Below are 70,642 nucleotides of genomic sequence, written 5' to 3' on the forward strand. Positions count from 1 at the left end.
CCACGGGCCTGCAGTGGCTGGGACAGCCGGCCTTGGGCCAGACTTCCACAGACACCTGCCTCTGCCCTCCCCTGTGCTCTCCCCCTCCACTCTCTACCCCTCCCCTCACCCTTACACCACCTCCGCCCCTCCCCTCCACCCCCTGCCTGGACAGCCGGTGGCTGGCCTTAGGGGAAATCCTGGGTTTGGGCAGAGCCTGCCCAGGGCTCCTGTACCACCCACCTCACGTTTCACTGGACCTGGAGCTCCCCAGGCCACACAGGGCACTGGACAACATTCACCCCCTTCCACACCAGGCCCCATCCGCATGCCAAGCCCACCTTCCCAGAACCTCCCTGCTCTGGCCACAGAGCCAAGCCTCCCCCAAATGCAAGCCCCAGGCTGAGGGGCTGGGAGGAGCCCGGTGGAGCGGGAAGCCCGCAGGCCCCAGGCGCATCTGGAGACACCGTGTCCCGGCCAGCTGCGCCTCTCCAGGCCCCTGGGACTTCTGCCTCACCTCCCTGGGCCTCCATTTTCCCCCTCCGTGAAATGGGGAGCCACTCATAGCATTCACCCCAGAATTCAGTGGATAAAGACAAGGAAAGAAGACAGAGACAGACAGAGACAGAGAGTATGTTAAAGAGGATTTTTTTTTAACAATGTCCAGAACATAGCAAGTACCCTCAATCGGGAGCCATTGATGGTTTGTGAGTGGTGGGAAAGGCATCAAAAGCAAGGGGGGGGATGGAGAGTGATGAGGGGCGATCCAGGCCTTCGCTGCTGTGAGTGAGGTCCTGGGGCCAGGACCTGCAGCCTGTGAGAGCACTGGGCCATCAAGGTTCAAGGCCAGCCTGGGCAGAAAAAATGTCTGGGGCTTGGTCTCAAGGAAGAGCTGGGTGCAGTGACACACCTGTTACCTGAGTTCCAGGCGGACTAGCGAGGACTAACACAGGCAGCTGTACCTGGGAGACAAGACCCTATCTCAAAAAATAAATAGGAAGCCAGACACCGCTGGCACTCCTCGCTGCTTAGGAGACTGAGATCTGAGACTCGTGGTTTGAAGCCCAGACAGAAAAGTTTGAGTCTCCAATCTCCAATAAACTATCAGAAAAAGCCAGAAGTGGTGCTGTGGCTCAAGTGGCAGAGTACTTGCCTTAAACACAAGGAGTCTCAAACACAGTGCTCAGCCCCTGAGTTCAAGCCCCACAAAGGACCAGCAAACAACAACAACAACAACAATAAATAAGAAAAAGATCAGGGCTGGAGGTGTGGCTCAGTGGTCAGAGCACCTGCCTAGCAAACCCAAGGACCAGAGTTCAAATCCCGGTGACTGCACACAGAAGAGGCAGATCATCCCTGCCTCCCCACCATAGCCCTACGAGGCCAGAAGGGATTGCGTTCACTTAGCAGATGAAGCCTGAAATACCTCTGGGGGCTCATGAAGCATGAGGACTCATGCAGAGGTTAAAGAGGGGCGCAGCTCTCCCCCTGCCCCCTGCATGGCCATTAGAGTACCAACACAGCCCCTGCCCTGCACCTGGGCCTTTCTGCAGGCACTGGCCTGCAGCCAGGAATGAAGGTGCCAGACAGCCACACTCCCCCACCTCCAGGGGGCTGTGGCAGAAAAACAAAACCAGTGTGTGTGTGGATGCCAGGGCAGGCCTGCCCAGCACCTCCTAGGACCCTTCGCCCATGTGGTAATGTCCACACCCTCACCCCAGCACAGAGAACATGACTTCCTGCCCCTCCAAGACAGGGAATGTGTTCTGACTCAGTTACCTCACACCTGGCCAAACAAACAGAAGCCCTGTGCAGCTCGCTGGTGGTACCCAGCCTGGGGAGGATTCCAGGAGGTTATGATGGTCAGGGCAAGGTCCCAGGGAGAGAGCCCCAGTCCCACATACAAGGGCTGGGGTCTAATGCCACCACCTTATGTGTATACAGCAGGAATGTGTCCCACCCCCAGCCATTGGGGCTCTTCACGCAAGGCCCGAGCCTAAGGGCTCAGAGCTTTGGCTCTGGTTGGGGTCCAGAACTCATGAATGTCTTCAATAAAGACGTCACCTTGATATAAGCCTGCTCCTACCTTGTTTTTAATTCTGTATTGCACCTTACATGTGCGTGTGCATGTGTGTGTATGTATGTGTGTGTGTGTGTTAGAGAGAGAGAGAGTAGGCGGCTCCTAGGGGACTATTAACCAAGAATAATTTATCCAAGAAATTTGTTATGTTAGAATTACCAATTAGATATGATTATAACTTACCATGGCTAACACTGCAGTACTGTTGGAAATCTGAATCCCATTAAAATCTAATTAGCATATATTAAGTCAAAGGCGGCTTTCCTGCAGTGCGCCAGCAGGTTTGAGCACACGATTTAACTCCCCCCTCGGCGGGTGCCCCTCCCTGCCCCCCGTGCCCGGGTGGGAGCCAGGCGACCTCTGAGCAGTTTTTCTCCTCAACCAGGACCAGATGGAGGGGCCCCTGCAGAGCGGACCGGCATCCAGGCTCTGCCCTTGGCTGGATGGAGGTGAGGACCATGGAAAGTCTTCCTTCTTGAGTGGCCAACGGAGACCACTAGGTGGTCCTGGGTGGTTCCTTAGCTAGGAAAATGTGGGGAGGGGTTTTACAGCCTCCGCAGCTGGGCAGCCAGGTGGTTGAAGGTGGTCATTGCAAAGTGTGTTCTTCCTGGGTTTGAAGGGCTGGTGGGCCCTTGCGTGTGAACCCAGCTGGATTGATGCCCACCGTCACCCGCTGAGCTCTCCTGGGGGGGCTCGAGCCCGGGCCTCCCGGTTTCGCCCCTGTGAGCACAATGAACAGTGAGCAGGCCCAGTATTGCACCCATTTTACTCCTCATGCCTCAGACTCAGAGATGAAGGACTTGTTCCAGGCCACACAGCTACTCTGGAGGCTGAGCTCTCAGGATTGAGATTCAAAGCCAGGAGAGAAAAATCCCAGAGATGGTTCATCTCCAGTCAACCAGCCAATTGGCTGGTTCAAAGGATCGAGTTCCACCTTTCGCTGTCCCTGAGTTCAAGTCCCAGTCCTAGCACGACAAAACCAATGGCGTCAGTCTACCGGCTCAGCTTGACCAGGCCTGAGGACAGTGTCCCCTCCCAGGACGTGCGTGGCCTAGTGCTGAGGTCCCCATACAGCAGAGGCCAGCGCTGGCTTGGGGAGGCTGGGGCAACAAAGCCCCAAGGACAGAGATTTCCTTCTCGGTTCTGGGGACTGAAGTCCAAGATGGCAGTGTGCACAAGGCCTGCTTTGCCAAGCCATCCCTCAGCATATCTGTCTGGTCCCTTTTATAAGAGATAGTAGGAGTCTAACTCCCACTTCCTGCAAGGAAAGGGCAGGAAATAGTTCTCTCTTTCTCCCTACTTTAACCTTGCTTTACTAAAATAACCCTTTGTTTAAAAAAACAAAAAACAAACAAAAGCAAGCCAGGCACTGGTAGCTCAGGCCTATAATCCTAGCTACTCAAAAGGCTGAGATCCAAGGGTCATGGTTCAAAGCCAGCCCAGGCAGGAACGTCCATGAGACTCTTATCTCCAATTAACCACCAAAAAAACGGAAGTAGCACTGTGGCTCAAATGGTAGAGGGCTAGCCTTGAGCTGAAGAGCTGAGGGACAGTGCCCAGGCCCAGAGTTCAAGCCCCAAGACTGACAAAAACAAAACAAACAAACAAAAACCCCAGCAGTGATAAAGCCAATACATTGAGTTAGAGCTCACCCTCAAGGCCTTGTGTTACTTAATTACCTTCTTTCTTTTTTTTTTGGCCAGTCCTGGGGCTTGAACTCAGGGCCTGGGCGCTGTCCTTGAGCTTCTTTTGCTCAAGGTAGTGCTCTACCACTTGAGCCACAGCTCCACTTCTGGCTTTTTCTGCTGATGTGGTACTGAGGAATCGAACCCAGGGCTTCATGCATGCTAGGCAAGCGCCCTACTACTAAGCCACATTCCTAGCCCCTTAATTACCTTCTTAAAGGCCCTGTCTTCAAACAGCAGTGTTCTGTCATAGGGAGAGAAGCTACCAGCATAGAAATGCGGGTGAAGCGGGGAGGGAAGCACTCAGCTGGAAGAAGCCACGGGCACTCTTTCCCCGCAGCAGCCAACGGTCCCCCAGCCCACCTGGGGTGAGCCTTGACCCTCTGGACCCCCACCCATCTCTTCCTGAAACACAGTGTCATTGTGAGGTCCCATGGGTTCCTGAGTAAGCGGTTTGTGGGGGGCTCAGCTCCACTCAAAGCAGCATCCCAAGATCAGATCCCCTAGCTCCCCAGAGTGAGGCGGTGGGGGCCAGGGCCTGGGAAGGGGGATGTGTCTCTGGAGCCCTCCGTGAACTCCGCCTTTCCACAGTAGGACAGAGTGGGCTGCAGCCCTGCAGGACTGGGGTGTGGGTGCACCCAGAGTCCCACAGGAAGTGGGGAGGGAGGGGTCCCCAGGGGAGCTTTGGAGGCCTTTCCTCAATCAGTGCTGCTCACAGCTCGCTCCCATCTGGAGGAAATCAACAGGACTCTACATTCAACATACGGACACTTGTTAGTTTAATGAAGAATTTTCTTTGTGGAGGGCCTGAGTTCAGTCCCCACCCAGCACAGGAGGAGAGGAGGAAGAGGAGGAGGTCAAGGAGAAGGGAAAGAGGTTCCGGCCTGTAATCCTAGCTACTCAGGAGGCAGAGGATCCTCCTCTGAGGATCACCGTTAAAAGCCAGCCAGGGAAGGAAAGTCTGAGAGTCTTATCTCCAATTAACCAGTAAAAAGCCAGCAGTGGAGCTGTGGCTCAAGTGGTAGAGTGCTGGCAAGGAAAGCTCAGAGACAGTACCCAGGCCCTGAGTTCAAGCCTTAGTACCAGCACACACAGGCACACCGTGCATGCACACACACACCAGCATGCCAGCACACTTGTACACACTCAGCACTAAATGTCCTCCAGACACTTGGGGCTTGGACAAAATTAACTCCCTTATCCATGTGACCCTCTGGGACCGGGCCTCAAATTAACCTGGCTGCCCACAGCCACTGAATCCTCAGCACTCAGTGTGAAGGAATGGCAGGAAAGGCAGCAGGGACTCACTTCAGGAGTGGTTCCTAAGGTGCACAGAAGCTCAGGCCAAGATGGAGTAAACACAGCCTGAGACATCGGCAGAACTACACTGGGTGAACACAACAGAGGCTCGGTGTCTCTGGTCCTTTGAACCTGACAACCTCCCATAGAACACAACAGACTGCTCTGCCCAAGAACAGCTGAGCACAGACAAACTGGAAAAAAAAAAAAAATTCCCTTGCTGCAGGACTTATCAGAGCCTTTACTGCTAACGTGTCCTGTGAGTCTCCAAGAGCCTTTTCCATGCTCCTTTAAAAGGGGTCTCAGAGGGGCTGGGAAGGTGGCTCAGTGGTAGAGCGATTGCCTTGCATGCCTGAGGCCCTTGGTTTGATTCCTCAGCACCACATAAGCAGAAAAAGCCAGAAGTGGTGCTGTGGCTCAAGTGGTAGAGCGCTAGCCTTGAGCTGAAGAGCTGAGGGACAGCGCCCAGGCCCAGAGTTCAGGCCCCACGACCAACAAATAAAATAAAAGGGGTCTCAGAGAACCCGGTCCAAGGCCATCAGCACAGACGTCTCTCAGGGGCAGTTCTGGACCAAGAAGGATAGAGAAGAACCTTCGTATGGTAGAAGTATTGTGCTTCCATTTTGCTGGGGGGGCTGAGAGGGAGAAAGGCTGGGCCATCAGCCCAAATGTCCACCAAGTGCTCTTCCTTCTGCCCCGGGCTGAGGTCAGGCGGGTGGCCACTGGCTGGTGGAGGACTGGGTACCAGCCGGGAAGCAGGACGTGGTGGGAATGTATGATTTTGTACCTTCCTGCGATGCGTGCAAGGCCCAGTTGTTTTTCAACCCCCAATATTTCCCTAAGCCTCAGGTGACTGAGCCTCGGATGGGGCTCCTCCAGCGCTGCGGGACCTTCCTTGGTTACCCCAGCCCCCGGGGCAACCAAGACCTGGACTTGCTCCGCTTAGCGCCTGTCCAGGGGGCAGCTGGGCCCCTGGGGCCAGCATAGGCTCTGGGGGACACTGCTGGGGGGGACACTGGGGGTCCCGAGCACCTGTCATTTACACGGACCCTCTCTCCGCTGCTTTCCCCTCCCCTCCATCCCTGCCTGGGTCAAGCTCTGCCCTGAGCATGAAAGCGGGGTCACCCTGCTTCCCGTGTGTGGGAGGGAAGGGGCTGAGGACCCCACGACCCCCCAGGGATAAGGCCACCCAGGTCAGGAGCCACACAGCACAGGGCAGGGCTGTCTCGGGGGTCACCCACCGCCACGGTCCCCTCAACATTCACATGCTGAAACCAAGTTAGATGGGGGTCTTGGGTTCGGTGCTCTTGTAAGTGCCCCCACCTGGGTGTGGACACAACCGGAAGCCACACCCCCACCCTGGGGACACGAAGCCACCATCCATGAGCGAGAGCACCCCCTACCGGACAGTGATGGGTCAGTCCCTTGGCCTTGAACTTCCGGCCTCCAGCACCCACAGCCAACCACAGCCCGGCTTCAGCTTCAGGTCCTGATGTCTCCCTAGCAGCCCAGAAGGCTCAGGCCCCGCCCCTCACCCCCTCCTCGTGCCCGCCCCTCACCCCCTCCTCGTGGGTGTGGCCATGCGGGTCCAGAGAGGAGGCGGGTGCACACACACCCAGCCTCCGCCCGCGGGGCCTATGGCTGCACTTTGAGAAACACCCCTGGTCAGTTCCCTGGCAGGTACCTCATGGGGAAATGAGCTTCCTGGGGGACCTCCCCGGGAGGCAGAGTGACACTTTGGAGGGGTCCCCAGAGAGTCACCAACTTCCTACTTTCTTCCTCTTCCCCAGAGCCCGGAGTTCGGCTCTGAAGCCGCTAGCATGGCTGCCCAGCTTTGCCCTGGCTGGCTCCCCCTCGCCCCCCTCCTCCCTCCCCTACTCCTCTCTCCTCCTTTCTCCCTCTTTTCCTCCTCTCCTTCCTCTCCCCCTCCAGGCCCTCCCCTCCTCTACCTGATCCACTCCCTTCTCCTCCTTCTCCCTCTCCTCCCCCTCTTCCCCTTGACTCCTCCTCCTCTTCTCCTTCCTCCTCTTCCATTGCTCCTGCCACCCCTAATCACAGTCTGGAAGCTGCCAGATGACGAGGAGCAGAGGGCAGGGGCGGGGGGGAGGGCCTAATTGGCTGCCAGGGAAACAGGGACTAATGAGAGAGAAATTGAGGCTTGGGTGGCTCAGCCTCTCCAGCCTCCCAGACCCAGGGACTGGAGGGGTTGGGGGAGGGGAGGAAAGAAGGAGGGGGAAGGACTGAGGGAGGAGAGAGGGAAGAGCAGTGAGAGGGGAGGAAGAAGGGAGGAGCAGAAGGAGGGGGAGAGGAGAAGGTAGAGAGAGGAGGGGGGAAAGGAGGAGGAGGAGGGGGGGGGGGAGGAGAGAAGAGCGGGGGAGGGGAGGAGGAGGAGAGGAGGTGGAGGAGGGACAGAAGGAGGGGGAAGGCAGAGGGAAGAGGAGGGGAGGGGCAGAGGGAAGGACAAGGGGAGGGGTGAGGGGAGGGGGAGGGATGGAGGGAGGACCTTTGAGATCAAAAACCAGTGCTGGAAAGAGACTGCCTGTCGGGGTGTGGCAGGTAGGTGAGCGTGTTCTTGCAGCTCCTTTGTGAGATGAGGAGGGGCTGGTGCTGGTGCCCGTCTGGGGCTCTAGGAGCTCTCTACCCAGCACCACTGCCATCACCAGCTACCTCTGTGGCCTCCCATCCCGGGGTGGGGGGGCAAGGCTGTGGGGCGGTGGGGGGGGAGGGACTGAACCCACAGTCGGCACGCTGCCTCATGCCCAGATGGGGCACTGACCAGGAGCCCACAGGGGCACCCGAGGGGCAGAGCAGCTGCGGGCCTGGCGCAGGTCCAATGGGGCCTCCACAGAGCCTTCGTCTTCTTTGGGAGGCTTGGACTCCCCAGAGGGCTTAACAAGAGCCCCAGGTGCCTGGTGCCTGCCCCCAGCTACCCCTCGGGGCCTAGAGGGGAGCTGGGGTGCCATGCTTGCTTGAACATGCTATTCTGTCCTGCTGGTGGTTTTGATGTGAGGGGCTCCATCCTGCAGCCTGGCTGCTCCCTGCCCTGTCTGCCGGCCTCAGAACCCCTGGGTCCCATCCTCCACACTCCCGCACCTCCTGTGTGGAGGTCAGGGATCCAGTAGATCCAAGATGGAATCTGTGCCCTCTCCTGGCTTCCTGTCCAGCCTTGGACAGGCAGTGTGCTAATTCCAATAGGAATCTGGCCACCTCCTCCATAGCACAGGAGCGGCTCAGGGCTGTATAGTGAGCCTCCTTCCTCCCAGCTTCTACACCGAGGAGGGGCTCCTGAATGGTTAATAAATGGAAGAGAGGGAAGACGTCCAACCAGAGAACTTCACTTCCTCATGATCCTGAGCCTCATCTCCCAGACACAGAGACCAAGACCTGGCACTCTGTAAGTGTGCCATGCCCGCTGCTCACCAATGGGGTGAAGAAACAAAGGCGTGTGTGAATGGACCAGGAGCTATGCACATCCCAGGAGCAGGAAGAGCTGCAGCCAGGGAAAGCGGGTGGGGTTTGGGCGATGCAGAGTTAGCTAAAACTAAAATGAAGCTGCGAAACGAACACAGAGCCAACCTCTGGCCGCACAAAGCAGGTGGGCCGGGGCCCTGGGCTATGCTGAACTCTGACGGCGGTGGCCCTCCGGGGTGACTGTGCACAGTGTGGCTCTTCTGCGTCTGGGGCCAGCACTCTGGCTCAGCCAGCTCTGCCTCGCTCTGGCACAAAGCCAGCAGGACCAGCAAGGGCCTCTGGAGGCCCCAGTTCAGAACAGCACTTTCCCTTCCTACTCTTGGCCAACCAAGTCACATTCAAGGTCAAAGTCGGGGGTGGAGGGGCGGGAGATCCTTCATCCATTAGTTGAGAGTCACGTGGCACAGGAAACGGATACGTGGAGGCCTGAAAAGTAGGACCAAAGTGCAATGTGCTGCGTGGCCCAAGGTCAAAGGGTAAGAGAGTCCCCTGTGAGTGGGGAAGGGGAAAAGAACAGGGGGTAAGACAGTCCTGGAGCTGGGAGCTGAGGGCTCAGGCCTGTAATCCTAGCTATTCAGGAGGCTGAGATCTGAGGATTGTGATTTAAAGCCAGCTTAGGCAGGAAACTTTATGTGACTCTTCTTTCCAACTAACCACCTAAAAGCCAGATGCAGAACTGTGGTTCAAGTAGTAGTTTGCCAGTGTTAAGTTAAAAAGCTAAGGGACAGCACCGAGGCCCCAAGTTCAAGCCCCAGTATTCACACACAGACACACAGACACATAGACACACACATACACACACACACTCACACACACACACTCAGCTAGTCCTAAGTCCAACGAGAATGATCATGCTTTCATTTGTTTCATGAACAGTGGCAACCAGTGCAGTAACACACCCTTATAATCCCAGCTACTAAGGAGACAGAGGCCACAGGATCATGAGAGCAAGGCCAGTCCAGGCAAAGTTACTGAGATCCTATTTCGAAAACAAAATACTAGGAGCAAAGGACTAGGGGCACAGGCCACTTGCCGAGCATGTGTGAGACCCTGGATTCAATCTCCAGTACCACCAGGGGGGAGAAGAAGGAAAGAGCATCAGCCTCAGTGCCCTTGCTGTGTTCTGGGCCCTGTTTGCAAGGCCGGGGGGCAAGGCCCCCACCTGGGGATCTCCAGGGGCTTTGCTCTCTTTTCCAGCTTCTTCGCCCACCGGTTCTGTGACCTTGGGAGAAACCAGAGCTCCTCGTGGGGCACGGCAGCCATGGCTAATGATACCTTGCTTTTGTAGGATGCTTTGAACTTTATCAAAATGCCCTCCCGTGCGTTCCTTCTGAAGCACCGAAGACCGGTTTTATTACATCGCTGATTTGACAAGTAAAAGCGGAATATATCTAAAACGCGCTCCGCTCCTTGGAAGTGCTCTCTGGAGAGGGCTCGGCGGGGGCAACCTCGTATAACAAACCCTAGGATCCACTGCACAACAAAGCCAGTCCCGGGGCACCCACCCATGGCTGTCATTTCAAATGATGTTAGGGGCCACGCAGTCCCCCTGCGGCCCAAGGATTGGAGGGGCCTCCTTTATCTTCCCTTTTGTTCTAAAAAGCCACCACTCGGAACATTTCAAAGGTTCACATAGAAGTTTTCCAACTTAATTTTTTTGTTAAAAAAAAAAAGAAGGAGAAGAAGAAAAGCAGAGCTCTTTCTCCTAACAGGCTTCTGGGATGAAAACAAGCCATTGTGGAGCCTGGAGCACAGCCTGATTACTTTACTCATCCTTCAACTGGGGCGGGGGGGGGGGGGGGGGGGGGGGGGCAGGTGCTCTGTAGCCTGGGAAAACTAGGCCGCACGCACGTGACACAAGGAGGAAAAAGAAAGGGGAAGGCCCCATGACCTTTCTTCAATTGTTGTCAGCTCCCAGCTCCCCTCCAGAGTCCAGGGTAAAGCAGACAGCTCTGCAGGGGACACATCCATGCTGCAGACTTCCAGTGCTGACCCTCCTTCTCCTGACCTTGTAGGACACACACACACACACACACACACACACACACACACACACACACACACACCACACAATCCCCTTCCACAGGAGAATACAGTGGGTCCAGCCAGACAGAAAGCAGCACAGTTATATACAGCTCAGCTGGACTTAATCCCCCATCTATCTGACCCCTCCAGATTCTACCTCTGCCCTGTCTTTAATGTGGAAGGGGGTCTGGATACTGGTTTTAGTGAAAGAAGCAAGAAAGGAATGCCATGAGAAGAAGGGAGGGGAGGGAGGAGCCACTTGGAGAGACTCCTGCTGAGCTCAAGTCCCATTGGCCACAGCAAGTCCCATGGCCCTGCCCAGAATCACTGTGGGTGGAGCCACATGAGATTCCTGCTAAGCTCATTCCCCATTGGCCAAAGCAAATCTAATGGTCCCACCCAGAGTCCTTGTGGGAGGAGCCTCATCACTAGGAGTCTACCTCGGGGATGGCACCTGCCGGTTTCCTCCACCCCCAGGAAGACGAGACTCTTACCATGGTTTCCACTCTCTCAGGGACTGGAGCCCAGCTGCCACAGCTGGATTGACCACAGCTGGAACAACCATCTTTCTTTGACTTTTCTCACCCTACACCCTCACTGATCTTCCTCAGATCCTCTCACACACAAGCTACCGGCACCCCAGGCTACCTGCACCAAACCTCAGCAGGAGTGCCAGAATCTCAAGCAGGTGTGTGACTCTACCAGCCAAAGCAGCCCCTGGGAGGGATGGAGTAGAGAGAGCAGGATAATGGGAAACAGGAACTATGGGGCACAGGGGAGCCAGTGAAGGCTGTACACAGAGGCCATGGTCAGCAGACAAATCCAGCCCTCCAATGACCAGCCCTGCTCCAGGGTTGACAGGGACAGGGCCAAAGTGGAGGAGTTCCTCACGGCCCTGTTCTCTCCCTCACGGCCCCTGTCCTCCGAGGTCCATTCAGATTCCTAGATTTGTGCTCACAGTTGCTGGCTGGAAACGGCCCCCCTCTCCCCCTCCCCACCCGGCCCCCTGCATTTCCCGAGTTCTATTTTTACTGATTATGCAAATCTCCCTTCCAGCCCAAGCAATACAGGCGGGGAAAGTGGGACAAGGCAACCGATAAGATGCACAAACGGCCGATTATAGCCACTCACTCCGGTAAACACGCGTCTAATTGCTTTTTCAGAGGGGAGGAAGGGGGAGGCGGCTCAGAAATAAAACACGGCCCCAGTCAGCTGTGACTGGGGCACAAGAGCTGTGCCCAGGAGCACCCCGACCTGGGACTGGTGAACTCTAACAGAGGGAGGCGGCAGGGCTGCAGGAGGTGCATCCTGGGAAGGCATCCATCCATCGAGTCCAGGGCTCTCAGCTGGCTCTCTCTCATGCCCATTGTGATGAGGGCAGCAGCTTGCACTGGAAGAGGGAGTGCTAAGTGCCAGGCACTGGGCAGCGTGCTCACACAGCAATTGGTCACCCACATACAGCCGCTCTGCTGGACTCTTACCTGGGTTTTACAAGTTAGGACACAGAAATGCATCGCAAACCTGCTAAAGACCAAAGGAAGGGTATCCACTAGTCTAGCTGGGGCCCGTGGGCCCACCGCAGTCCGCCAAGCCCCAGTCGCCAGCCTTGACTTGGGGTCAGTTGCCTGGCCACATTTAACATGTGTGCCAAGTGTTCTCTGTGCCTCATCTTGCCAAACCCTCATGTTACCACCCTCCCCCATACAGACGGGGAAACTGAGGCCAGGAAACTCCCAGGGCTGACCCAGCCCTGGAGGGTTCTCAGAGGTCAGAGGCAAGTGGGGGGCTCAGCACCCACAGGCCACAACCCCCCCCCCCCCGTGTCCTGAGGTCTCAGAGGACTCCCAAAGAAGCTGGGTGTGGTAGTACATGCCTGTAATCCCAGCTGCTCCTGAGATGGAGATAGGAGGATCCTGGTCCAAGCCTAGCCCAGGCAAAAGTGTGAAATCCCAAATGAAAGACAAATTAAATGCAGAGTGACTAGCGCCCAGGTTCCCCAGAACCAAAGATGAAGAAGAAGGAGAAGAAGGAGAAGGAGGAGGAGGAGGAGGAGGAGGAGGAGGAGGAGGAGGAGGAGGAGGAGGAGGAGGAGGAGGAGGAGGAGGAGGAGGAGGAGGAGGAGGAGGAGGAGGAGGAGGAGGAGGAGGAGGAGGAGGAGGAGGAGGAGGAGGAGAAGAAGAAGAAGAAGAAGAAGAAGAAGAAGAAGAAGAAGAAGAAGAAGAAGAAGAAGAAGAAAGAGGAGGAGAAGGAGAAGAAAGAGGAGGAGGAGAAGGAGGAGAAGAAAGAGGAGGAGGAGAAGGAGGAAGAAGAGGAAGAGAAGGAGGAGGAGGAAGAGAAGGAGGAGGAGGAGGAGGGGAAGAAGAAGGGAAGAAGAGGAGGAGGAAGAGAAAGAGTAGGAAAAGGGGGAGGAGGAGAGGGAGGAGGAGAGGGAGGAAGAGGAGAGGGAGGAGGGATGGGGAAGAAGGAGGAGGAAGGAAGGGGAGGGGGAGGAGGAAAGATAAAGAGGAAGGATGGAGGGAAGGACTGAAGGGAGGGAGGGAGGGAGGGAAGGGAAGGAAGCTTCCTCTAGGACACTGAAAGAAAAGGGTAAAAGGGTAAAAGCAGAGGGCATGTTTCAAACTCAGACAATAGGAGAGTTTCCTGAGAGGTGATAGGGCTCCCGGTGCCTCTTGAAGTCAAGCAATACAGCCGGCCAAGTCCTACCTGTGGCCAGCTTCCACAGCCCCTGTACCCGGGACGTGGAGGATGCCAGTGTGGCTGGGTGTGCAGTGAAGTTCCTTCCTCAAAAGGCCCAGAGTCTGGATCAGAGGGAGGCAGGAAGGCCCTGAAACACACACACTCACACACACACACTCACACACACACATACACACACACACCAGCACACAATGCAGGACCCCAGGGACCAGTCCTGCTCAAGTTCCAGGGCATCTCCATTGACCACAGCCTGCACAGGCCCTGCCGTGAGCCAGGTACTTTTGTATGTGACCATGTGCTCTTCGCGCATTCCAGATCCCCAGCTGTGGGGAGCAGGTGGACACGTCCACTGTGCCTTCTCTGGTCCTGCAAAGGCCGGTCTGGGAGGGTTTCTGGGAGCAGCTTTCTCTGGGCGATCCCAGGAGCCTTCCTGGAAGAGCAGGGACCACCAGAACCTTGGAGAATACCACTTCTGCGCCTGCCCCAGAGCTCCTGCTCGATCTCTGTCTCCGTGTTTAGATTTAAGACTTGCCAACCCCCGGTGCTCAGGGGGGTTCATCTAAATGCGATTAAACCACCATTAGGCCTCCGCGGTTGGGAAATGGAGATTTACTGACTTCCAAACCTCCATTTAAATGCAAATGCAAGTGTTGTCAGCTGGAACCCCAGAACCCAGGATCTGAGCAACACTAAAGACCCAGCCTTCCTTTGCCTTGATGTCACTCCTGCTTCAGCCAAAAGTGAAGCTGAGGGGTTCAGTGAACCACCCCTGGAGCAGGGCCAGAGAGGTTCAAGCTTGTGGTGAGCCATGCCCAGCCTTTCTCGAGGGCAGAAGTTAATCTTGGACCCAGGCAGAATGACCTTGTCAAGGTCAAACAAACAACGGAGAGATCTGCTGGGCTGCAACCCTGGCTCTCTTTTCTGTTTCATTGAAGTCAGAGCTGGCGCTCTGCTGCTTGAGCCAGGCCCCTAGCTCTTCAGGCTCGGGCTCTGACTGCCCCTCCAGCCTGGAAGGATTTAAGATGCAGTCATTATTAAAAGCAGAGAAAACGTTGATGGCATCAGTGGCTCATGTCAGTAATCCTAGCTTTTAAGGAGGCTGAGATCTGGTTGTTGAGGCTCAAAGCCACCCAGGGCAGGAAGTCCGTGAGCAGAGTTGTGGCTCAAGTTGTACAGTGCCAGCCTTGAGAAAAAAAAAGCTAAGGGACACTGCCCAGGCTGAGTTCAAGCCCCAGGACCGGCACCAAAAAAAAAAAAATCAGAGGACACCCACCACTCAAGTTAGACTAATAACAGCAGGGTCTTTGCTGAGAACTTACTATGTCCCCAGCCGAGAAGGAATCATCTTATCTGCCTAAGAGCCAAGTTTTGGTACCCCTCCCCACTAACCTTTCAATGCAGTTCTAGAGGTGGGGCCCAGGGCCTTGTGCATGCTGGGCAGGTGCTCTACCACTGAGCTACATCCCTAATCCTGGACATCCGTTTTTAAAAGGGGAAATTGGAGGCACTTGTAGGGTCTTCTCTGGAGGAAGAAACCAGAGTCAGGATTCCATCTGCTAAATCTACACTCCTGGCCGCCTCTCTCGTCTCTCAACTCCTAAGCTCCTGTATGACTTTTGGTGAGTGACTTGCCCTCTCTGGGCTTCTGCTTCAGCATCTATTATAGGGATAGAGACGGGAGAAGGGAGACGGGGGAGCTGGAGAGTAGGGGTAGGTGCAGGGAGGTGTCCTTTGAGGGTGGGGACCTACAGGGAGTGGGGACCCATGGCCAAGTTTGAGCTGAGGTTGGACAAGGAAGATCTTGGATCCCAGGGAGGACGTGGGGACCACTTGCTGAGGGCAACGGAGGTGCTTGGGGCAGGATTTGGCTGTGGGCTGAACACAGTGAGCACTTGGGCAGAGGATTGAGCAGGGCCACAGCACAGAGAGAGACTGAGCCCTGGCTGGAGCTGGGCGTTGTGCTAACTCAGCTACTACGTGACCTCACACCTTCCCAAACCTTGGCCAAGTTGTTTTTTTTTTTTTTTTTTGGGGGGGGGGTAGGTAGAGATAAAAAATGGTGGGCATAACACATGGTCAGTAATGAGTCTACCATAGCGCTTCCTGTTCCCATAGTTCCTTGAGCTCCTGTTCAAATGCTTCTTCCCATAATGCCTTGACAGTCCACTCAACCAATGAAAAGAGCCAGGACAGCTCATGCACAAGCCATCAGCCAATCAGCACCAAGCCCAGGGGCAGAGCCAGGGAAGGAGTCTGTCTCTAATAATTGGCCTCCAGGAAGGGGAGGACTCCATTGCTCTCCTCTTCCGATGCCTTTCCTGAGAGAGCACTTCACTACTTTCTTTCACCGCTTGCTTTTCACTTCCAATTAAACTCACTCTATTTACTTTAAATAAGTTTAATTCTTTGATAGAGAAAGCAATTCCTTGTCTAGGATGGTATCCTTAAGATTGCTTCCTCCGTCTCTTCTAAGTCAACAGAGGAGGTAGGGTGCACGTCCAAGGTTACCCAAGGTCACCCAACCAGGAGAGAGTTGTCAGGGGCCCACAGACCAAGGGAGGAGGCTACCCGCCCCTGACCCGCACTGGTGCCCTCTGACACAGAAGCTTCCATCTGGGGACTTGGAAGAAAAGCCCAGAGTCGCCACTAGGTCCTGGGTTGCCGTTAATCTTTCTGTTCTCAAACAGAAAACCAGACAGCAGGTCGCCCTAGGGAGTCCCAGAACTAGGAAAAAGGGACCAGAGTGGGCAGCCAGGCAGTGAAGTTATGTTCCCACATGCTGAGTTGGGTCCCCAGGGAGCAGACCAGGACTTTGCTTTGGCACCAGGCTGCAGCCAAGATCTCAGATTTGGGGCTCATTGGTGGATTCCTTTGGAGTCCCCCCACCCACCCCCTGCCATGCTTATTACAGAAATGGTCTGGGGCTGAGGGTGTGGCTTCCCAAACTTGAGGCCCTGAGTTTGGTTCCCAGTACTGGGGGAGGAGAAAAAAATCCTTCAAGGAAGGGACCCAGGACCCAGATGGCTCACATAGATTGCACGTCCTGCCCTCAGACACCCTACCTAACTCCACCACAACCTCCTCCTCCTCCCAGGATGCTTGCTCAAGGCTTCTTCTGCTCACAGGGTCTCAGGTCCCAGAACTGAGGGGCGCCGCTGGGAATCTGCCCAATCCACCAATGGGAGCGACAGTGCCGGGGGGGGGGGGGGCATCATGCACATTTCTCCAGCCTTGCCACTTTCTCCTGCCCTGTCTCAGGCCTCAGAGAGGCCAGGGCCAGCTCTGAACACAAGAACTGCCCCCCAACAGGGAGGGGCACGCTGGGGCTGGTGGGCAGAGAAGGCTGGAGTCTTCCCTTGCCTCTGAGAATGTACATCCTGGGGCAGGTGTGAGCACAAGCCTGGGAGTCACCATTACTGTAGGGCTAGCTGTGACTGCCTCTGATGTCCTCTGTGACCTTGAGAAAGTCCATTCCCCTCTTTGGACCTCAGGTTACTCTGTGGAGATGGTAGTACCTCCCCTTGTCTTCTGGGATGCTGTGGGCCAAAGGGCAGAAGCTGTCCCAATGATTATGCCAAGTCATGTCACAGGAAGGAAGAAATGGGGGCTAACGGACGAAGGGTTCACGTGAGGTAGCCCGAGGAGGGAGGTGGGCTGGGCAGAGATGTCAGCCAGTGGCAAGGCAGGTGTGCGAAAGTTATAAAGGCAAGCCCTATGGGAGCCTAGCAATCCATTTTTTAGGTCCCCTGTCCTTCCCTCCCGCCCTTCTCCACCCCTCCCAGCCCCTGTGGGTAATTCAGGAGACCCTGTCCCCCACCCTCGGCGGCTCCTTTGTTTGAAGTTCTGCAGGAGGCTGTGGGAGAGGCTGCGAGCCCTTCATTATTGATGAGAGATGACAGATCTGCTGCGGACAGCCTGCCTAACAGATATGATTAGCTTGTAAAAAATTAACCGCCGTTCTCCGGGAGGACGAGGATTAAAACCCGGAGGAGGGGTGTTCTCCGTGTTCCCTAATTTCGGGGGACTTTGAAAAGGTTTTAGCCAACTCAGAGCAGACAAGTAAATTCAATTAGAATTACAAGCGCTGAACGGGCTCCCTCCAGTACAACAGGCTCAGAGGGGTGGTCTGGCGATGCCTGGCCCTGCCCCCTCCCCGCATCCCCTCTCCAGGTGGTCTCCCCCCCCCCATGACTTCAACTTCTGCCTGGACTTTGGTGACTCATCTGTGGCAGTCCTCGCTCTCATCCAGGCATCACTGGGGAAACTAAGTCTGGAAAGGGTGAGGAACCAGCTCATCCTTGCCTGGCTCAGAGATCCAGAGGCCCAGAGGCCCAGAGCCAGGCCACTGGGCTCCAATGTAAAGGGACACAGCGTCTGGTGTCAGTGACATGGGAGCCATAAGCCTCGAGGTTGCACAAACCCAAGGAAGTATGGGACACAGGGCCACTAGTCAGACAGGAGAAGGTCGCATTCTCAGCCCACCACTAGCCCTTGAATCTATTTCCTCTCTGTGGCATAGGGTTATGGAACAGGAGCCACAAAACGCCATGATGGGCCTGATGGCGGCTGACTGATGAAGCGTTTAGTCACTGGACACTTCCCACACCTTCACGAACCAACTTGATCTTCACACCGACAAGGTACCTTACAGTGTGACGACAAACTCTAAGCCCCTTGTGAGGCACGCTCTCTGTCCTCTCCCCCCTGAGTCTGGGTGGGTTTGTGGCTGCTTCAACAAGCAGAATACATCAGAAAGGGATGACTGCTGGCTTTGAAAGCTAGAACAAAGCAGGGTCAGCCTCATGTGTAGGGCATTGGCTCTTGGAACGCTGAGCCTTTGGAAGTCCTACACACACACACACACACACACACACACACAGCCGCCATGTTGTATGGAAGCCCAAGCTACCGTGAGAGCCACACACAGTGGTGTCTGATCCACAGTTCAGGAGAACACAGCTCCGTTCTGTGCATGCCCCTCATGGGCAGCCTGACACTCCAGCCCCGTGGGGCAGGGATGTGCCGTGTCTTCCAGGATTCTTCCAAAGAACCAGGTTTAAAATACAAAGGCTGGCAGGCACTCTCTGCCAGAATGTTTCTCCAGGGCGATTTGCAGCGGCTCAGACCTGTGCCCCCAGAGCCTCTGAGTCCTCAGCTTTTCTTCCATGCACACATACACACACACACACACACACACACACACACCTACACACGCAGTGGCTTTCAGGAGCTGGAGTCTCCACCCAGATGCTCCTAGAGGTGCCAAAGGCCAAATACCCAAAGCTGAGGCCCCGCCCACCCCCTAATTGGTGCCCAAAGCTCTCCACCGCTGTCATGGAATGAGAGAGGCCCACGGCTAAGCAGGCTGGCCGAGGGGATCTGCTCTGTGTCTCACACTGGAGGTGGGGTCTGGAGTGCTCCTCATTTGCTTCCCAGGAATGGACTTCCTTCTGAATCACCCAAAATTGTGACTATGTAAACTGCGTAAACAGGTAAACTAAACACACACACACACACACACACACACGCACGCACACACACACACACACACACACACACATCTTAAACAAATAAAAAAAGAATAGAGAGGAGAAAGGCCTTGTGTCTGGGCCTCTTCTAGCTCTCAGTTGCTTCTCTCTTATAAGAGGCAGAGAAAAAGAGAGAGGAGGGAGGGAGAGGGAGAGGGAGGAAAGTAGAGAGAGCAAGAGAGAATAAGCGAGAGTGAGAGAGAGAGAGAGAGAGAGAGAGAGAGAGAGAGAGAGAGAGGTGCACCAATATGGTAGCTATTCCACTAGTGGCAAATGCCAGCCCTACCCTCAGGCCCTTGGCAGGCAATGCTCTGTTTTTCTGAGATGGTCTCATTTTGTACTTCAGGCTGACTTTGAACTTGAGCTCCTCCTGCCTCTGCCTCAGGGGCCTGGGATTACAGCCTTGGGCTACTGTACCAGCACAACACACATTCTCCCCGCCCTCACTTGAGAACCCCGGGCTTGGGGCGGGGAGGGGGAGGCTGGCAGGCACTGCAGCGGAGGTCTACCCTGCCTTGGTGTTCTCCTAGAGCCGCTGAGGAGGAACGGGGCTTGTGAGGTCCACAGCCAAATGACTGCGGCGTGTAATCACGAGAATTACAAAAGCAGTTGCGCGTCAAGTGCTTGCTACAAGCCTGGCTCCACACTGCAGAAAGGGTTACCAATGAACTCTTCCCGGGGCTCAGGCCAGGAGGCGGGCTGGGCCCACAGCTACTGTCACCGCCATTGAGGAGGAGGACAACCGTGTGTGTGTGTGTGTGTGCGCGCGCGCGCGCATGCTGTGCATGTGTGTGTGCATGCTGTGCGTGTGTGTGCGCGCGCACATGCTGTGCCCCGATGGGCTTTGTGTCCATTCAGTGTCTTCCCTGTATTAATTTCAGTGATTGTTACAACCAGCTGGCAGATCAACTCCATCGTGATAGACACAGGGAGGTTGAGTAACTTGCTGGAGGTCACCAAGCTAACCAGTGGCAGAGATGGAAATCAAGCCTAGCCTAAACGGCTCCAGCCTCAGGAACCAAGGCCTAAGGCCACACCAGTTGCCCGTGAGTGGACAGCAAATCTTTGACCAGTTACAACCACAACCATGAGAGAATGGCTCTTCATGCCTCAGTTTCTCTAGCTGCCTCTGTGGTGCCACTGCCCCCCCCCCCACCCCCATAGCCTAATTAATGTGTGTGGCCTAAGAGGCTGATGGTTTGGGTAGTTGCTTTTGAAGTACAAGCATTTTTGCTCTTTCCTTTCCAAATACTCCAGACAAACCAAAGCGTTCCCATTCAGACTTATATGTTAACCATATTTCTACCATTGTCCCCATTTGGTGCTTTGCAAATCTCAGGAGCCTTTCTGGTGGTAGGGGGATGGGGGCACAAAGAGAGAATGTCCCTCCCCAGACTGGCTAGTTCCCATGCAAACCAACTAATCAGAGCCCAGATCCCTAGCCAATCAGAGCACAGAAGCGGAGCCAATCAGAACTTAGACTCCCAGGCTAACTAGTCTCCCAGCCAATCAGAGGCCAGACTGTCAGCCAGTCAGAGCCTAGCCAATCAGAGCCCAGACCTACAGCCATCTCTGGGTTGGAGATCTCAGTCGCACCTCCCTTCTGATCATCCTCAGAGCCTAGACCCACCTGGGACTGTCACTGCAGACTGACCCTGACCTTGTTCAAATCAGCTAGTTCCAAACCCACTTTACCCACTTCCCAGGTTTTCTGCCTGGGAAAGTCATCAACGCTCTGGCCAGTGCCTTCTCCTATTCCTTTCTGTCTCCTGACTGCTCTCGGCTCCCCAGGGTGGCCCTGTCCAGCACAGCCCCCCCCCCCCCATCTTGGGAACGGAGATATGAACTCAGCTCTCAATGGTTGTCATAACTGATCCCATCTGAGTGTTGAAAACCTGTCTGTCCTGGCCATCTTTAGAAAACAGATGACCTGTTCAACAATATTCCCGGGCATCCAGATCTCTGGTGAGGGACACCTACTCTGTACTTCCTCCAAAGTCCCCTCCTGCCTGGCACCACTCCACTTCTGTCATTTCTGCCCCCACAAAAGCTGTTTCACACCACAGATGCTAAGAGCACGGGTTCCCATCCCAGTGCACCCTTTCTAGACTGTGCACTCCGGAGACGTGTCCTAACCTCTCTGTGTCCCCCCAGTGCCTGCTGAATTGCCTGCCACACTGTGGGGAATGAAGGCACCAGCGACTAAGAAAGTGAATGATCAACCAAGGTAGCAACAGTTCTACAGCTGTCACCAGGCCCTCACCCTCTCGCCCTCTCCTCTGTTTGGAGAATGACTGTTTCCCTACCCCCTGGTAAACCACAGCCCCAAATTTAGCATACTTGGCTAACTAGCACCTTCTCCTCCTCGGCTGCACCTGGAGCTTCATCAAAGGCCCCTGATTTCCCTCCTGCTGCCTGAGCCACTAGACAGTCTCCAGCTGCCAGTGGATGCGGCCCTGGCCTTGCCTGGCCCTGCCCTGACGGAGGAGCCCAGCCTGGCATTCACAGACCCAGCCCAGGTCCTTCCCAGACCCCTGCACAACCATTCACAGACTAATAATCCACGAGGCCAGCTGGGAATCCAGGCAAGGCTAATAATCCAAACCCAACAGAGGCGCAGATGTCACATCGTCACATGGGTGCGGCTCTGAAGTGCATTCAGTGAACCACCTTTTATTTCCCTGACCACAGATTTAACTTCTTAATCCTCTTTTATTTCTGCTAATATTGAAATGAGTTTGCCTGTCCTGTGTCACACTGGGGGTGGGGGTGGCGGTGACCCCAAGATTGGTCTGGCAGCTGTAAGAAACAGTCTCGGGTATGAAGCTGGCAATGCCAAGCAACCAGGACCTGCCAGGACCCGAGAAGACTTCCAAAAGACTTGCAGGGGGACTGGGAAGGTGGCTCAGTGGTAGAGCACTTGCCTTGCATGCTCAAGGCCCTGGGTTTGATTCCTCAGCACCACATAAGAAAAAAGCTGGAAGTGGCGCTGTGGCTCAAGTGGTAGAGTGCTAGCCTTGAGCTGAAGAGCTGAGGGACAGCGCCCAGGCCCAGAGTTCAGGCCCCACGACCAGACCCAAAAAAAAAGACTTGCAGGGCTCCCAGGACAGTTGTCTGCAATGGAAACCCTCTGACTGTGTAGCCAGGCCTGTGTAGAAACTGACTAGCTCTTCCCAACACACACACACACACACACACACACACACAGAGATGCACACACATGCATGTACTCATGCATGTAAACACACATGCACCTGTATACACAAACACTCATAGATGCAAGCTGGAGGTCCAGCGTTTAACTCCTAGAAGCACTATATATATACAAACTATACTGAGAAAAAAAATGTCCTTTAAAAACCATAAAGATGGGACTGCCATAATGTGTGTTTTAGTCCTGCCGAAGATCTGCTGCTAGACACAGGATGTGATTGGGACAAGCAGGGAGTGGTACAAGGATGGCAAACAGCAGTTGCCAGGCATGGTGACACATGCCTGTAATCCCAGCATTTAGGAGGCAGAGGCAGGTAGAAAATGGAACATTCAGGACCAGCCTGGCAAAGCAGAGCTGAGCTTGAACCCTGTCCTACGCCCTTGGACAAGTCACTTCCTTCTCCCAGCCCATCGGGGCCAGGAACACGCACAACTTCATGAGGAGGTGCCTGACTGAATTGGGCACATCCCCCCCATCTTTGGGGGGGTGCTAGATGCTTCTTTCTAGCCTGGGCATCCTCAGACAGGCGCTACTGCCACCCAGATCAACACACCAGCCACAGAACCTAATGGTGCCCAGCCTCTTCATGGGGCTCACAACAGCACCTCTAATCTACCTCCACTTTTCCTCCCACCCCTTGGCTGCCTTCCTCCCCTGTCTGTGATGGAGCTTGAAGTCAGGGCCGGGAGCATTTTCCCTGAGCTTTATTGCTCAAGGTTAGTGCTCTACCACTTGAGCCACAGCTCCACTTCCCCGTTTCCAGTGATTAATTGTAGATAAGAGTCTCACAAACTTTCCTGCCCAGGCTGGCTTTGAACTGTAATCGTCAGATTGCAGCCTCCTGAGTACAGTTGCTAGGATTATAGGCATGAGCACCAGGACCCGGCTCGTTATGATTTCAATTTCACTTTCTCCAGTGATTAAAAGGGTTGAGCAATTTTTCATGTTCTTCTTAGCTATTTGTTTCTCCTCTATGGTGAAGTATCTATTTAAAAAAAAAAAAACCTTCTGCTTACTTTTAATTGGCTTATTTGTCTTCTTCTTGTTGAGTTTCGCAAACCTGTTTTCTCGAGGAAAGTCATATTTGTGTAATCACTTTGGGGTGAAGAACTCAGGGGATTATTTGGTGGAAAGACATTTAAATCTCGGCTTTGCTGCTTTTGAGATGTGAGGTTTCCGCTGTGAGCCAGCTGCATGCTGGTTCCTTCCCCGGTGTCAGAAGTTGCTGGATAAGATCACATGTACAAGTGACATGTCAATTCCGTTGTCTTTAATTGGCCAAGGACTACGGGTTTCACTTATTCCAATCGTAATTACTAATGCTAACTCTCATCACACACCCACATTATGTAAGGATAGAGGAAGAGAGGGCTACAGCGGTCAACGTGCTTGACAAGCTCATGGGCCTGGGTTCATTAGTTGTTTTATTATGGTCTTTTAGAAGAATTTTTTAAAATTTATCATTCAGCTATACAAAGGGGTTTCGAGTTAAGTCAGTTTATGAGTAGGAAGGATCTTGATCAATGTTACCCCTCTGGAAGCTTTGACGCCTGCCTCCTCCTCCTCCCCTCCTCCTCTCCCTCATCCTCTTCCCCCTCCCACCCCTCCCCTCCTGCTCCTCTCCCTCCTCCCCTGCTTCTTCTCTTCCTCTGCCTCTTTCCCCTCCCCTTCTCCCCTGGCTCCCCACCCCCCTCTTCTCGCCTTCACCCCTCTCCCTCCACTCCATTCTTCCCCCTGCTCCCCCTCCTCCCCTTGGTCTCCTTCCTGCCCTTCCCCCTCCTCTCCCTCCTCTCTATTCCACCTTCTCCTCCCCTTCCCTCTTTTCCCTCTGCCCCTCAGTCTCCTCCTCACCTTTTCCCCTCCTTCTCTTCCCCTCCTGCCCTCTCCCTTGCCCCCCCCTTCATCTTCTCCCCCTCCTCCTCAACTCTGCACATTGAGGCCTCAGGCTCAGGTCCAACAAACCAGACAAACGAGTTCTCCAGGCTGCCCTGGGGTGCTGGCCACCTTCCTGCCCTGCCTTCAGCTCTGCCGGGGGAGAGGCAGCGGCCTGGCGCCCGGGCTGAGCCTGGACTTCTAGTCTTCCACTGCAGTGGGGTCGCAGTTACCTCTGAGCTCCCTCTCCCCTCACTCACCCACTTTAAGCCTCAGTTTCTCCACACAGGAGTGGAGGTCCTACAGCCCCCCTCCTGCTGGTTCAGGTGAGGTGTGCTCTCTCCTTTGAGGCTGGGGCAGGGGGGTGAGTTGTACTCTGAGTCTTGGTATGGAGCAGGATGTGGCTGAGTTTGGGCCTCCTGCAGGGCAGGGGACTGGACCCACCCTCCAGGGCCGTCCCTGCTCTGTTCAGGGCTGGGTCCTGCTCCCGGCTCCCATTTGTAGTATGGAAGGCTAGGACTGCAGAATCTCTGAAGATGCCATGGTTCCCCCCTTGCCTGGAAACAGAAGGAGGCTTGTGCTCTGCTCCCCCGGCCCCCCCGCCAGCCCCCTCCCCCCTCCAGGCTCTCCGTGGGCAACTGAGATGGAAGCAAACGTGTAGAGCCAGCGGCCTCCTCCCCAGCCACGCAGATGTGCGTGGAATGAGACCGTTTATAGACAGCCCCAAGCCAGGGCTAGTACGCCATCTTTTTCAATCACAGGATAGAGAAAGGGAATGAAGACTGCAAAGAATCGTGCTGATGTGGGGGAGGGGGGGAGGGGGAGGGAAGGGTAGGTGGGGGAGGGGGGTCAAGGCACAAACCCAGAACTTTCACTTCCTCCCACATCTTGGTGACTGCTGACAGAACAGCACCAGACCAGCACAGTCTGGAATTTTCCAAGCTCTTCTCTTCACCTTTGTCTGGAGCTACCTTGGGGTTGAACTCAGAGTTTCACACGTACTAGGGGAGGTGCTCTAGCCTCTTTTGCTTTGGTTATTTTTCCGGTAAGATTTTATTTTATATTTTGGCTAGGGCCATCCTCCTTATGCTTCCCATAGAGCTGAGATTGCAGGTAGGAACTACTATCGCCAGCTTTTCTGTGAAGATGAAGTCTTGTCCTAGGCTAGCCTTGACTATGGTCCTTTCAATCTTTGCCTTCCTACTAGTGAGGGCTGCAAGCATGAGCCACCAGGCCTAGCTGCTTCAGTGATCTTTCAGCAAGGTTCCTGAGCATTAAGCTAGAAATTGGCCTTGTTCTGCGATCCTTCTATTATCACCCTCCCCACAAGTAGCTGGGGTTAATTACAGGCATACACACCAAGCCTGTCCCTTCTCTTGCTTCAAATCCTGCAGCTCCTTTGGTCTCCAGGTCACTCTACACAATCAGAAGTTAATTCTGACCATTCTAACCAGGCACTGGTGACTCACATCTGTAATCCTAGCTACCCAGGAGGCTGAGATCTAAGGATCACAGTTCAAAGCCAGCCTGGACAGGAAAGCTCATGGGACTCTTATCTCCAATAAACCACTAGAAAACTAGAAGCGGCAATGTGGCTCAAGTGGTAGAGTGCTTACCTCGAGCTGAAGAGCTGAGGGACAGCACTCAGGACCTGAATTCAAGCCCCATGACTGACAAATAGAAAAAAGAAAAGAAAAGAAAAGAAATTAATTCTGACCATTCTGCATCTCCTTGCTGAGGGTCTCATAGGGCGTGGGAGCTATGACAGTGTATACAGGCTCCAGTCTTGCTGGGCCCATTTTACAGGGGAAGAAATAAAGGCTAAGCATCACAGTGCAGTGTTTTCTCAACTTCTCTATCTTCTCTTCTCACTCCTGTGAGCCAAGTAGACCAGATACCCTAAGACTTCAGCATGCACACGCCTTCCCATGCAGAGCTCAGCCAGGATTGGGGGGGTGGGATGGGCAAGGGGGCTGGGCCCTTCCAGAATTCCCACGTGGCATCCTGCATGTACGTGCACTTTTCCAGTGAGAGTCTGTCATTTCCAGTGCATACTCCTCAGAGAGGTCTGAATGGTGAAGGCCTGCCCTGGCCCGGGTCCTGGCCGAGGCCCTGGCCTGAGGCTCCAAGAACCAGGCCCAGTTCTCAGCTGGGGTTTTCTAAGCATGAGGGCTACCGTGGAGATCTGGGAAAGAGCACTTTGAGTTTGAGAAATGGCCCGTGTGACAGGGGACAGGGGGACAGTGACAGGATGAGTTTGGCTGGAGCAGGAACGGGTGTTTGAGTGCTGACAGATGAGGCTGGGCTCCAAGGGGACCTTGGAGGACAGGCCTAGCCATTCAGATGTGATTGGAGAGGCCATGGGAGCCACCCGGTGTCCTCCAGCCAGCCAGGGGAGGGGGGGAGAGGGGGAGATACAAGGGTTATGAGTCTGCAGTTGGCAGAAAATCCTACAGAGAAGAGCTGTGATGCCACCCTGCTGGGAGCAAGGCCTCCACTCCGCACGGAGGCCTGCTGGGTCTTCTTACCCAGTGACCTTGGATAAGGCCTTCTGCGGCTGGGTTTCTTTCTGTAAACAGGAGCAGCCAGCCTGCTGGGTGAAGAGGGGAAGATTCATCTAAGTAAGAATATTCATCTGGCCGGGCATGATGCTCAGGCCTATAATCCCAGCAACTCAGGAGGCTAAGATCTGAGGGTCGTGGTTCAAAGGAAGCCAGAGCAGGAAAGTCCATGAGACACTTATCTCCAAAGAACCACCAAAAAGCCAGAAGCAGAGCAGTGGCTCAAATGGTAGAGTACCAGCTTGGAGTAAAAGAAAAAACTGAGAAACAGTGTCTAGGCCCTGAGCTCAAGCCTGAGTATTGGCACATACACACACAACACACTCACAGAGAAGGTCATCATAAAGTGTCCAGGCCCTGAGCTCAAGCCTCAGTATTGGCACATACACACCCAACTCACACACAGACAAGGTCATCATGTCACACACTCCCAAATAACCAAGCGTGAGGAGGGAATGAGTGAAACCTACTCCAGACCTGGCCACGTGCATGGGTCTTAGGCTCAGTGGAATCTCTACCCCCTCTCTCCTCTGTCTGTCTGTCTCTCTCTCTCTCTCCTCTCTCTCTCCCCTCTGCCCCCCTTCTCCCTTCCTCCCAGTTGCCCCCATCAGTCAAACCTGGACACATTTATTCCTTTGCACATATATGGGTGTGTATAGTTATGTCTTTGTGTGTGTGTGTGTGTGTGTGTGTGTGTGAGAGAGAGAGAGAGAGAGAGAGAGATGATCCCCAGCTCCAGGGTCTCCTTATCTTCACCCTCACCTCCACAGGGGCCCACACCCCCCTTCCCTGGCTTCCACTCAAGGCTTCCCTGTCACCTCTTACCTTGGAAAACAGATCTGGGTGCGCCCGCAGGGGCAGTTCACGGGCTGGGTGGAATGCAAAGCTACTGGTTCCCGGATGGGCCTGTGGGTTGGCATGGCACCCATGCCCCTCTCCCCCCCCCCCCACTGGCCTTCCCCACCCCCAGCCCAAGGCAGAGCTCTCTGTTCACCCTGACACACAGGGAGACCAGATTGGCGGCGGCAGGGCAGGCCCATCCGCAGAGACCCGATAGCGTCTTCCAATTATCTTTTAATTTCGCTGCTGTCTTCATTTGTTCACTTCGCTTTCTCCAAACAGACACTGGGAGGGTGGCGGGGGTGGGGATGCGGGAGGGATGTAATTTATGGGATTCCTGTGACATTTACCTGCAGATGCAGTTAGACCTCGGGGTGGAGCAGCAAACCCTGTTCCTGCCACTCTGTGAGAACGTGGCCTCTCGCCGCACCCCAGAGGTCTAGCTCCTCCCAGTCTGGGTTCACTGTCGCTTATGTTCTGTGTTCTAACCCTCAGGCTGCTCTGGGTGGGGGCAGGGGCGTCTAGACACAGGAGTCCCCAGGTGAGTCCAGACACAGCCAAAGGCTCCCCCAGGAACCTCCCTCTGCTGGACAGACCAACCCACCCCGATTGAAAACCCCAACTGCCTAGGCCGACACCCCCCCCCGCCCCCTCCAAGTCCAGGAACTGGACACGTGAAAACAGCCACAGGCCTAGTGAGATCACCCCAGGGTGCCCACCCAGCCTCTGCCAGTCCCCTCCCAAAACACAGACCTGCCCTGTTCTCCCCCACCTCCCTGCATGCCCTCTTCTATCGTGGGGATAAATTCTTTCTTGCCCCCTGACTGGATGGCACACTCCTGCCCCAGTAACAAGGCACCATGTGTTTCCACCCTGGGCAGCTCTGAGGGCTGGGAGGCAGAAGGGAGGCCGGAAGCCCGTCTGGGGGAGGCTTACCTGTGCCCCACTGATTTGCACAGGCCCCTCCTGTCTGAAGCCAGGCCTGGCCACACAAGTGCCAGGCCGGGATTCAAATCAGGGCCGGCCGCTTCCTGCACATTCACGGTTTACCGGTGCCCAGCTCCCAGTTCCAATCAGAGCGTCTCTGGGCTTTGCCGAGCTCTCCATTCCCGCTGTATTCCTCATCCTGGCTCTGTCCCCACCCAGACCAGGGCAGAGAAGGGTGGTTACAAATCGACGCCTGCCTGCCACTCTCAGCCACCTTGATGGTTTTGCTCTCCGGGTCTCTAGTCTTCCCCTGTTAACAGTAGCGCCCTCTCCAGGGGACTCGGAGCACAGCGCCAGGGTTCACCCCCACCCCGGGGCTGAGCAGACAAGGACAGAAAAAGCCAACCACCTTCTCATCCCTAAGCCTCTGAAGCTCCCAAAATGGAGGCTTCCTGGGACTCACGCCAGACTGGGTGGGTTGCATGATCTAGGGCGCAAGCGTGGAAGACCACATTTCCCACCGTTCCCAACCCCATCCTCGAGCCTCTCAGCGTGACCGTGGTCGTTTTTTTGGTCAAGATGGACAGAAAGAGGGACAAAGGGTCCCCCCCTTGCGGATCACAGCGGGCCCAGCCGAGGAGGCCGGCTTTCGAGAGGCTCACACGGGTGCACGCCCTCCCAGCCGTGAAACTCAGAGCTGCAAGCAAGTGGGGCAAAGTGGAAGGGCACGGGAAGTCTCAGACGTGAGGACACGCATGCTGCGTCTCCAAGGGGGAGCTGTGGGCAGCCATGCCCCTCCCCCACCCCGACCGCACCCAGCCCCCCTCCGTGTCCAGGCAGCGCGGGCCACGCCGGACTCCACCCCACCTGTACACACTGGGTCCCTTGCCAGCCTCACGGGTTGGAGTGAGGCCTGTTCACTCACCGTCCTTGGGGCTCCTGGGACCCAGAGAACAGACAGACAGATGCTGTGGGCAGGGTCCACAGTGATCAAGATGGTGGAAGGGTCTGGAAGAAGAGACACGTGGATGAAGAGCTGGTCTGAGAGAATGGAGGCTCCGGGAAGGAGGCTCAGGCAGCCTTTGAGGAATTTAGACGGTTGGAGACCGCTAGCAAGGACAAGGGAGGGGCCTGGCCCACTGAGGCCAGCAAAGCCGAGCACGCTACGTAGCGTTCAAGAAGCAGATTCAAAAGGGCAAACTGAGGCTGGCGCCTAAGCAGTCATAGTATGGAGTGAGGAGCTTCTCCCAGGCCCCGAGCCCTCGAGCTAAGTCCCTGCAGTATCTGCCTCCTTGGCAGAGCACTGGTCCTCATTTCAGTCTTCAGTGAAACAAGATTCAGAGGTGGAGATCAAGACCATCCAGACTCGCCTTCACCCTGAGACCTAGAACCACTGGGCTGACCTCTCCCTGTACTGGGCCAGGGGCTGGGGGGTTCAGGGGTCCTCATCCGTCTAAGGGGGACCCTTAGCTGGCCAGAGGCTGAGCAGAACTGGGCCTGCACTCTGGCCACTGGAGAGAAGAGGAGCGAGGGGGAGAGCTGATGCTCCCTGTACTCTCAGGATAAAAGGCTCCATCCTTGGCACTTTGCATATTGAACTACCGCATCTGATGAGGTCCAGGAGCCATCGTCCCATCTTTCAGACTGGGAAATGGTGCACAGAGGGGCAAAGACTCTTGTCTAAAGTCACACAGCTAGTCAGTGGCAGACAGCTAGGTAGTCTGGGTCCAGGATCCATAGCACCAGCTGTCTGGGGCTGGAGTGGGACCTGAGTGGGTAGGCTGGGGTCCCCCCTTTTCTCTGCCTCTTGCTCTATCAGATGAACCCCGCGCCTTACCCTTACGTGGGCATTAACACAAGGCATTGACGCAAACGGTCTCAGGGTGAAAAGCTGGCTGGGTTCTCTGAAGCGTGTTGGGTGGGGAAGGGCAGCAGGGGTGTGGGCAGGGGCTACGGGCCCCAGCTCCAACCTCCCCTTGGCTGTGTCCCTACTCAACCCCTTCTGTGGAGATGGAACCTGTCCCTCCTCCACACCTGCTATGGCTCCAGCAGGCCCAAGATCTACCACACCCAGGCCTGCCCAGCCTGGCAGCCCAGCAGGTGGATTTGCAAGAGAAAACAAAGCACCCACACAGAAACATACATTTCCTGGCATCAGACTGTGGCTTGAGAGCATCCTGCCTCTCCCCCTTGGAGCCCCTCCCCCGGCACCCCTAGCAACCCGGGCTGTGGACTGGCGCTGCCCCTGGCTCCAGCTCAGTCCCTGGGAGGAACTTTCCACCCCCCTAGGAAGGTCCGAAGGAGCTGCCCTCCCTCACCCTAGCTCAAAGTCACCTTTGCTCCACTCCTCAGCCGGACAGCCCAAGCCAGCCCCGGCCTCCCTTTTGCTCAGCTGGCGGGATCTCCGAGCTGCTCCCTATTGGGCAATCATTAATCGGATTCTTGACATTCCTGAGCCCCAGCAGCATGCTCCCCTCAGGAGCCGAGGCCCAGGGCTGGCATTCGGACATGCAGCTCGCCAGCAGGGTGGTGCTGACCGCCGCTGCGCTGCTCCTGCTGACCGCGGCCTACAGGCTGTACAAGTCCAGGCCTGCCCCGGCCCCGCAGGGGGGTGGGAGTGCCAAGTTCAAGGCCGAGGAGGAGGAAGCGGAGGACTCAGGGCAGCCCGCTGTCCGGGAGTCTTCTCCAGAGTCCCGGAGGCGGAGGCTGAGATGCCGGAGGGCCAGCAAAGAGGCAGGAGCTGCCCTGGACTGCTGCCTGGACCATCGGGGACACCTCCCTGTTCTGGCTACAGAAGCCACTTCCAGAGCCCGGGACCCCGAGAGCAGAGGCTCCAGGGAGGAGGAGGAAAAGGAGGAGGAGGAGAGGCAACACCCCAGTTCGGAGCAGGTGCCTCCCTCCTGCTGCATCCAGGAACCCGGAACAGTTGCTGGAGAGAAGCCCAGCCCTCTCCACCATCCCTGTTTGGGCAGTGAACCCACAAACTCTGCAGCTGACCAGATGGTGACCAGGGGTGGGGAGCCTGCTCTGCGGCTGGATGGTGAATGCCTGGAGCAGCTGGAGGCAGAGGAGCTGGGACCCCCCGGCCGCTGGATGGCCCCCACGGCCGAGTGCAGTGACATGGACCAGGCCTGGGTCTTCACCCGCGTGACCGGCGCCAGCAGGGAAGAGCCCGGGGCCCTCCAGGCTGCCTCAGACATGGCACTAGCCGTCCATCACCCCGAGGGAGCCACGGACACCTCCTACACCTTCTCGTCCACGGCCCGGGTCCAGGTTCAGGAGAGCCTCATCCAGGAGGCCGAGGGGAAGGGTCTCCCACTGAAAGGCAAGATATACGACTACTATGTCCAGTCTACGTCTCAGGCTGTGTCCAGGCCGGCCCCCAGCACGGCGGCTCTGCCCAAGGCTCCATCCCCTGGACCACTGCCAGGGCCCCTGGGCACCGAAGCAGCTTCTGAAGCCCAAGCCGCCCACAGTGAGGGTGTACTCGGAGCCTCCACCTCCTCTTCCTCCTCCGTTCCAGGCTTCAGCCGGAAGGTGAGTCTCCTGCAGATCGCAGACAACCCAGAACTCCAGCTGCAGCCCGGCAGCTTTGGGATCCCCGCTGCAACCCCCCTCGATCCAGGTCCTCAGCCCGGCCCAGCCGGGAGCGATGGGGAGTCCCCTGTGCGGCTCGTGGCAGGGACCAACTTCTTCCACGCCCCACTGGGCCCTGCTTCCACCCCACACATCCACCTGGATCTGGGTAATTGCTACGAGGTACTGGAGTTGGCCAAGAGGCAGAAGCTGGAGGCCCTGAAGGAAGCGGCCTTCAAGGTGATGAGTGACAACTACCTCCACGTGCTGAGGAACCCCCACAGCTACGGGCGGCTGAGCGGGGCGGAGCGGGAGCTCATTCTCCAGCGACGTCTCCAGGGCCGCCAGCGCCTGGTGGTGGCCGACGTGGGCCCCCAAGAAGGCGGCGGACGCCTCTTCTCCTATGACGACACGGCGGATGCCTGGCACCCCCTGGCTCAGCTGCCCCCCGAGGCCGTGTCCCGGGGCTGCGCCGTCTGTAGCCTCTTCAATTACCTGTTCGTGGTGTCGGGGTGCCGAGGGCCGGGGCACCAGCCCTCCAACCGTGTCTTCTGTTACAACCCCCTAACGGGGATCTGGAGCGAGACGAGCCCTCTGAACCAGGCTCGGCCACGCTGCAGGCTGGTGGCCATGGGCGGGTACCTGTATGCCATCGGGGGCGAGTGTCTGAACACGGTGGAGCGCTATGACCCTCGCCTGGACCGCTGGACCTTCGCCCCGCCGCTCCCCAACGACACCTTCGCCCTGGCGCACACGGGCACGGCGTGCGGGGACGAGATCTTCCTCACGGGGGGCAGCCTGCGGTACCTGCTGCTCCGCTTCTCCGCCCAGGATCAGCGCTGGTGGGCCGGCCCCGCGGGGGGCAGCAAGGACCGCACCGCCGAGATGGCGGCCGTCAACGGCTTCCTCTACCGCTTCGACTTCAACCGCAGCCTGGGCATCAGCGTGTACCGGTGCAGCGCCAGCACCCGGCTCTGGTACGAGTGTGCCACGTACCGGACTCCCTACCCGGCCGCCTTCCAGTGCGCCGTGGTGGATGAGCGCATCTACTGCGTGGGCCGCCAGGGGACCCTCTGCTTCCTGGCTGACCACATCGCACCCAGGTTTGTGCCCAGGGAGCTGAAGACCTTCCCAGACCCGCAGGGCATCCTCCTGCCCACTGTCCTCACCCTCCCCGTCCGCCACGTGCCTCAGACCACGGTCTAGCTGCTCCTTGGCTGGGCTTCTCATGAAAAGAAGCAGAGTCAGAGCAACGCTCCACGTCCCCCCGCCACCTTCCCATCGCTCCCTGGTCATTTCATTCCTGGGTAATGAGGGACTAGGAATCTGTCCACAGAGAGAGGAATTTTCATTCCACCTCTGTGACTGGCTGCTGGATCTCCAATGAGAGAAAAAAAAAAATCTCAGATGTGAAAAGTGAAGGCATAGCACTGGTGGCTCACCCCTGTGATCCCCAAGACCCAGCAGGCTGAGATCTGAGGGTCACGGTTTGAAGCCAGCCTGGGCAGGAAAGTCCATGAGACTCTTACCTCCAATGAACCACCAAAAAGCCAGAAGTGGGGCTGTGGCTCAAGTGGTAGAGTGCTAACGTTGAGCACGAAAGCTCAGGGACCCAGGCCCTGGTACTGTGTGTGTGTGTGTGTGTGTGTGTGTGTGTGTGTATGGAGGGAGGCAGTTCTGGCGTGACTGGGGAGGTACGAGGAGCCCTAGGGGGTTCGGGCAGAAGGAGACAGGGGTCTCAGAAGTAGACGGCTCGGGGAGAGCCCACAAGGGCTATTTGCTTGCAAAGTAAACTTACCGGAGTCCCTTGCCTTGTTTGGTTTCCTGGAACTCTACCAGAAGGAAGAGAGGCACCCATTTTAACAAGAGCTCCGTGGAGAATACAGTTGCGTCTATAAGGCAGGCCACAGGAGAGGAGCCACATCTGCTCCCCCACCCCTTCGTCCCAGGCCACCACCTAACCACAGCTGTTCTGGATCTCAGGACTCGGGGAACCCAGACAGCCAGGCGGCCTCTCAGCCAGTGAGGGATGCTGTGTGTGTGCGTGCATGCGTGTGTGTGCGTGTGCATGTGTGTCTGTGTGCATGTGTGTGCGCGTAGTGCTGATCCTGTGTGTGTGTGTGCGTGTGTGTGTCTGTGTGTGTAGTGCTGATCCTGTGTGTGTGTGTGCATGCATGCATGTGCGTGTGTGTCTGTGTGTGCAGTGCTGATCCTGTGTGTGCATGTGTGAGCGTGTGTGTGCACGTATCTGTGTGTGCGTGTGTGTGCGCACACGTGTGTGTAGTGCTGTTCCTGTGTGTGTGCGTGCGTGTGTGTGTCTGTGTGTGTAGTGCTGATCCTGTGTGTGTGTGCATGCATGCGTGTGTGTGTGTCTGTATGTGCAGTGCTGATCCTGTATGTGCATGTGTGTGCACGTATCTGTGTGTGCGTGTGTGTGCACACACGTGTGTGTGGTGCTGTTCCTGTGTGTGTGTGTCTGTGCATGTGTGTCTGTGTGCGCGTGTGTCTCTGTGTGTGCGTGTGTGTGCGCGCACGTGTGTGTAGTGCTGATCCTGTGTGTGCGTGTGCATGTGTGTGTGTGTGTGTGCGTGCGTGTGTACATGTGTGTCTGTGTGTCTATGTGTGTGTGTGAGATCATTTCCCTCTCTGTACCATGTGGCGCCCGGGTCGCCTCCCCACACAGAGAGGACAGTGAGGGCAGGTCCACACGGGCGCCCAGGGCCCCGCAGAGCACGGCATCTGGCGCCTCCAGACGCTGCGCCTCCTTCCCAGGGGGTTCGGTGAATTCTGAAGCAGGGACCCAACCCGAGGAGGTGGCTGTTCCCTCAGGAATGAGGGCGGGGGTCCTCGTTCCTTCTGTGACAAAGCCGTGGAGGCCGACCGCCCGCCGAGCAGTGAGGAGCTCTGGGGTCCCAGGTAGAACGCAGGGGACAAGGGGACAGGGCCCGATACGTCAGAAGACAGCAAATGCTTGGTACCTCAGCGTCCCAGTGAAGCCCTTCCCGAGCCCCAGCTGGCTCCAGCGGCAGCTTGTGTCCGCGCAGGTGCTGGGGGCTGAGATGGCCGGGGGGGGGGGGGGGGGGCGAGGGGACATTTTGGAAGATGGGGAATTAGAACAAACAATGAGACGGAAGTGGTTCTGGAGAGGGAGGGAGCCGTTGTTCCTGGCTGAGAGCCTGGGAAGAGAAGGAGGCTGATTTTATTCCTAAATCAGAAATTGGGAAGGTGGCTCAGTGGTAGAGCGCTTGCTTTGCATGCATGAGGCCCTGGGTTTGATTCCTCAGCACCACAGAAGCAGAAAAAGCCAGAAGTGGTGCTGTGGCTCAAGTGGTAGAGTGCTAGCCTTGAACTGAAGAGCTGAGGGACAGTGCCCAGACCCAGAGTTCAGGTACCATGACAGGCAAAAAAAAAAAAAAAAGAAAGGAAGGAAGGAAGAAAGAAGGAAGGAAGGAAGGAAGGAAAGAAAGAAAGAAAGAAAGAAAGAAAGAAAGAAAGAAAGAAAGAAAGAAAGAAAGAAAGAAAGAAAGAAAGAAAGAAAGGAGAAATTGGGAAGGAAAGCCAGCCTGGACCACAGCTGGCCCCTTGGAGAGAAACCGCCCTCCACAGCTAAGGCCATGGTCAGTAAGAAGGCGGGATGGCCCAAGGAGCCCTGGGGAGAGGGGAGGATGGCTTCAGGGTCAGCACTCACAGGAGCTCTAGGTATTGTGGAGCCAGGCTGGGAGAGAGCTGTGGGAGGTGACTCTATCTGGGAGCTGGGGGGGGGGGAGGGGGGGGAGGGGCGGGGGCGGGGCGCCTGGCCCAGGCCCAAGGGCAGGCTTCCAGTGAGGAAGTCCACCACCAAGCCAGGTAAAGCTCTGCAGACGGCTTGGGCTGCGCACAGCTCAAAGCAGCAGATCTCAGCCCTGAGGGAGTTCATGCGCAAGTGGGAATGACCTAACCATATCATACAGCAAGCATAGAATGAAGGGAATGAAAGTGGAACTCCCATGGCTCACATCCGTAATCCTAGCTACACAGAAGGCATGAGACTCGTTCCAATCAACCAAGAAAAAGCCAGAAGTGGAGGTGTGACCCAAGTGGTAGAATGCCAGGCTTGAGTGGAAAAGCTAAGGAACGGCACCCAGGCCCTGAGTTCAAGCCTAAGTACTAGCACACTAAAAAGAAAGAAGGAAAGAAGAGAGGGAAGGAAGGAAGGAGGGAGGGAAGAAAAGAAACAATGAAAGAAAGGAAAGGAAGGAAGGAAGCCAGCCAGCCAGCCAGGCTGCATGGGTACTAAGGTAACGAGGGCAGGTGAACGCTAGGGCAAGGTGTGGCTCTGTGTATGTTTTACCATGGGGGTGGCTTCCAGGCTGCGCCATCTTGGTCCAGATGATAGTCCTGGACTGTGCTCTGCTGGTGTTGGTATAGGGAAAGAATTCCATCCCACCCGCCTTTATAAAAACAGTTTTCTTGGAACAAAACCTTCTCTCCCCGAGAGAGAGGCAGAGTTGGCAGTCTCAAGGCGGAGGCAATGTTAATTACTAGGGTGTCACAGACCCCATGCCCCAGGGTGCCGCTGGGCACCGGCCTGCAGGGGTCTCCTGCTGGGGTCAGAGCCTAGGACCTCCACTGGGCCATGTTGAATGGCCTTGGGCCTGTGGACACGGTGCTGTCAGCCTGGATGTGGCCTTTGTGTCGCTCGACTTTCCATGGTCATTCATCTTGCTTTTCCAATAAGTTCTTTCTTCTTTAGGCAGACAGAGTGGGGAAAAGAAAAAAGTTTGGGTTGCTTTCCAGTTTAAGCCAGAAATAGCCATCACAGAAAAAAAAGAATTGGAAAATAGAGAGAAGTATATTATATATATATAAAAAAAATCTCAATTTTGCCACCCGAACTCCCCTGCTGCGGTACACATCTCGCCGGTCTTTTTCTTCTCTGTGTGGTTTTTGTTTGGCTTGATATTTTTTTTCATTTTTTTCTTTTGCCGGGATGTGATTATGCTGAGTGTACAGAACCCAGCTGCCTCTTTTCCTCACGTAGCATTTTAGAATAAGCATCTTCCTGTGTTATTACAAACCCTCCGTAAACATCATTTCAGGACTCGCTGGCTGTTCGTGGAGTGAACGTCTCACGGTTTATTTAAACATCCCCTCCCTCCTGCGGAGAGGGTGGGATTTTTGTTTTGTTTTGTTTTCTTTTCTTTTGTTTTCCTTGTTGGTTTCTTTCTTCTCTTCATAAAGAAAAGGTCCTTTGTTTTCTTGTTGCTCTCCGGGGCTTCCATCAATATTTACAAGAGCCCAGCCTAGAGCTTCTCCTGGACACACATTGCACTGTGGATACAAAGCACAGAGCCCTGGGCCTGGGCCTGGACCCTTTGCTCTCTCGGCAGGACTCCCAGCCGCCCTTGGAAATGAGAAAGTCCAGCTGGGCTCGGGGCAGGGGGCGGGGGACACCCAGGTGTCTGTCCCTGTGGGGTCTCCGTCCAGGTGGAACCAGGGTCAGCATGCACTGGGTCCTTGCTTTTATACCAGACACTGGGTTCACCTACAGAGATCGCTTCACTTGACAACACCTCCATCTCCCAGCCCCAAGTGGAAGTCAAAAGCTCAGAGAGTCAACATCCAAAGGCAGTCTATTTCTTTGGACCTACCTCTCCCACTTCTAAAAAGGGGTGTAATGCAGGGGAAAGGGGGTAATGCAAGCTGCATCTCAGCTAGCCGCAGTGGGGGGAGAAGGGAGGGAGGGAGGGAGAGAGAGAGAGAGACCCAGCTCTTCCCGCTTTTGTCGGCCTTACCTAGTAGGACCTTGTGGGCCCCCTCCGGGTGCCCTGAAGCTGTAACCCTAGCCAGAAATATCCCCTAGGCAGGCATGAGGCTGTGGAGAAAGAAGAGAGATGAATGAAGCAGGGGGAAGAGGAGAGGCGTTTTCAGAGAACTGGGGAGCTCTGAATAAAGGTTCCACCCGCAGGAACGTCCTCTCAAACAGCTCCCAGCCTCAGGTTCTTTGAAAAGTGAGATGTGGGTCAAAATAAAACAAAAATGAAACCGCCGTGGAGTCTCATTTGTATTTTGTGTCTAAGGAGGAGGTGGAGACGTGGATTTTATGCCAACAAATGTTCTCAGCAGGAACTCTGTGTACCACTGCCCTGACATGGGCACTCACTTTGAGCAGAAAAGCTCAAGGACAGCACACAGCCCTGAGTTCAAGCCCCATGACCTTCAACAAGACAACAAAAACCTAAAACCCAACACCTGTATATTTGATTAATTACTAGTAATTGTATCATGTGGGGGTGGGGTTGGAGGGGAGTGTATGCGGTACTGGGCTTTGAATGCCCAGGGCCTTGTACACTCAAGGCTAGCACTCTATCACTTGAGCCACAGCTCTGCTTCCAGCTTTTTGCTGGTTAATTGGAGATAAGAGTCTCACCAACTTTCCTGCCTGGGCGGGTGCTTCCTGAGTAGCTAGGATGACAGGCATGAGCCATGGGCACCCACCATGTCCCATTTGTTGCACACCTCCTAAACGACACCTGTGGCAAAGATTCTCACAGCCACCCTGTGGTGGTGTGTGATGATCAACCCTTGTTCCCAGAGGACGGGAAGGTGAGGTCTGTCTGACCCCCTCATCCAAGGTCATCACCAAGTCCAGCTGGGAGCTGGAATCATGTCCTAAACTTGGGGATGACTCAGAAAAGGTATTTTGGGGGCCCTCACGGGGAAGGGGGGATCGGGAGGGGCGGGCATGCCAGCCCTGGCCCTCTGCTCCCTCAGCTGAAGCCCTTCCAGGCCTTCAGAGGAAATGAGAAAGGCTCAGAGAAAAGTCTTGGGACTGCCAGCATCCCCTTCCACCCCCTGGAAGCTCCGCCCCCTCCTCTCATGCTGACCCCCCAACAGGTGCCCCTTGAGCTGCCCATGGGGGCGGGTCCATTACCCCCCCATGCCCACAGGTCTGCAGGCCCTTTGCAATGCCCACAAGTGACAGGTCCTATTCCTTTGCATTCGGTGCCCACGTGCACACACATGGACTCACAGTCTCCCCCCACCTCCCAGACATACAACTAGGGGTGGGACAAAGGGGCATTGGCTTCCCAGACCCAATGCTGAGAACATCTCTAGGCTCTGTCAGTGTGCTGGCCAATTTAGCGCCCCCTGGAGGAGATGTAAGCAATGATACAGGGGAAGTCCCTGGCTCTCTACACCCATGAAGTCCCTGGCTCTCTACACCCAGGGTGGGTCACATGGCCCTCCATTTCCTCCATCGGACTGAGCCCAGGGGTCCATGCCAGTAACTAGATTGAGAATACCCTTCCAGAAAGCCCCTTCTGGCCTTCCTGTTGGTGGCACCCCTCCTGCTCCTGTGCTTTAGCAAGACCAGATGAGAGGTGCCAACTCCTCCTCTTCACCGGTCCCTCCTGTCTTCCTTAGCACCTCAGGGACAGCTCAGGCTGTGGCAGCCCCAGCCACCTCCCTGCCAGCCCTATGTACACAGCCCTATCTTCCAAAAAGTACGGCAGCTTGCACACAGGACAAGCAATAAGACTGCACATGCCTGTCAGAAGGCTTCACACTACACACACATTGTGTCTTGATTTCTAATGAGTGTCAGAGTAGAAAGCGGAGGTCGTTCTGTTCTTGAGCTCTGTGGCCTGGAATCTCATGGACATATCCTCCGACAGTCTTTAACCTGTAGATCAGAGGAGAGAGGCCTTCACTCTGGCCCCCATTTGAATCACAATTCATTGAGTGAATTCTTTAAAAACAAAATTATCAAACCAAGAAGAACAGGAGGCGGAGGAGGAGGAAGAGGAGAAGGAAGAGGAGGAGGAGGAGGAAGAAGAAGAAGAAATCCTTCTGTAACAAAATTCAATCAGCAGGTCATGGACAGGTCCCTGGCCACAGGTATTTAACTTCCTGGGTTAAATCTAAAAGCAGTTACCACTTTCTAGGTTTTTACCCTGTGGCTCTTTGGCTCGCTAAGCCCACCTCCTCTGCCCAGTCCCAAGTAGGGTGGGCAGGACGTGAGGGAAAATAAGGGTACACTCATCTAAATGACTGCCTGTTTATAGAAAAGAAATACCGTGGGGGGAAAATGGGTATGGTGGCTGGGTGACAACACACAATTCTGGGCTACATTCACTGTGAGCACACGCTTATCATGGTTTTTCTTTTGGGGTTTGGGTTTTGTGCCTGTAGTGGGTTTTGAATGTAGGATCTCACAATGTCACTTGGGTCCCCCACCACCACCTCCCCCTGCTTAAGTCTAGTACTTTACCACTTGAGCCACGTCTCTACTTCAGGCTTCTTGTTGGTTAACTGGAAATAAGAGTCTCATGGATTTTTCTATATCGGCTGGCTTTGAACCTCGATCCTCGCATCTCAGCCTCCTGAGTAGCTAGGATGACAGGCTTGCACCACCAGTGTGGCTGTTACATTTGATCCTATTAGAAAAAGATACACAAACATTTATAGCAGCAGATGCAGCTGGATAAACAGCAAGCCCAAGAAAGCAGTAGAGACCATTTACACCCCAAACAACTCATTATTGTTTTGACATCTTTATTTCCTGTTTCTTACTATCCATAATATAAAAAATTTTTTAAAAAATGTGGTCTTGCTCACCGTCTGCTTTCTAACTGGCTTGTTTCTTCCCCCGTGAGTTGTGTTTTTAAAATATATCACTGAATCTTTTTTAAAAGAAGAAAATAGCAGTAAAATACACAGACTCTCCAACAGACTATTTTAACCATGTGTAAGAAAAGAGCTGGTGGGACCTGGCTCTCATACCATGGAGCAAACAGCTGCCTTGCCGGCCCTCCATCTCCTGCTCGCAGCCCTGCCTCCTCCCCTCGGCACCCACAGCCCCAGGAGGAAAAGTTCTATTTCCCTTTGGAAATCGCTCTTTCTAAGCAAGAGACTTTGTCGGCACAGATAATAGGAAGTGTGCCTGTAGCACAAACGCTGCGTCGTTTTCAGTCACTCTGGAAGATTCCACAAGCCACAGAACCCAGCTATGGAATGCTCCAGGGCACAACTGCCTTCTTTACACAGCTGCCCTTTCCCTCCTCATCCCCAGGGGCCCGGTAGGCAGCCAGGGGGAAAGCTGAGAGCCCTCCCTCCTCTCCCAGCTCTCTCTGGGGCCCACCCTCCACCCCCCTCCTCTTCCAGGCCTCTCCCTTCCCTCCCCCTTCCCACAAATGCTTCACTTTCCATCCCTTGGGATCAGTAGAGCAACACAACACACAAGCAGTGTGCTTTAAATTGAGGGGTTTCCTAGAGCAGTGACAAAAGTCTTAGACCTCTGGGAGCTGAATGCTGGTGGCTCAGACCTGGGATTTCAGCTGCTCAGAAGTCAGAAAAAGCAGAGCTGTGTCTCACTTGGAAGACCACTAGCCTTGAGAGAGAAAGCTAAGCAGTGATGCCCAGGTTCTGAGTTCAAGCCCCAGTACACACACACACACACACACACACACACACACACACACACACACACACACACACACACACACACACACACAGTCATCAACTCTTCTCTGGTGTTCAAGCCTGGGACAGGGCTATGTTTAAGGAGCACTCACTCCATTACTATGTGACCAGGCTGGTGAGGTGACCCACTCATGGGGAAGATCCGGTGGACATCCAGGTGTGTTACTATGGCCTGGATGATGCAGGGGGAGCTAGGGCTGGGTCCTCATCATAGAGATGATGTACCCATCAGATGATCCAGCAGCTGAGCTGCCCTCCGCGTCCGCCCAGCATCCTCAACCCTATACCTACGACACAATTCCCTTTCTCTTTGGTGATGTTGAATTGATTTCCATTGCCCTGCCCTGGAGGATTTACCAGCCCTCACCTTTGACCTCTACCAGGTGTGGGTGGGGCTTCCGCTCCTCGCGTGGACGGTGCGCAGAAAACGTGTGCTGAGCTGGATCCTTGCTGCTTCAGCAGCTAAGTAAAGTTAGGCCCACGGAAAGAGGAGCAGAGCCATGGGGGTGTCTCGTAACCCACTTAAGGAAATAAACCAGGCACACGCTCTTCTCTGCTTCCATCTGATGGAGCCAATTAGTACGCTAATTAAAACCGAGTCTTATCTGTTTGCTAAAGTGGGCCCAGCAGGAGCCCAAGTTGGCAGGATTGGGCTGGCAAAAACTGTGGGTTTCCCTGGCAGTAGAGAAGACGCCAGTTCCCACCTCACCTGGTCCAGCGTTTTGTCATGCGGTGGCCCCTGCCTCAGTGGGACCCCATCCCAACATGCTCCCGCTCGCCAGGCGTCAAGCGCCTGGCCCCTGACCCGCCCGGGTCCCAACTCAAAAGAGCAAGAAGCTGCCATCCTCCCCCAGCCCCGCCTGCTTGCACACCGCACCGCGCGCGCACAGCTCTGGAATGGTAACACAAAACAGGATTTCAGGAGAGAATGCTTAGCCTACTTAAAACAGCTCGCTGCTTTCCAGCAATTAGGACCATTTGCACCACAATGGATGAGCCTCGGAGCCTGGTTTTCTGCTGGGGAGCCGCTGGGCGGGTGCAGAGCTTGGCACCCTTTGCCAGCGGTTGGCTTATGTAGCCACAGGCTCTCCAGAGGAGCCAGGGCACCATGCAGCGCAGAACGCCATCCCCTGCACTCGGATTCCTAAGTCTTCTGCGGGTAACTCCCTCTGTGCCTGTGTCCTGGCATCTCTAAAAGGAAGGGACGGGGTCATTGTAAGGGCTAAGTGAGTGAGCTTGTTCCAGAGTGGCTCCCCAAATGAGACACACTGAATCCAACCACCCCTAGGGACCATCAGGCATTGAAAACAGCAAACACCTTGGGTCTGGGTTCTACTACTCATCCCTAAGTTTCAGCTCAGCAGCCAGCAGAGACCACTGGGATTGCAGCCCCGTAGCAGAAAACATCTGCTTCGCGTCACAGCTCAGCTGCAGACAACGCCCACCAGTGTTCTTTGTAGCTCCACTGCCAGAATTGTTGGCCCTCTACGGTGTCTCCTCAGGTTCTTAAATCACGAGTTCACAGAATGAAGTCCAGGACAGTGGAGGGGTGATTGTGAAGAACTTTATTCAAAAGAGATGAATCTAGCTTGACTGTAGCTTGAATACAGCTTGAACGGCTACTTCTGCTTTTCCAGGCGTCCATCCTCTCTTCTTCGAGTCTCTCGCTGTGTGTCTGTCCCAGTGGCTCTGAGTCTGAGTGGTTCCTGTGTGTGTGTGTGTGTGTGTGTGTGTCAGAGGTTGGGCCTGGGTGCTGTCCCTGAGCTGCTTTTTCGCAAGGCTAGACTCCATGTCTGACACTTTTCAGTAGGTAGTTGGAGATAAGAGTCTCATGGATTTTATTTTTCCTGCCCAGGCTGGCTTCGAACCACAGTTCCCAGATCCCAGCCTCCTAAGTAGCTAGGATTCCAGGCATGAGCCACAGGCTCCCAAGTGAATCTAAGGGTTCTGATACCCTGAACTGTGCTCTGATTGGTTGCCCATGTTTATAATGAAGCATTTTGGAAGGTGGTATTTTATTTGTTATTGATCAGGTCCCATTACATTCTGACTGGTTGTTAATTCCTAATCAGGTCCCTTTTGCAAGCCCTTCCCGTGGAGTCAGGGGATGGTTATTGAACCGAGGAGAGACTGGGTAAGAGGGTAAGAGGCACAATGTCCCGCCAGCTTAGCCATGGAGCTGCCCAGGGGCTCTGGGTCTTAACTGATTCTCTCTTTCACTACTAACTAGCTGGGCAATGGGGTCAAATTTCTCTAAATTTCAGACATGTTCTGCTATCATATGAGCTGGGCGAATAAGCTTTGTGGTTTCAAGCTTTTACAAATTAGATAAATCTATTTGCTCGCCTGTATTCCATTGGGGACTTTTCTTCTATCCTCTTAGGTTCAGAGCTGCGGGTGCGGGGGAACTGCAAATTAAACTCACGAAAGTAGATCAAAACGCATGGAGCCAGGGGTTCCCAGAAAAGAAGTGAAATGCAAAATAACTAAATAAATAGAGTTAAACTTGGGATTTTATGCACTTTACTAAGAAAGGAAAGAGTCCATCTTCAAGGTGTTCAGAGGGGAAGAAGGAATACACAAAGGTTTGGGGCTTTGTTTTAGTCAGGTGAGTTATGCAGATTTAGCTTGCTGTCAAACCTCCATCCTTGATGATAAATAAGAGTCTAGCCGGGCACTGATGGCTCACACCTATAATCCTAGCTACTCAGGAGGCTGAGATCTGAGGACCATGGTTCAAAGCCAGCCTGGACAGGAAAGTCTGTGAAACTCTTATCTCCAGTAAATCACCAGAAAACCAAAGTGGCGCTGTGGCTCAAGTGGTAGAGCGCTAGCCTTGAGCTGAAGAGCTGAGGGACAGCGCCCAGGCCCAGAGTCATTCTTCTGTCCCTGGGGGAGGGGGGGACCCCTCTGCAAAGGGAAATTTGTGCCCTACTTCTTTTTTTGGGGGGGAATGAAGGAGGAGATAATGGAAGGTCAGAGAATTGTCTGCCTGCATTTGATTCTGAAATTTGAACTTTAGTTCAAAGCAAGGCCCACACCCCAGCGGCCCATTTTAAGGGGGGTTCTCATTCTGTTCTTCAACTCCAACTGGAAGCCAGCAGGTGAGGCCTAGAATTTCTCTAAGCTGAGAAGATCCAGCCCAGAGGTTCCTCCAGTGGAGGTCCTCGCTGGGGTGTGGGGGAACAGACCCCTGGAGACCCAGATGCCCCTCTCTCTGCTCAAGGTAGGGCTCCCTGGTTTTGCCTTCATGCCCTGTAGAAGACAGAGATAAGCCAGGCACTGGTGACTCACGCCTGTAATCCTAGCCACTCAGGAGGCTGAGATCTGAGGATCGTGGTTCAAAACCAGCCTTAGCTAAGAAAATTCCATGATACCACTTATCTCCAAATAACCACCCAAAAGCCAGAAATGGAGCTATGGATCAAGTGATAGAGCACTAGCCTTGAGCACAAAAACTCAAGGACAGAGCCCGGGTCCTGAGTTCAAGCCCCAGTTCCCTCCATCCCACCCCCCAACACACACAGAGTTAGAGATAAGAAAAGAGGATGAGTTGGGGTGGTAAGAAGGGCTGAGAGGCAATAGAAAATTGTCATAGGATAGATTTTGAGTCTGGGGACAGGATTTAAAAGGCAAACAATTCACAGGAGAAGAGTGCCGAGGAAACATGGAGGGGCTGTGAAGTGAGCTGGGGGAGAAAGGACGTAGTGGGGAGGGAGGGAGGAAGAGAAGAGAAAGAAAGAAAGAGCAAGAAAAGAAAAGAAAATGTCTGAAGACCACATGGTCAATTCTGTCTGGGTTTCCAGCCTCTGGTCTCTCTGCGAGTTTCAGACTTGTCAATCTCCTGTCTCCAGAAGCCAGTTTCCTTTTAGACAATTATTTCTATTCCTTGTGCTTCTCTGGAGAGCCTCGACCGGCTTCTGATACTGTCAGGAGAGTGAAAAGATAATCCACAGAAAGGGTGAAAACATTTACAAGTCATTTACTGATAAGAGGCTTGTGTCTGGAATATATCAAGGACCCTTATAACTCAACACTACAAAATAATAATAATAATGATAATGATAGCAACAATAAAAGCAACCCAAGTGAAATATGGGCAAATGGTCAGACAAGCAATTTCTCCACAGGAGGTAGACAAACGGCTGCGAGTACCTGAAAACATGTTTGACATCCTTAGCGACCAGGAAAACACAAACAGAATCCGTGAGAAGCGGCTTCAGACTCACAGCAAAGCTATCATTTGGAAATGGAAACAAACTAGCACTGGCAAAGAAGATGGCAAAATTGAGACTGTAGTGGGAATTTAAAATCTAGTCACCATTGTGGAAAACAGTTTGGAAGTTGCTCAATAAGGTCAAACCTAGACAGGCATCGGTGGCTCATACCTGTAATCCTAGCTACACAGGAGGCTGAGATCTGAGGATCACCATTTGAAGCCAGCCTGGGCAGGAAAGTGAATGAGATTCATCTCCAATTAACTACCAAAAGGCTGAAGTGAAGGTGTGGTTCAAGTGGTAGAGCCCCATCCTGAAGTAAAAAAGCTACAGGATAGCACCCAGGTCCTGAGTTCAAAGCCTCAGGACTGGCGTGCGCTCTCTCTCTCTCTCTCTTTCTCTCTCTCTCTCTCTCTTTCTCTTCTTCTCTCTCTCTCTCCCTCACACACACATACACACACACATTAAACATAAAGCTACCCTATGACCCAGCCATGTGGAGATATAAGTTTATACTCAAGGCAGACAATTAGGAGATCTGAAAATGCATTTACACAAAAGACTTGTGCAAAATCGCCATGGTCGTGTTGTTTATAATTGCCCAAAGTGGAAAACCCAGCTGTCCACCAGCTGAAAGACACATCAACAAAATTCAGTCTAGCCATAAAAAGAAATGAAATGCCTACATTGGCCATAACATGTCTCAACCTGGAGCGCATAATTCCAAACAGAAGCGGCCAGACACCCGAGACCACGTGGTGTCTGATTCGGTTTATTTGCCACGTCCAGAATCGGTGAATGCGTAGACTAGATGCACCTTTGCCAGGGGCTGGGGGTGTCGGGGGGAACAAGTAATAACTCCAAAATGGGTATGGAGTTTCTTTTGGCGGGTACTGGAAATATTCTGGAATTAAATCATGGCGATAGTTTGCCCAATTCTGGGAGTGTACCAAAACCCATGAATTAAGCACCGCAAAGGAGAGGCTTTCATGATGCATACGTATTTTCATGTTTTGCATCTAAGCGTGGCAGACAAGTGTCAGTGAGTGCCCAGTCAGTATCTGTTCCCCGGATGTGGTAAGATGGCCGGAATCCAAGAATCCATCCTGGACCCACAGCAGAAACTGATCTCTGCCCACCAGGAGTCTGGCCCCGATAGTGACTGTGCTTTTTGCAGACTTCCTGTCGGGGAAGAGGACCAGACATCCTCATATTGATGGAGAGAAATGAGAACAGGGGTTGTTTTGCTCTTCTCAGCATCTGCGGGTGGCCTGCGGGCTGGAGCAGGCCATCTTCAAGACTTCTCACCAGGCAGGTGACAGGGAGCATGAGGGGTTGTGGCTGGAGACTGGGACCTGAGCCAGGGCTGCAGACAGGACCCCTCCCCCACACACACACAGCCCATTCATGTGACCCAACTTCTCTCAACATAGAACTCAGGACTCGGTTCTAAAGGGGAGGCAGAAGGCCGGGGGCCTGGCTCAAGTGGTTGAGCACCTGCCTATCAAGTATGGGGTCCTGAATGAGGTCAAATCTGGAACCACCACAAAATAAAAACTTTTTTTATTAAAGGAAGACAGTAAGCCGGGCACTGGTGGCTCACACCTGTAATCCTAGCTACTCAGGAGGCTGAGATCTGAGGATCACAGTTCAAAGCCAGCCCAGGCAGGGTAATCTATGAGGCTGTTACATCTAATCAACTGCCAACATTGGAGAAGTGGAGCTGTGGCTCAAAGAAGTAGAGCACTGGCCTTGAGCAGAAAACCTCAGGGACAGTGATCAGGCCCCAAGTTCAAGCCCCATAACTGATCAAAAAAAGGAAAAAAGAGAGAGACAGCAAAGATTCCCTAACCAGATGTATCACCCTTGGTAGCCAGCCTCAGAGCTTCGAGGATCTCACTGTATTCTTTTTACTCATTTACATATTCATTCACTCACTCATTCATTCATTCATTGACTTTGGTGGTACTGAGGTTCAAACTCAGGACCCTCTGCTTGGGAGGCAGGTGCTCTACCGCCTGAGCCACATCTCCATCCCTCATTCTTTTCTCATTTAGATTCAAAGCACTACAACTTGTTGTTTTATTCAAATCTTGTGATTATTTTTGTTTACTTTTTGTTGTGTGTGTGCCTATACTTAGTGCCTAAGCCCTGTCCCTCAAGGCTGCTACTCTTACCCCTTGAACCCACCTTTTCTTCTGGCTTTTTGCTGGTTAATTGAAGATAAGAGTCTCTCGGATTTGTCCACCTGAGCTAGCTTCAAACCAGGATCCTCAGGTCTCAGCCTCCTGAGCAGCAAGGATTACAGGCGTGAGCACTGGCACTTGTCTGGGGCACTTTTTAATTCTTGGGCATAAATCCAGATTTCTATCTGCTGTCACCTCCCTTCTGTCTGAAGAACTGGCTTTTCTGTGTCTCATAGTTCACATTTATGGGTAATTAATTCTGTCAGGTTCTGTTTGTCTGAGAAAGATCTTCATTTTTGGCCTTAATGTTTGAAGACCATTTCCAGTGGCAGGGAGTTAGGAGTTGACAGATGTAAATGTTCAGTCCTTTCGAGGTGAGGCCTGCTTGACCTCGGGGTGTCGTGGGCCCTGGTGCGAATCTTCTTTCCTTCCTGTCTTTCTTCCTGCATGCTGATATGTCCTGCCTATCTCCATAGCCGTAGAGGGGTTTCTCCTCATGACTGGAGGGCAGGGGCTGTGCTACTTTGGATGGTTTGCTTCATGCCCACTCTTGGCACGCTGTTCGAGCGGCTCGGATCTGTGGCTTTATGGTTCTCGTCAAATTTAAAAAAATATTTCAGTCTCCAATTACCCATATAGTTAGGTCCTTTATCCCACAGTCAGTAATGTTGTTTATTTTTTCCGTGATTTTTTTTTCCTCCTCTCTCTCTCATTTTTTTTGGCAGGGGGGAACAGTTTCCATTGCTCTATTTGCAGATTCCCTGGCCGCTTTTCCGTGGTGTCATCTGATTAATTGTGTTCTCTTCCGAGAGTTTTTGTCTCTGTGCTTGGAGGGGTGGCAGCCTCTGGTGCCTGTGTCTCCCTTGTGGCCCCGTAGCAAAACGCAGACAAGTTCTGAAATTGTAATCAATGATTTCATCCAGGGATCATATCCCAGACACCACGCCGGCTGCAAGGACCTGGGTTCTATTCTCCACAGGGTTTGTTGGACAGATTTCCAAATGCAAGGCTACCACCAAGAGAGTCTTCTCTGCTTGCCCCCAGAATTCATCTTGACTTTCAGAATAAAAACAGAAGGTTGAACAAATACAAAATAATTGCATTCAGGGGGTAGGGGTGGGAGAGAGAAAAGAGATCATGGGAGAAGGGGAAGGGAGGAGGGAAGAGAGGAAGGAGGAGGGCCAGCGTTCAGGAACACCCAGAGCTCAGATCAGCTGACCCCACCTAGTGGCCTCTGTCCCTGGCCACTGCCTTGAGTTGAGCCCGGCTGCTTTGCCCTTTGCCCTCCAACCCAGCTGGGAAACGTAGTCAAAGTACCAGCGGTGCTGAGGAGCGAGAGGAAACCTGGAATCCAGAGCTGGGCTTCCTTCCAAAGGAACTTTAGACATTGACTTGGGGCCTGAGAAGAGCCACAGAGACAGAATGACGGTTCCCAGACACCCTGCTGCAGGGCTGGACAGGGACGGGATGCACCAGCCACCGGGCTGCATGTGAGCTGGGGACAGAAAACACGTCTCTATAAGAAGGGACTATGGCCACGGCTGGATGAGGCTGGACCATTCCATCTCCTGTGGATGACTGTCCAACAAAGAGACAGCTACGGAGCGGGGCCAGCTGGCCAAGTGCTCTGGGGATAAATTGGAAAAAGAAATCTCCCCTCCCCTCTTCCCCTCCCCCCTGCCCCCCTCCCCCTGCCCCCCTTCCCCCATTGGAACCAATCAGTCCTTTGGCCTGAGCATCCTGTAAGCATTATGACTGAGTCCCACATTTTGTCAGTGCTAGGGAAGTCCCCATCAACATGTTTCTTCTCTCCATATCATTGCCATGTTCTGCATGTTTTGATTTCAACATTCCTGGCCAAAGCAGGAGGAGAAAGACAAAGCGTTTGTAATCTGCCTCTTCTTGGGGCCTGGGTCACAAAGGTGAAGATGGAAGAGTGGAAAAATGACCTTTCCTTCTCTGGACATCAGAGCAAGGCCACTTCGCAGGGGCAGATGTGGGGGGATGCACAAGGCCCTGGGTTTCCATCCCAGCAACATCCCAAAAAATAAATATGTAATAGCCATGTGCAATGCTCACACATGTCATCCTAGCTACTCAGGAGGCTGAGATCTGAAGATCAAAGTTCGAAGCCAGCCCAGGTAAGAAAGTTGGTGAGACTCTTCTCTCCACTTAATCATCAAAAAGCTAAGAGTATAGTTGTGGTTCAAGTGGTGGAGCACCAGACTTAAGTGAAAAAGCTAAAGGATAGTGCCCAGGCCATCACACACACACACACACACACACACACACACACACACACACACACTATAGTAAAACTGAAAGAGGCCACTTTGCATGTAAGACATTGCTGCCCAGCCTGGGTCACACTGTGGGCCTGGGGGTATCTGGGCCTGGGGAGAGTAATAACAGACTCTCATTTCCGTGTGTGTGTTGAGGAATGCTTTTCTTTCTCCAAAGGTCACATGCTCTAGCAGTTTTGTGGAGAATTAAGCAAAGAGGAAGAGGTGGGCTCCGATTTTCAGATTCATGGTTCTTTTGTTTGTTTCTTTCTTTTTTGTGCCTCTGCTGGTACTTGAACTCAGTCCCTTGTGCTCTTGTTTGATTTTTTTCAATTCAGGGCTAGAGCTCTACCTTTTGAGCCACACCTCCACTTCTGGCTTTTTGCTGGTTAACTGGTGATGCAAGTCTCATAGACCCTTTTACCCAGGCTGGCTTTGAACTGCAATCCTTAGATCTCAGCCTCCTGAGAGACTAGGATTACAGGCATATGGCACCAGCACCTAGCCAGGATTCTAGTTCTAATCCTATTTAGCTTTGACTCCTGGGCTCTGAGCTCAGCTTGAGCCTGGGGTTGATAGACTTAGGAACCATCTGTTCTCTTAAACCAACTGCCATTCCCTAGTCATGGTCTCAGCCATTGGTGCACAAATGGTGCATGTTGACCTCTCTGTTCACTGCCTAAGAGGCTCCAGCTGATGGGACAGGATGAGTTTCCTGCATGTATGTGGATGGGTGTGCAGGTACATGCATGTGTGTGTGTGTGTGTGTGTGTGTGTGTGTGTGTGTGTGCAGAAATAATAAAGAAAATACAGTGTCTGTCTGTCTGCTTTCAAAAAATTCACCCATGGAGACCATCTGTGCTCCAGGAGAGCCAGGCACCAGTGGCTCACACCTGTCACCCTACTCAGGAGGCTGAGATCTGAGGCTCTCCGTTCAAAGTCAGCCCAGTTAGAAAAGTCCATGAGATTCTTTACTAGGAAAAAAAAAAAGGCCAAAAGTGGAGCTGTAGCTCAAGTGGTAGAGCACCAGCCTTGAGCTAAAAATCGAAGGGAGAGTGTGGTGTGCAGTCCTGAGTTCAAGCCCCAGCACGTGCACCACACACACACACGTGCACACACACACGTGCACCACACACACGTGCACACACACGTGCACACACACGTGCACACACACGTGCGCGCGCACACACGTGCACACACACGTGCACACACACGTGCGCGCGCACACACACATGCACACACACGCGCGCACACACACGTGCACCACACACACACGTGCGCGCGCACACACATGCGCGCGCGCGCGCGCGCGCTCCAGGCAGCGCCCCAGCCTCCCTGGGCCGTCGCCCTGCTGCCCGCATCCTCTCTGGGGCTCTGCCACCCTGTGGGAGCAGAGGCCATGTCATGGAGCTGTCATCGCGCCTCTCCTCCCGCTCTCTCACGTGCCCGTGTCGCCAGGGCAACGGTCCCCCGCCCCCACCTCGGGCCCCTCCGTCCCCACAGCCAGGCAGCAGCCGGAAGGTCAACGCTAATGAAAGATTCTATCTGGAAAGCCAGTGCCAAGCCAAGCCGACATAATTAGCTGTATTTGTGGTCCTTGAGGTTGGGCAAGCGCGGATGGGCTGGGAGGGGAGTTGGGGTGGGGGATGAGCATCCTCTTCCACAAAGAGAGCAATTTGGACAGCCTCCAGTTCGAGATAACAACTTTCCAAGTGGCCATCTAATTAGAGCTTGCCCAGCTTCCCAAAGACTCGTTACGCAGAACAAATAAAGTAGGGTTTGCGTCTCCTCTCCCCTCCTGTCCATGGAGGGCCAGGGTGGTGATGGTTTTAAATTCAGCCTTCATGGCCACTGTTCCAAGGCGGGGGGGGGGGGGGGGGGGGGGGGGGGGGGGGGGGGGGGGGGGGGGGGGGAGTTCTCCTCCTTTCCCCAAACGTTCGTTCTCACCCCTGGCATTGAGAGTAGAGCTCTATCATTCCACTGCGATGCCCCATGGCGGGGGAAACGTGCGTGAAGCAATAAACACCCTTTTTATCTGCTTTTTAATTTTCCAGTGAGCCAAGCAGACTTTGAAAAAAAATGTTTTGCATTTTTAATTGGCACATACTATTTGTAGATATGTATAGGGTAGAGTCAGGGGGGGTGGTAATTTGATAACAATGGATAATGATTAAATCGGGGTAATTGGGATTTCTAGCTAAATGTTTATCATTCCTATGTGCTCAGAACCCTCAGATTTTTAGAGTTATTTTGAAATATTTCATAAATGGCCGGGGCCCCTACTGCATAGCTGGACCCCAGAATGAATTCCTTCTAATTAGGAACGGGACCTGCAGGTAACCTCTTTCTATCCACCCTTCCCCAACTCTGGTGAGTCCCTAGTCTACCATCTGCTTCTACAAGATGGAAAATCATGGAATTTCCACCAGTTTGTGTAGTACCTTCCCACGGGGACCTGTGAGCACCTTCTCTGTGTCATTCCCATTTTAGGACATGATTCCAGCCCCCAGCTGGACTTAGTGATGACCTTGAATCAGTGGGCCAGGCAGACCTCACCTTCCTATTCTCCTTTATGACTGAGGGTTGATCATCACACATAACCATGCTGTAGTTGTTGAGAGGTGTGCAACAAATGGGATATGGTCAGGTACCCATGGCTCATGCCTGTCATCCTAGCCACTAAGGAGGCTGAGATCTGAGGATTGTCATTCCAAGACAGCCCAGGCAGGAGCGTTGGTGCAACTCTTATCTCCAATTCACCAGCAAAAAGCTGGAAGTGGAGCTGTGGCTCAGGTGGTAGAGTGCCAGTCTTGAGGGAAAATGCTAAGGGACAGCATGCAGCCCTTCAAGCCCTAGTATCAGCACAAAAAAACAAAAAAGAAAGAAAAAAGAAAAAGAGGGAGGATTCTCTGGACCTTACCACCCCCATCCTGAGACCTGAAGGGGGCTCCCTGCCTTTGGCCCCAAAGTTCCTCTCCACCATACGGTTCATTGAGAATGATGGTCAAAGTGCAGCCACCTGTGGTGGATGAGGAGAAACTGCCCTGCAGGCCATGGCTAAGAAGGACACAGATTACACAGAGACTGGTAGTCTCTGCTATGCACATACAGTGTGAAACTCTCTGGACTACCCATAACTTTTCTCTGGAGTTTATGAGCTGTGGCTCCTACACTGTGTATAGAACCACCTTCCTATGACCCAACAGTCCCACTCTTGGGCCATGGACAAGGTCACACTAAAGGTGCCAGCGCAACCATGTTCATTGCAGTATTGTTTACCATAGCTAAAATATGGGATTAACCCAAATGCTCCTAAATGGAAAAATGGATCAAGAAAATGTGGTATCTGTACACAATGGAATTCGACACATCCATCGGAAAGAATGATATTGTACCCATTTGTAAAGAAATGGAAAGACTTGGGGAAAAGTGTATTAAGTGAAGTAAGCCAGACCCAAGGAAACACAGGTTCCATGGTTTCCCTCATTTGTGGAAACTAGAATATGCTTCTAAATCTCCAAGTAAACACATTGGATGGTAAAAGAAAAAAGAACATATATAGGACATGATAAATTATACAGGTCTCTAGACATTTACAGTGAGACCAGAAAAGGATATTCTTAGGAGAGGATCACAAAGACACAATAGCTATGTTCATATAATCATATAAAATAGTATTTATCTAAATGAACTCCAGGAAATGGAAACAAGAGGTTTTTACGTTCTTTGTTGCTGTTTTTATTTTCCTTTTCTTTATGTCTTGTTTGTCCATTTATCTATCTTGGGGAGGGTAAGAGGATGCACAGAAATGGAGGAACAAAGAGTGAATAAATGCAGCAGTAATACTCACTAGAACTATGCTGAAGTGGGTGGGCATGGGAGAGAAATGCCAAGAGAGCAAGGCAGGGGTGAAACTGTTAAAAAAGAATTGTACTCTTATCTGACTTACATAACTGTAACCCCTCTACACAGTGCCTTTCTAATAACAATAAGTATTTTTTTTCTTCCACGAAACATAGTAGTTTCTTGTAGGGAAGCTCAGCTGTGGACATAAGCAGGAAACAGCCAAACATTCAACTGTACAGGACACACCCCCAACAGCAGCACTTCCAGTTTAGAGGACATTCCCCCCAATGAGCTCCCTCCCTCCCACTTTAGAGGAGAGAACCCCAATAACCTCACTTCCTTCCACTTTAGAGGACACAATACCAATGAGCTCACTTCCTCCCACTTTAGAGGACACTCCCCCAATGAGCTCACTTCCTCCCTCTTTAGAGGACACACCCCCAATGAGCTCACTTCTTCCTGATTGGCTCTACTTCTCAAAGGTCCCACCGCCTCCTAATAGCACTACTGTCTGGGGACCACACCTTGAACACATGGAACTTGGGGCCAATGCGTGTCTCCTAATTCATGTCTTTTCTATTCCTTTGGAGACACACCTGGGCACAGAATTCAACTTTCCCCTGTGCAGTCTGTGGCTAACACAGTGGGGAAATCGTGCTTCAGGCAGCCATGCACATTTCTGCAGTCGTCATGCAGACTGAGGAGCTCGTTGCGTTTTTCTTTCAGCACCTACAGTCGTTTGAAGCGGCTGATGTGTACCACAATGCCTGCGTTCCTCATTCTTGCTCTATCAGGACATCACAGCAGGCTACTGGCCGACAAGACTCGCCTTCAATGCACAATGGACCATGGCGCTGCTCTCTCTAACAGGCTCCTCGGAGCCTTTGAAGCCAATCGGATCAGAGAACCAGATGCAGATTTCCATTTCTTTGAAAGTCTTTGGTCTGAGTCTGCGCTCCATTTAGAATGCCTGGTGGTGGACAGAATCCATACCTGGCAACTGAGACAGAAGCAGCCCTGTCATCAAGCACTGGGGCCATCTTCAAGAGGTGAAGAGCAGACTCCAAGCTGAGCCCTGAGGGAAACACCCTCTGGCCCCCAAATCCTTCATGCCTCTCCTCTGCTGTTGCCACGGAAACCAGCAAATCAAGAAACTACTTAACCACCCTGCCTCTTGAGAATCCATTCTAGCCAAACAGGGACGCCTGTGTCCCAGCTCTCTTCCTGACAAAATAGTTCCAAATCTACGTCTTGTAGACAAGAGATCCTGATTGGTGGAAGGAAGCTAAATCTCATCTGGAGAAATGTTTTTTTAAATCCCTTCATGTTGGAATAATTCTTTTTATTTATTTTAAAATAATTCTTCAAAATATGCCCCAACTCACAGAAGAGACTTTTAAGTTGGTATCTCAGTGCAGTTCCCCTGGGAACTTATGGACATGAGACATACCCTTCCCCCCTTTTATTGTTGCAGAGACCCGGATGATAAAGCCAAGCCCTGGTCCTCTGGGGGCGGAGGGCATGGGGCTCATCATCTAGAAAGGAGCACAGATAAATAGAAGATAAGCCTGAGAAGACATGGTATAGAGACAATGCTGTAGTGTGGGCCTTATTAAGAGGCTGGGTCCTCAGCTTGTTGCCTATTGGGAAGTGCAGGACCTTTAAGGGGTGCAGCCCAGGGGAAGGAAGTTAGGTCATTGGAGGCGTGGCCTTGCAGGAAACATGCAGACTCAGCCCCTTCTTCCGATCTCTCCCTTTTCCCCTCTCTTCCCCTCCCCTCCCCCCCCCCCTCCTCTCTCATTTGCTCTCTCACTGGCTTACTTGTTCTTGCTCTCTCCTTTCCTGGTTGACATAAAGTGAGCAGTTTGGTCTACCACACTTTCTACCATGACGCTCTGCCCTCCCACAGGCCCAAAAGCACCAAAGCCAAACCAGAGTGGATTAAAACCCCTAAAGCCATGAGCCCAAACAAACCTTTCCTCCTTTTTTTTTTTTTTTAAAGTCTGTTCATGGAGCCTGAACTCTGGGCCTGGACACTGTCCCTCAGCAATTCAGCTCAAGGTTAGTGCTCTACCACTTGAGCCACAGCGCCACTTCCGGCCTTTTCTGCTTATGTGGTGCTGAGGAATCGAACCCAGGGCCTCAGGCATGCAAGGCAAGCGCTCTACCGCTGAGCCACCTTCCCAGCCTCCTCTCCTCCTTTTAAATGACTTATTTCAGGCATCTATCACAGTAGCAGAACACTGATGAACCTAGCTGGCACTTTCCAAGTCCAAGCCAGCTGGAAAAACTGTCTTAGTTGTTATGGAGACGTCCTAAAACCTTCCCATCAGTTCCCAAGTCCTGGGATCTCAATCATCCAGGACCCCATCAACCTCCCATCCAACAACCCCACAGCCAAAAGTCTGCGACCTTCCCCTGCCACACCTGAGCATGGTGCCTGAATCTAAGTCATTCTCCTAGGCTGCTACCTCCTGGGGTTCTGGAACTCACCGTGGAAGACTCTAAAGCCACCCACTGCCATTCGGCCGCGGGGAGAGTGCTTCACGACTCCCTTGCAACTGGGCCTTGGCTCCCTCTCTCTCTGCTCCATCCATCACCTTCCCCTTATCTCGCCTCCCCACCATGGATTTGTCTAACACTCAGCTTGGGTTTTGTTTTGTTTTCTTTGATTCCCAAACTAGACATGAGTAGTGAAAGATAGAAATATTTAAACCAAGCTGGGCACTGGTAGCTCATGCCTGTAATCCTACCTACTCAGGAGGTGAGATCCAAGGATCGTGGTTCAAAGCCAGCCTGGGCAGGAAACTCCATGACTCATCTCTAGTAAACCACTCAGAAAACCGAAAGTGGCGCTGTGGCTCAAGTGGTAGAGTGCTCCCCTTGAGCTGAAGAGCTGAGGGACAGGGCCCAGGGCCTGAGCTCAAGCCCCATGACTGACAAGAAAGAAAGAAAGATTTAAACAAATCTCAAACTGACAATCATAGATACAAATATTCTCTGAACCACTAGCAAACCTAACATGACAGTGTATTTGAAATGGCCATGCACCATCACCAAGCAGAAGGGGGGAGGGGGAAAAGGGAAGGGGGGAAGAGGAGGGAGGAGAGGCAGGAGTTTACCACACCTCTGGCTCTGCTTAGATTCCTACAGAGACTCCAGGATGGATGAGAGGACAGGGGAGAAGCGACGCTCATGTTCCCCATTTGGAAATGCAGGTAGTCAAGCGGCTTGCCCTCGGAACTCAGCCGGGTTCTTCAATATCAGACACTCTAGCAAGCAGCAGATCACAAGAACTTCTTAGTGTGAGCAATCCTGTTCTCATCCTGAGAGATGTAGAAAAACATTTGAGGGAAGGGGAGGGGGGAGTTAAAAAAAATCAAACCTTGAAACTTACTCATGAATTTTCAAGCTGAAAATAGTCCTTCTGACTTCCAAGAATCCGCTCTACCATAAAGCCGAGGAGCACTGTCAGAAACCATCAGAATCAACTTCGTTTCAGAGCTGTCTCTATTAGCCAAAAGCTGGTCACATCCAAGGTCCATTTACCCAGGAGAAACCCCTACATCTCGATCCGATCCGGGAGCTCTGTGACACAGGCATTTTCCCTAGGCTGCTCTCTTCTTCCCAGCTCTGCATGAGCTTTGAAAACCCACCCACATCACAACCTAGCATCTGAGCAAGCCAGCACCCTGGCAGCCACTGTGAGAGGCTGAGTTCGCTCATTCCTTGGAAAGCTCTATCACCCAAGAAACAGTGTGGTTTGACTGGTCCCGCACCTCTCTGGAAAAGCTGTTTGCAATGTTTGTCATGATTGGATCTGACTTCGCATTTGCTCACTGGAGAAAGTCCTGTCGCAAGCATTTGTACACAATGATAATACTACTAACAGTGGCAATTTTTTAAATATATATATATTTTTGTGCCAGTCCCGAGGCTTGAACTCAGGGCCCAGGCTCTGTCGCTGAGCCTTTCACTCAAGACTAGAGCTCCAACACTTGAGCCACAGTGCCACTTCCAGCTTTTGGATGATTAATTGGAGCTAAGATTCTTTCAGGTTTGTCTGCCATGGGTTGGCTTTGAACTGCCATCCCCAGATCTCAGACTCCTGAGTAGCTAGGATGACAGGCATGAGCCACAAGCATCCCAATGTTGAAGAGATTTTTTTGAATGCAGATATGCGATTTTAATAACAGCACAGGAGAAAAGAGAGAGAATGGAACTAAATTGGGACTAAGTTTTGTAGCTACCTAAATTAGGATTGTATTAACCTCAACTACCTTTAAGATGTTACTTTTTATACCCAGGGTAATTGCTGAGTAAAGAACTGAAAATACATGCAGTAGAAGAAAAATGCCATATTAGAAACCATTTAGTATAAAAGAGGCATTCGTGAAGAAATTGAGACAAAAAGAAGTGACATACAAAAGAAGTAGGAAAATGGGAGAAATCAGCCGCCTCTTATCAAGTCATATTTAACACGGATAAACTATCAAGAGCCGACATTAGTAAAAATGTATTTTGTGTGTGCTCATGCAGGTGCTGGGGCTTGAACTCAGGACCTAGGGCACTGTCCCTTAGCTTTTCCTCCCAAGGCTATCTCTTTACTACTTGAATTACACCTTTGCTTCTGGCTTCTTTGGTGGTTAATTGGAGTCTCATAGACTTTCCTACCTGGGCTTGGCTTTGAACTGTTATCCTTCAAATATCAGCCTCTTGAGTAGCTAAGATTAGGGGTGTGAGCCACTGGGCGCCAGCCTAGATAAGACAATAACAAGGACAGGAAGATAGGCGAGCCCTTGCTCACTGCTCATGGGAAGATAGAACACGACAGTGCTTCAGGACAGTGCTTGCCCCCAAAAGTGAGCAAGTTGTCATACAGCTCAGAAATTCCACTTGAGGCCCAGACTCAAGGAGATTGGGAAGATATGTATAGGGGAAGGCTTGCAGATAAGTGCTCATCATGGAGTTACAACAGCTGAAAAGCAGCAACAACTCCAGAGGTCTGTTGGTGGTGAATGATCCATCCACGCTGTGGAATATTACTCAGCAAGAAAAAAAAAGGAATGAAGTGCTAGTGTCTGATACAACGGATGCCAGGCACAGCCCCGTGTGTCACACAGGAAATTTCCTAAAGGAGCTTAGCAACAGGAAATGAGTGGGGTCAGACACAGGAGGTGAGGGCTCCCGGTTACTTTATAGAATAACAAAATGTCCTGGGCTGGGAAGGTGGCTCGGTGGTAGAGCACTTGCCTTGCATGTGTGAGGCCCTGGGTTCGATTCCTCAGCACCACATAAGCAGACAAAAGCCAGAAGTGGCGCTGTGGCTCAAGTGGTAGAGTGCTAGCCTTGAGCTGAAGAGCTGAGGGACAGCACCCAGGCCCAGAGTTCAGGCTCCACGACCAACCAAAAAAAAAAAGTCCTAAGATCAGAGGTTGGTGATGATCACACAGCTCCATGGAAGCATGAAGAAGGGCAAGGAGTGCCACACATTCCAACATGGTAGACATGATGGCGTGCGAAGTTCATCTCAATAAAACTGTTGTAAACACCTGCCCGCCACCAGCCAAGGAACTTCTTTAACCTGAGGAAGAGTGTCTATCAAGAGCCTAAAGTAGGCATCGCAGGTGGTAGCTAATAAAACCAAAAAGTTAACTGAAGCAGAGGTAAAATAAGCCTGCTGCTATGCCTTTTTATGTAGCCTTGTACTAGAGACCTTAGCTAGCAAAAAAAATATGAAACAAGAAAACCCAGCCTGATGCGGTGATCACTGCCTGTAATCCCAGCACCCTGGAGCCTGAGGCAAAGGATCTCAGTTCAAAGCCAAACAGGGCTCTCCACCAAGACCTGTCAGAAAGAAAGAGAAGGGAAGAAAGGACGAGAGAGGAAGGAGAAGAAGAAGGGAAGGAGGGAGGAAGGGAAGGAAGGAAAGAGGGAAGGAAAAAGGGAAGGAAGGAAGGAAGGAAGGAAGGGAGGGAGGGAGAGAGGGAGGGAGGGAGGGAATTTTTCTTCAACAGATTTAGAAAGAAACAAACATGGTGGTTGTTTACCTGGAAAACCCAAGGCAATCAATCTATGAACAATTAGAATTAGCAAGACAGTCAGGGAAGTGGGTAGAGTCCCTGGGTGCCCACAGTAATCAAGTAGAAAATGAAACAACAAATCTCCTGTCATAAAACCAAGGGAAAAAAACCTCAGTGACTTGAGAATAAATGCAGCGAGGGATGCGAGAGACCTTTATGGAGAATTATGAAAAGTTACTGACAGATGTAAGAGCTGCCTGGAAAATGGAGAGGGGAAAAAAAATGAAAAACAAAACAAAAAAACCCCACGTTCATGCCTGGGCAGACTCAGCCCTGCCCGGATGTCCTCTCCCATGATTAATCTGTAAATTCACTGCAACGGCAATCCAGATCATGAGGGTGCCAGTCCACCGTGGCGAAGGACAAAAGAGGAGACAAGAGGAAGATGGCGGCCTAAGCAAGGCCCGAGCTTCCGCCCTAGCCCTGCCAGACAGGCTGGGATGCTCAGAACCAAGCATGAGTACTCATGAGCACTGGGACAGAGGGTTCATATTCAGTCAACAGTGGTGAACAGCTAGGTGCTGGTGGCTCACGCCTATAATGCTAGCTACTCAGGAGGCTGAGAGCTGAGGGTCAAGGTCCCAAGCCAGCCTAAGCAGGAAAGTCCATGAGAATCTTATCTCCAATGAGCCACCAAAAAGCCAGAAGTGGAGCTGTGACTCAAGTGGTAGAGTGCCAGCCTTGAGCAAAAACACCTCCAGATGAGTGCCCAGGCCCTGAGTTCAAGCTCTAGAAAAGGCACTACCTCCACCCCCCAAAAAAACAAAGACAATATCGGCCAGGCAGTCACCTCAAGGGCCCTCCCCCCACACCCCCATTCCTAGCATAAGGTAAGTCCTGAGAGACCGAAAATTAAACCTTAAAGCCATAATAAGGAGATTTAGTTGGATATCTGTCATTCAGAGTTAGGCAAAGAAACCCTCGACAAGAAAGAGAAGATACAAATGATCACAGAAGGTTTTTTTTTTCAGTGAGACAGCATCATATACTAACATTTGAGTTTGCTGACATGCTTGGAGATGTTCACACAGCACGGGAGCAGTGTTTGGACTATGTAATACTCCTGTAGACTCAAGAAGAAAAAAGGTAGAGACCGGGCTCCAGCGACTCACACTGCCATCCTAGCTACTCAACAGGAGGATAGGATTTGAGGATCTTTGTACAAAGTCTCCTCGGACAGGAAAGTCTCCCATGAACCACCAAAAAGCCAGGGGTGGAGCTGTGGCTCAAGTGGTAGAGTGCCAGCCTTGAGTGAAGACACTCAGGAACAACATCTGGGCCCTGAGTTCAAGCACCATGACAGAGTGCCCAATAAATGCTACATAGAAGAAGGTAGGACAATGGAAATGATGGGCAAATATGTATTTAAAACAGCATCACTGTGAAGCTGACAAATAAAAGCCTCCAATTAACCAGAGGAGAAGAAGAAAGAAAGAAAGAGAGAGAGAGAAAGAAAGAGAGAGAGAGAGAAAGGGAGAGGGAGAGAGAGGGAGGGAGGGAGGAAAGAAGGAAGAAAAGGAGGAAAGGAGGAAGGAAGGAAGGAAGGAAGGAAGGAAGGAAGGAAGGAAGGAAGGAAGGAAGGAAGGAAGGAAGGAAGGAAGGAAGGAAGGAGAAAAAGGCTGGGCTAGAAGAATGGCTTGAGTAGTAGAGTCTCCACCAAGCGAGCTCAGCTGAAGAGAGCATGAGATCCTGAGTTCAAATCCTCATGTTAAAATACTTTCCTTTGCCTAGAAGTTTTGTCATTCCTTCCAACATTCAAGTAAATTAAATGTCCTTCCAGACCCCTGGCACTATGACTGCATTGCCTGAGGGGTCATCAGGTCAGCCTTGGGGACAAGACATGGGGAGACAGCACAGGAGACATCACAACAGTCCCAGAGGTCGGTGCTGATGCCATCTCCATGGTGATCAGAGGCGGGCCGAGGAAAAAGATGCTGGACAGCCGGCACTGGGCCCTGGGCATTGGTGTGAGCCCAGGTCTTCTTGGTGGAGGAATGGAGGGAAGGGAAGAGGCCGGGCAGCTGGGGAAGAACCTCTGCCTCTCACATCTCCTGCAATATAAATGAAGGCAACAGAAGAAAACTAATTGGAGCCGTTTGCTGCCTGTGCGAACCTTCTTTCTCATTCTTCTAACAGGATGACCCTGCGCGGGAGGTGGAGGTGCAGAGCGCTTAGTGTCTGGGAGTTTGCTCGCGTTCTGAGCACATTACTGCTAAATGAGCTCCCGGGAGGGTCCCGGGGCTTGTGCGGGGAGCCTGTGCTGTCGTGAATTTCCGGAGCTCGGCTGCGGCCAGCCAGGCCCGGAGAAAGATGGTTCCTCACAGCTTCATTCATCAGCGGGCAGGCTGCCCCACATTGGGCCCACACTTTACAGAGGCACTGGAGGTGAGGGGGGCGGGGGGGGGACACTGGGCTTCAGGCTGTCAGTGGGTCGCTTCTCCGCTGGGCTGAGCCAGCAACCAGAGAGAGAGAGAGAGACAAATGGATCCCAATTAGACTGCATCAAACTGTGGCAGGATGTCAGCAGCTAGCTCCAACTTCCTCTGCACACATGTGCGCGCATACACATTTCTACTAAAGCAGGGTCAGCATCGTGCCTTCAATTCTGTCCCCAAACCCAGAGCCCAGATCTCCACAAAGCAGAAAAAAAAAAAAAGAAATCAGCATGCCTTCTTTTGTCCTCGCTCCGCACGTAGACTTAGAAACCCCTTCCTTATCATCAGGACCCAGCCCTTGAAGCCCATTCCTCCGATCCCCACTGGAGGCCAAGCGCCTAGCCAGGGGAGCAGCTAGGAACCCACCTGTTTTGCATGGTGCAGATCCTGAACTTGTTCTCAAAGTTCCTTGTGGATCGGAATCCCCCTGGAGGGCCTGTTAACCTACACCTCATGCTAGTCTGGCATGGTGATTCACGCCTATAATCCTGGCATGTAAGAGGCAGAGGTGTCGGGGGGATAGGGGGTGGAGGACCAGGAGACGGTGCAGAGGGGGACCAGTGGACAGAGCCGAGTCAGGACAAAGCATTCGGGGGAAGATTCGACCAACAGCAATCACACATGCTTTTCCAAACCCAAGTCAATGCAGGAAAGTGAGGCACGGAGAAGAACTCCCTCAAGAGGGCAGAGCCAGGATCTTGCTCTGGACTCTGGCCTGTCAGCTTCTAGGCCACACTGACGTTGGAGGCTCCCTGACCCCCCACTGTTCTGGGACAGCCAGCTGTGGTGAGCAGGAGGGGGAGGGGGGGGGGAAACAGCCAGCAACCTGAGTTTCTGTTGGCCACAATCCCAGGGCACAAGGGCAAAGCAGATGAGTGCTTGGCCGGCTCTGACAGGCTGATTGACAGCCGGCCTGTGGGCTCCATCCCCAGGGGCCACGCCCTCCTGCCAGCCCCACCTGAGCTCCAGCCTCCATCTCTGCCAAGCCTTCCTGGGCTAATTAGGAGAGCGGAGACCATTCAAACCATGATGAAGTTCCCGGCCGGCCCACACACAAGCCCTCTGGCCCGGCCTGGTGCTGCCTGGCCCGCATCCATAATACATCGCACAAACCCATGCCCGCGCCGAGGTCTCCTGTGCATTGTCCTCCAGATGCATCTGAGGGGTTGGCTCAGCCCTGGACCCCAATCCAGACTCCCCCAGCAGAAAAAAAAATCAAGAGGTGACGGACTGTCTTCCCTGGGAGGGCGGCAGCCCTCAGCTGCTGGTCCTCCGCCTTGTAGTGCCAGCAACACGGCAGCCATTCTACCTCCAAATCAATCCACGAGACTTTGTCCTATTGATTGTGTTCATGCGTTTTTATAGGCCCTATCTTGTTCTGCCATTATAAAATGACAATAATAATAAAGCTCGGGGCAGATTTCAAAATAACGTGGAACCAGATATAATAACATGTAACCAGATATAATAAAGAGATGTGGGCTCCAGGTGCGAAAGGGGTAGGAAATAAGAAAATGATGCAGGGTTTTATTAAGTTGCAAAATGTTATAGTCTGTGCAGTTTGTTTGATGTGGACAACTTGTTGGGTGTTAGAGCTTCCTAGTAGCCAGAGCAAGAAGGCCTGACTGTATCCATGAATCAGATTCCTGGGACTCAGAAAAGAAAAAAAATCAGTTGCTCATAGAAAGGAGAGGAACAGAATGAGAAGGTGGAGGAGGAGGACGAGGAGGACGAGGAGGACGAGGAGGAGGAGGAGGACAAGGAGGAGGAAGAGGAAAAGCTGCGTTCTATAGGGGTTTCTGTCCTGAGATGATCCAGTAGGCACTGGGTTTGGCCTAGGTTTGTGGGGGACTGAAGGGAGCCCCAAACTCAACATAACAGGAGCATGATCTTCCTTCTTTAGCCCGAGATGCGACTGCTGGTCTGAGCAGGGAAGAGCGAGGGTCCGGACCCCCAGCCAGGCGGCCTTCCCAGCGGGGGTCACCCCTTCCCCTGGGCTCTGAAATGTCCCCCCCCCCAGATAGAGCCCCACAGAGTGATTGTCATGGGGTGACCCTGCCCAGCCAGGGGCCCAGGAGAGCTTTGATCCTCATGACCCAGCTAGGACAGAGCTGAGATTCTACCAGCCAGCCTTGCACCTTCCCTGCTCACCACATGACCCCCAGTTCCAGACACCCCAACTCATGAAGTCACCCAGGTGACCACCTCTTCCATCCTGCCTGAGCTTCCCCTCCTTAATCCATCCTCCACAAGAACAGATGGCCAGCCCTGTGCCGGTGGCTCACGCCTGTCATCCTAGCTACTTGGGAGGCTGAGATCTGAGGATCGTGGTTCAAAGCCAGCCCATGGCAGACAAACCTAAGAGAACCTTAGCTCCACTTAATCATCCAAGAGCTGGAAGTGGATGTGTGTGTGTGGCTCAAGTGGTAGAGCTCTAGCCTTGGAGCTGGAGTAAAGGGACAGGGCTTGGGCTCTGAGTTCAAGCCCCATGACTGACACTAAGTAAATCAATTCATTTTAAAATTAAAAAAGAAAAAAAAAAAAAAAGGAGAGGCTGCCCGTGAGCCCTCACCCAGCCCGAGCCAGCTGGCGTGAATCAGATGCAATAGAGACCGGGGTTGTTTTCAAAGTGTGAGTCTCGTGCCCGGATTATTATTGTAAATACTGTACACTGGGCTCTTGATTCCCCATGCTAATGGGAGAGAGCACTGGTGCAGATAATTAAAAATGCCTTTTCCATTTGGCTCCGATGCTGCTTTCTTGTTCTGGGGGTTTGGCTATGGGTGGCTCTGCTGTGCTGGGAATTCAGTGTGACTTTATAATCCTTCTGAGGGGGAAAATAAGTAAATAAAAGACAAGACACATCTGTCCAGAGCCGCAGGCTCGCTCTGCCTCTGCCTCAGCTGGACTCCACGTGTGAGGTCTTCAAGGTGCATGTTTGAACCCAGCCCAGAGCTCACCCAGCCAGTGGCAAAATCAAGGAGGTCCTTTGAAGCTACTGTTTGAGGACTGTTTGTTCCCCATTGGTGGATAACTGATACACCACTCCCTCCGGGTCACCTTGGGGCCCAACTTCTGGCTTCTTCTAATCTCTGCATCTGCACCTCATTTCTACACACACACACACACACACACACACACACACACACACACACACACACACACACACACACGCTTCCATTCCCAGCCCTGAACCCACACTATTCTTCTTAACTACTTACCTGCAAAGCTTTGGTTAAGTCCTGGAGATTGGATCAAAGATCTGAGGGAGGGTGCCCAGGTTTCAGATCATGGGGTCTCTCTGACTTAGGTTCAATGCTAGGAAGCTATGTTCTCACTGGGTCTTGTCTTTTCCTCTTGTTTTGGTGGTACTAGGGTTGAAGCTCGGGGGCTCAGCTTTGTTATGCAAGTCCCCTACCACTGGAGCTGCACCCCAGTTGTTGGTTTTTTCTTGTTTTGCTTTAGTTATTTCTCAGATAGGGTCCCTAGGGCTGGCAAATCCTCCTACCTATAATCGCCAGAGAAGAACTTACAGATGGGACTACCATACCCAGCTTACTGGTTGAGATAGGGTCTCAGTAACTTTTTATTTTCTTGAGCTAGCCTTCCTAGACAGGAAAAAGCAGGAGGTGGTGTAGCCCCTGCAGCAAGAAAGGGTGAACAGTCCCCTACCATCCAGCAGACCTCTATTTCTATCTCAAAGGCCATGCAGTGTCCCAAGTTGCTGGGGTTATAAGCGTGCACAACTAAACCTGGTCTAGAACTTCTGTTCTTAAAAAAAAAAATTATCTGGGCACTGGTGACTCTGGCTTTAATCGGAGATAGGACATCTCTAGTGAACCACCAGAAAACCAGAAGTGGAGCTGTGGCTCAAAGTGGTAGAGTGCTCACCTTGAGCAAAAAGAGCTCAGGGACAGCGCGCAGGCTGAGTTCAAGCCTCGTGACTGCCCCCCCCCCCCGCACCAAAAAAATTTAAGTGTTATCTCCTCCCCACTACAGCTGTCTTCCATAGATTTGGTCCCCTCCCTCATTCTCCTCTTCCCTCCCTCCCTGCTGTCTCCCCCATGCCCACACATCTGGGCTGGTGATTGAATTATCTTTTGTTTGCAGACATTTGCTCCTAGAGTCTTATCTTCCATTTCTAGTTTCTGAAAATATTTTCCAAAACAAAGATAGCTCTCCCTGAGGGGTCTCTGATGCTAGATATTAAACCAACAGCTGCACATGCATGCATGCATGCATGCGTGTGTGCGTGCATGTGTGTGTGTGTGTGTGCGCGCGCGTGTACCACAGGACGTGCACCAGTCCTGATGTTTGAACTCAGGGCCTGAGCCCTGTCCCTCAGCCTTTGTGCTCAAGGCTAGCCCTCTACCACTTGAGCCACAGCTCCACTTCCAGCTTTTTGGTGGTTAACTGGAGATAAGAGCTTCATGCATTTTCCTTCCTGGGCTGGCTTGGAATTTGGATCCTCAGATCACAGCCTCCTGAGTAGCCAGGATTACAGGCGTGAGCTGCAGGGTGCCCGGCTCAGCAGTGGCCTAGGTGAGAGAGGATGCTTCCAGAGGTCCCTCTCCTGTGCACTTTTTCCTCTCTTCTTACCTATAGACCCCTAATTGTGTTCAGAGGTGGGGAGAAAAATCATCCATTTCCCAGCCTCCTTTGCAGCCCAGAGTGGAGCTGGCAAGCTGTGAAATATAGATTAAAATCTGCCTTTCTCTGTCGGGACTGCCCGCCACCCACCCTCCTGCTTTTTCCTGCCTGGGATGTGGACCCCGCACCTGGAGCTGCAGCAGCCATCTTCCTACCAGGAAGACAGGGCAGAAAGACAGAGCCAGCCCTACACTCTCCATGTCTTCCTCCTGCCACACTTGAGCGGCATAATTCTGGACTCCATGATCAGTGGCGTGGCGAGGATAATCCCTGGTCCGCTGGGTTTCCTGGGTCTGCCTCTCACACAATCCGTACACGCGTAACTGCGTTTCTGACGTCCACTGGTTCGCATAAAGGACGCAGCCGACAAGCTCAGGTTGGCTGTGATACAGAGTCGCTGATGGGGAGGGACTCGCCGGGCGGAAGGCCGTCCACCGAGTGGGGTGGGGGGTTAGAGAAGTCGCTGGGGGTGAGACCCTATCTCAGCCCAGAGTGGGCTGTGGAGCCGGCCCCGGGCGTCTGCCGGGTCCTGGGGTGCCGTGACCCCAGGTGGAGGAGTCACCCATGGACCCCTGAGGGATAGCTGGAAGCCACCCGGGCCTCAGTGTTCAGGGTGGGGTGGCTACGGGGAGATGACCATGGCAGATTGCTCCCACTGGTCCCCAGCTGCCTTCAACCCACCCCCCCCCCCAGGGCGGTGAGGGCAGCCGGGTGGCCAGGGTGTGCACGCGGCTTGTCTGCTATCAGTAAGAGCCTCCCCTCCCAGGGCAGACCTGCAAGGACCTGAGCTGGGCCGGGCCAGGCCGGGCCGGGCCGGGTCGCCCACTGCCCCCTGCCCCACCTGCACCCCCTGGATGCTGTCCCTTAGCTTTTGTACTCAAGGCCGGCGCTCTCCCACGTGAGCCACGCCTCCCAGCCTGGCTTTTCGCCGGTTCCTTGGAGATCTCACAGAGCTTCTTGCCCAGGGTGGATGCCAACCGCGATCCTCACCTCTCAGCCTCCTGATGGTGGTTGTGCTGTTGTTGTTCTTGTTGTTGTGCTGTTCCTGACTCTGTGGCCCGGGCTGGCCTTGAACTCCGCATCCTCTGCCCGGATGTGGCCGTGCTGCCTTTATCCGCAGAGGGAGGGCTCCTAGGCGCCTGTGTGCTGGCTTTCCTCCCGTTCTGCCTTTCCTGGTCCCAGTGCCCCTGCTGGGCACTGCCACCCTGTGGGGCCACCCCTGCCCTCCCCTCCCCCCTGCCCTCCCCTCCCCCCCACCCCTGCCCCAGCAACCCCAGAGCCGGGGAAAGAGACCCACGTGGTCCCACATCCCAGCCCTGCCTCCCGCCGGGCCTTGATGTATCGACCTAATATCTCCAGAATTATTCTTTGCTGTGCTTTGTTTTCTTAAACAGCCCCAGGGAGGGGGTGTTCCCTCGCTGTAGGCACAGCTCCCTGCCCCCCATCCTCACCCCAATAACCCCAGCTCAGCTTCCACCACACCAAGCCTCCTGGGTGCATTGAGGGGCGAGGTTGGGGTCCCCTCCAAGGGGGCTGGTGGGCCAGCGGCTTCATCTGCACCGCATTTCAGGAGCTGCCAACCCTTACAGCTTTCCCCTGCCCATACGGCCTCCAGGTGTTTTAAATGCTTCTGGAAAGACCACGTGCTTCTGGTTATGGGTTTCCATTTCCACCCAGGCAGATGAGCACAGCGCAGGACCACAGCGGACAGTGGGGTGCAGCCAGGCACTGCACCCCCCCCCCCCACACACACGGGGCCAAGCCCCCCCCATCACCAGCTTGCCTGGCTCCACTTTCTGCTGAGGGCACAACTTTCTACCTCGTTTTCTCAGACACTCAATATTTAATGAGGAGCTACTGTGAGCTTGGCGCTCCGCCAGGCTTTCTTGTTTTAAGGCCGCCGTAAAAGTAAAAGCACAGCAACGTCACCTCAATAATAACAACAACAACCAGCCTACAAGATGCCACACGCTGAGGCCAACATGGCTTCTCCTCTCCTTCATCATCATCAGCAGCCTCATTACCAAGGTGGCGGATGTGGTAGAGCACACCTGCAATCCCAGTGGCTCAGAAGGCAAAGAAAGCAGAGTGGAGGGAGTTCCCCTGCCCGCCCAGGCCCCATGGTGAGACGTCTCAAAAACAAAGGACTCAGCAGACCTTGGTCCTGAGCGGCTGGCCTTCCTGCTAGCCTCCAGTACTCTTGGCAGAGTTGAGGGCTGGACTCCTCCCTCAGCCCCTGGGTCCAAGAGGTCCTGGAATCAGAGACAGGACAGGTGTGTACCTGAGAGGCTGTGGAGAGGCTGTGGACTTACTCGGGGTCACTGTGTCTCTGCTGACACCCAAAGCCACACCCCCACCTCCACATGATAACCACGCACTTGAGGTGGCAGGGGCCAGGCCAGCTGGTAGAGTGCTAGCCAGTGAGCAAAAGAGTCAGGTACCACGTTTGAGTCCTGGTCTCAGACAAAAAAAAAAAATACGTAGCCGGTCGTTGGTGGCTCATGCCTGTAATCCTAGCTACTCAGGAGGCTGAGATCTGAGGATCACAGTTCAAAGCCAGCCCAGGCAGGAACGTTCGTGAGACTCTTATCTCCAGCATAACCACCTGAAAACCGGAAGTGGTAGAGCACTCGCCTTGAGCTGAAGAGCACAGGGACAGCGCCCAGGCCCAGAGTTCAAGTCCAACGACCAACAAAAAAAAAAAAAAAGGGGTGTGATTTTTTTTTTTAAATAAAAGTATGCATGGACAGCCTGAGTCTATAAACTTAGCTACTTGGGAGGAGGCTGAAATCCATAGTAGCATGGTTCAAAGCAAGCCTAGGCAGAAAAGTCTTCTAGAGTTTATCTCTAGTAAGCCAGCCAAAAGCAGGGCTGGAGGCACAACTCAAGTGGTAGAGTGCCAGCCATGAGAAAGAAAAAAAGGAAGGCTGAGTGAGAGCAATGTCCCTGAGTTCAAGCCCCCATATCAACAAGAGGAGGAGTACCTGGAGGCCAAGGAGGAGGAGGAAGAGGAGGGCTGCACTCTGGGTCTAACAGTAGCTGCAAGGAACACTCCAGGTGGGAGAGGCATGTCTCTGCCTTCCTCTGAATTGTCCTGGCCGTTCCGACCCAGGTTCAATCCTGACTCTGCGGCTGACTTGACGTGTGGCCCTGAGCAAACGACTGCATCATCTAGCACATCAGTGTCCCCCTCTGTCAAATGGGGCCAGTGACACCAGCTTGAACATAGACCACATACAAGAACCCAGCACAGCAGGCCCAGATAGAAAAGTCCAAGAGACCGTATCTCCAATGAACCAGCAAAAAGCCGTGCTGGAGGCCTGGTTCAAGTGTTAGAGCACCAACAGAGCAAACCTAATACTACCTCCCCCAAAAAAGGGGGGTGGGGTTAAGTCCAACCCTGTATCTGAATGTATCGCATTAAAACACCCATTCAAAATCAGGTGCTGATGGCTCAGGAGGCTGAGATTTGAGGATCCTGGTTCCAGGCCAGCCCAGGCAGGAAAGTCTGTGAGACTCTGTTCTCCCAGGAAGCCCTCCAAAGCCAGACTGTGGCAACAGTGGTAGAGCACTAGCCTTGAGTGGAAAAAGCAAAGGACAGCACCCAGGCCCTGAGTTCTAGCCTCAATAGGGGCATAGAATAAAATTTTTTAAATGCCCATTGATGTGTTTGCTCTGTGATGATTTAAATCACCATCTGTGCAACTCGAAGGCATCACTCTAA

The 70,642-nt window shown here is 53.3% G+C and overlaps 1 protein-coding gene across 1 annotated transcript; it reads left to right on the forward strand.

Annotated features, from left to right (window-relative positions):
* Positions 1-30,620: 30,620 nt before the first annotated feature.
* On the forward strand, positions 30,621-33,206 carry Klhdc7a (kelch domain containing 7A). The gene has a single exon (XM_042669769.1). It carries the CDS (start codon positions 30,645-30,647, stop codon positions 32,958-32,960), a length of 2,316 nt encoding a protein of 771 aa, XP_042525703.1. The 5' UTR covers positions 30,621-30,644; the 3' UTR covers positions 32,961-33,206.
* Positions 33,207-70,642: the final 37,436 nt, after the last annotated feature.

The sequence above is a fragment of the Dipodomys spectabilis genome, unplaced genomic scaffold (genome assembly GCF_019054845.1).
Source record: "Dipodomys spectabilis isolate Male_0828 unplaced genomic scaffold, ASM1905484v1 ptg000504l, whole genome shotgun sequence".
NCBI classification, from domain to species: Eukaryota; Metazoa; Chordata; class Mammalia; order Rodentia; family Heteromyidae; genus Dipodomys; species Dipodomys spectabilis.

Coding starts and splice junctions, on each gene's coding strand:
- Klhdc7a (XM_042669769.1), top strand. CDS start 30,645: ATGCTCCCCTCAGGAGCCGAGGCCCAGGGCTGGCATTCGGACATGCAG.